General features: G+C 35.2%; 2 protein-coding genes across 5 annotated transcripts in view; one reads left to right on the top strand and one right to left on the bottom strand.

Moving 5' to 3' along the window:
- Positions 1–25,775: 25,775 nt before the first annotated feature.
- Positions 25,776–58,007, top strand: LOC106054683 (GTPase HRas). Of its 2 annotated transcripts, XM_056044099.1 has the most exons (8): positions 25,776–25,988; positions 46,096–46,144; positions 49,560–49,588; positions 49,730–49,814; positions 51,468–51,570; positions 51,912–51,951; positions 53,024–53,184; positions 54,282–58,007. In XM_056044099.1, the coding sequence occupies exons 1-8, from the start codon at positions 25,958–25,960 to the stop codon at positions 54,351–54,353; spliced, it is 570 nt and encodes a 189-aa protein (XP_055900074.1). In that variant the 5' UTR covers positions 25,776–25,957; the 3' UTR covers positions 54,354–58,007. The 2 variants fall into 2 exon arrangements, with proteins under 2 accessions (XP_055900074.1, XP_055900073.1); XM_056044098.1 differs by lacking the exon at positions 25,776–25,988 and having other exon boundaries at positions 46,047–46,144.
- Positions 58,008–60,593: 2,586 nt separating this feature from the next.
- The window catches only part of LOC106068674 (pre-mRNA-processing factor 40 homolog A-like), a 23,987-nt gene continuing 12,491 nt past the window's right edge, over positions 60,594–72,089 (bottom strand). For 2 of the 3 annotated variants that reach the window (XM_056043632.1, XM_056043631.1), the window contains exons 9-17: positions 71,927–72,059; positions 71,739–71,815; positions 71,256–71,360; positions 70,940–71,073; positions 67,080–67,303; positions 65,717–65,919; positions 63,410–63,757; positions 62,467–63,141; positions 60,594–60,920 (exon numbers count right to left, since the gene is read on the bottom strand). In XM_056043632.1, coding sequence (XP_055899607.1) covers positions 62,929–63,141; positions 63,410–63,757; positions 65,717–65,919; positions 67,080–67,303; positions 70,940–71,073; positions 71,256–71,360; positions 71,739–71,815; positions 71,927–72,059 — 1,437 coding nt within the window. In that variant the 3' untranslated portion in view covers positions 60,594–60,920; positions 62,467–62,928. Of the gene's footprint in view, positions 60,921–62,466; positions 63,142–63,409; positions 63,758–65,716; positions 65,920–67,078; positions 67,304–70,361; positions 71,074–71,255; positions 71,361–71,738; positions 71,816–71,926; positions 72,060–72,089 lie in introns of those variants that run through there. The other variant, XM_056043633.1, reaches the window with a different exon arrangement.

The raw sequence follows: 72,089 nt of genomic DNA, 5'->3' as shown, positions 1-72,089 counted from the left end.
CTTCTTAGATTATAAATAATCTTCTTTGTAATCGTTATCTTTATGCTTTTTAATATATACAAAATGTTAATTAGAAATGTTCTTACAATTAATGGGAATACCACTTTAAACTCATACTTTGATCTTATCTACTATTTATTGTGTTGTTTCTTTGTAATTTAATGCTATTTTTAGGCTACTAAATCTATCAAATATGGTTGAAACGCATATCACATATTAGATGGTTGAAACATGATACATACAAGATGTGTACAAATTTATACACTTTATCTTTAACAATTCCACTATTAATTCATACTATTTTTTACTTTTTACCTAATCCAGTATTGCCTTAATTCCTTTCTTTTTAGTTTCCTATTTTTAGTCTTTTCAGCACATTATCAAATATTATTGATGCCTTAAAAATATATTTAGAAATTTAGTTTTAAGAAAGCCACAATCAACTCTTACTTTATCTTACTTTATCTCTTCTTTAATGCATTGATTCCTTTGCAATTAAATGTATTGCATGATGTTTCCTTTATTATGAAATGCATTGTTGGGGATTTTAAACATCTTAATTAGCTAGATGGTTGCATCTTTTCAGCACATTATCAAACATAATTGATGCCTTAAATATATGTATAGAAATTTAGTTTTAAGAAAGCCACAATCAACTCTTACTTTATCTTACTTTATCTCTTCTTTAATGCATTGATTCCTTTGCAATTAAATGTATTGCATGATGTTTCCTTTATAATCAAATGCATTGTTGGGGATTTTAAACATCTTAATTAGCTAGATGGTTGCATCTTTTCAGCACATTATCAAACATTATTGATGCCTTAAATATATGTATAGAAATTTAGTTTTAAGAAAGCCACAATCGACTCTTACTTTATCTTACTTTATTTATCTCTTATTTAATGCATTGATTCCTTTGCAATGAAATGTATTGCATGATGTTTCCTTTATAATCAAATGCAATGTTGAGGATTTAAAACATTTTAATTAGCTAGATGGTTGCATCTTTTCAGCACATTATCAAACATAATTGATGCCTTAAATATATGTATAGAAATTTAGTTTTAAGAAAGCCACAATCAAGTCTTACTTTATCTTACTTTATCTCTTCTTTAATGCATTGATTCCTTTGCAATTAAATGTGTTGCATGATGTTTCCTTTATAATCAAATGCATGTTGAGGATTTTAAACATCTTAATTAGCTAGATGGTTGCATCTTTTCAGCATATAATCAAACATAATTAATGCTTAAATATATGTATAGAAATTTAGTTTTAAGAAAGCCACAATCAACTCTTACTTTATCTTACTTTATGTATCTCTTCTTTAATGCATTGATTCCTTTGCAATTAAATGTATTGCATGATGTTTCCTTTATAATCAAATGCAATGTTGATGATTTTAAACATCTTAATTAGCTAGATGGTTGCATCTTTTCAGCACATTATCAAACATTATTGATGCCTTAAATATATGTATAGAAATTTAGTTTTAAGAAAGCCACAATCAACTCTTACTTTATCTTACTTTATTTATCTCTTCTTTAATGCATTGATTCCTTTGCAATTAAATGTATTGCATGATATTTCCTTTTAAAATGAAATGCAATGTTGATGATTTTAAACATCTTAATTAGCTAGATGGTTGCATTTTTTCAGCACATTATCAAACATAATTAATGCTTGAAATGTTTCTTAAAACACAAATTTAGTTTTAAGAAAGCCACAATCAAGTCTTACTTTATCTTACTTTATTTATCTCTTCTTTAATGCATTGATTCCTTTTGCAATTAAATGTGTTGCATGATGTTTCCTTTATAATCAAATGCAATGTTGATAATTTTAAACATCTTAATTAGCTAGATGGTTGCATCTTTTCAGCACATTATCAAACATTATTGATGCCTTAAATATATGTATAGAAATTTAGTTTTAAGAAAGCCACAATCAAGTCTTACTTTATCTTACTTTATTTATCTCATCTTTAATGCATTGATTCCTTTGCAATTAAATGTATTGCATGATGTTTCCTTTATAATCAAATGCAATGTTGATGATTTTAAACATCTTAATTAGCTAGATGGTTGCATCTTTTCAGCACATTATCAAACATAATTAATGCCTGAAATATATGTATAGAAATTTAGTTTTAAGAAAGCCACAATCAACTCTTACTTTATCTTACTTTATTTATCTCTTCTTTAATGCGTTGATTCCTTTGCAATTAAATGTATTGCATGATATTTCCTTTTAAAATGAATGGAATTTTGAGGATTTTAAACATCTTAATTAGCTAGATGGTTGCATCTTTTCAGCACATTATCAAACATAATTGATGCCTTAAATATATGTATAGAAATTTAGTTTTAAGAAAGCCACAATCAAGTCTTACTTTATCTTTATTTATCTCTTCTTTAATGCATTGATTCATTTTGCAATTAAATGTGTTGCATGATGTTTCCTTTATAATCAAATGCAATGTTGATGATTTTAAACATCTTACTTAGCTAGATGTTTGCATCTTTTCAGCACATTATCAAACATTATTGATGCCTTAAATATATGTATAGAAATTTAGTTTTAAGAAAGCCACAATCAACTCTTACTTAATCTTACTTTATTTATCTCTTCTTTAATGCCTTGATTCCTTTGCAATTAAATGTATTGCATGATGTTTCCTTTATAATCAAATGCATGTTGAGGATTTTAAACATCTTAATGTGCCTTAAATATATGTATAGAAATTTAGTTTTAAGAAAGCCACAATCAAGTCTTACTTTATCTTACTTTATTTATCTCTTCTTTAATGCATTGATTCCTTTGCAATTAAATGTATTGCATGATATTTCCTTTTAAAATGAATGGAATGTTGAGGATTTTAAACATCTTAATTAGCTAGATGGTTGCATCTTTTCAGCACATTATCAAACATAATTGATGCCTTAAATATATGTATAGAAATTTAGTCAAGTATGCAATTAGAACTAATTAATTTTGCTTTATATAGCAGAAAGTGACCTAAACCCTGCCATATTCAGATAAATGGCAGTAATTAGCATTTTTTCCCATTAGATAAGCTTAGTTTTTTTAAAGTTATCTTTTTTCTATTGCTTATTTTTTGTTACAATACGTGTTTGAACATTGTACGCTTGAATTTTTTTTTTTAAACAATGGTCTGAATAGCACTCAAGTTGTTTAGAATCAAGAGCAGAAACTGTGACCAGAGTGCTAGAATAATCAAGTTTTTTTTTTTTTTTTTTCTTTTTTTTTTTTTTCCATGCTTACTTTTCTTATTTTAGTTGCTGTACATTTTTTGTATGTGGTAATAGTGTAAATACAACCCATGTCTTGAAATTTAAGTGCCCAGGCAGATCTATAGGTGCAGTAAACTGGATTTTTTTTTTCAATTTCAATATATATATATATATAAATATATTGTTGCTTTACATACTTGTGCAGTTCCCTTGTACTGTTTTTCAGTTGATGTATATCTTCGAAGTTACCTTTGAAAAGTTACTGTGAATCAGTGGGAATGCAAAAGTTAGAGAGATACAGCATATATAACATACAAAGTATTATTGGCAAGTCTTGATTTTAAATGGGTTACATGCATGTTTTTTTAACAGCTTTTGTATACTTAGATGTGTCTCTGAAATCAAGTGCAGAAGCTATAGAATAGGTGTAGAAATCACATACCAGATATTTCCGGCAAGTATTTTTTTTTCTCAAAATTATTAGATAACCTCAAATGTGCTTAATTTTGTGAACTGTTACATTACTGTTACATTGTATACTACATGCATTTCTGTGTGTATGCATGCATATGTTTGGTGTGCAAATGTTGTTCGTATTTGCAACTGTTGTTTTAGTAGTAATGCTTTCTTATCTTATTTCAGAAATCAAAGCTAAGAGGGAGAAAAGTTACTTCATAATAACTTTGGAAAGTATATTCATTAAAAATTTTAAGATGACCTAAGTCTTAACTATTTGTTACTGTTAGTCTGCATACTGTGCCTTTTTCAGCTGATGCATTTATCTGTGGAATAAAGCACATTAAAAAGACATAGAGAAGTCCTTTGCTGGCAATCCATGCTAGAAATCCCTCACAAGATTTTTTGGCAAGTAGTTTTTCAAATTAAATTTATTAGATATAAAAATCTTGAATAACGTTTTTTGTCACTTTTAGTCTGCATACTGTGCTTCTTTTTTCAGCTGATGCATTTGTCTGTGGAATAAAGCACATAAAAAAGACATACAGAAGTCCTATGCTGGCAATGAATTTTTTTGTGGAATAAAGCAAATAAAGACAGAAATCCTATGCTGGCAATCCCTTGATTGAAATCTCTTGTGGTACATCTTGGTATATAGTTTTTCAAATTAATTTGATTCTTTAAAACTTGAATAACTTTGTGTTGCTGTCAGTCTGCATACTGTCTCTTTTTTTTTCAGCTGATGAGTTTGTCTGTGGAATCAAGCACATAAGATAGACATACAGAAGTCCTATGCTGGCAGTCCCTTTGCGGAGTATATTGGCAAGTAGTTTTTCAAATTAAATTCATTAGATATTAAATCTTGAATACCTTTTTTGTTACATTTGTCTGCATAGTCTCCCTTTATTTTTCAGCTGATGCATTTGTGTGTGGAATCAAGCACATAAAGACACTGAAATCCTATGCTGGCAGTCCCTTTGCAAAATATTTTGGCAAGTAGTTTTTCAAATTAAATTCATTAGATATTAAAATCCTGAATACCTTTTTTGTTGTTTTTAGTCTGCATAGTCTCCCTTTATTTTTCAGACACAACAGAATGCAACAACACATGTACCGGAAGCTCAAAATTGGAACCAGTGAAATCTATCCATGTGGAGTATCACCAGAGAATGCCGACCACGTCCTCCAAAACTGCTCTCTTTACCAAGAGGCCCGTATAAGACATTGGCCCCAAATCACCCCAATAGAAAGAAAACTATATGGAGAGCTCCCTGATTTGGAAACCACTGTGCAGTTCATCTCATGTATTGGTCTAGTCATATGAACACTCCAACATAACAATGAGAACGATGAAGAAGAAGAATACCTTGATAGAAATTGCTTGAAAGATATTTTGGCAAGTAGTTTTTCCAATAAAATTTATTAGATATTAAAATCTTGAATACCTTTATTGTTGGTTTTAGTCTGCATAGTCTCCCTTTATTTTTCAGCTGATGCATTTGTCTGTGGAATCAAGCACATAAAGTAGACATACAGAAATCCTATGCTGGCAATCCCTTGATTTCTTGGACATTTTGGTAAGTAGTTTTTTAAAATTAATTTGATACTTTAAAACTTGAAACATCATCATCAAACTCCATTAGAGTGAGGGCTTGAGAGGCTCAAATCCTCTCTTGCAAAAGCCCTGGACAGAAACCCTGCTGTCTTGTGTAGTGCATAAATTTCGCCATATAGGTCGATAATTTTGTTTCCCAGACCTGTCGAGACAGATCAGCAAGTCTGGGGCAGTCAAACAGAATATGAGGCACGGTTTCCTCTTCTTCCCCACAGCGGGGGCACCGTGAATCGAAATTTGGCCATAGCCGCGAGAAATATGAGCCAACAGGACAGTGGCCTGTCCTGCACTGTGCTATAATAGCTTGCTCAGGCCTGGACAGCCTCCACCAGGGGGAAGTGCAGTCAGGGCACCTCATGCTCTCCCAGACTCTGTGGGCTTTTTGGGACTTGTCCCAGCACTCAAACCACATTTCTGTTTTTTGTTAAAACTTGAATAACTTTGTGTTGCTATCAGTCTGCATAGTCTCCCTTTATTTTTCAGCTGATGCATTTGTCTGGAATCAAGCACATAAAGACACCGAAATCCCTTGCTGGCAATCCCTTGATAGAAATCCCATGCAAGATATTTTGGCAAGTAGTTTTTCAAATTAAACTTATTATATATTAAAATGCTGAATACCTTTTTTGTTACTTTTAGTCTTCATAGTCTCCTTTTATTTTTCAGCTGATGCATTTGTCTGTGGAATCAAGCACATAAGATAGACATACAGAAATCCTATGCTGGCAATCCCTTGATTTCTTGGACATTTTGGTAAGTAGTTTTTCAAATTAATTTGATTCTTTAAAACTTGAATAACTTTGTGTTGCTGTCAGTCTGCACACTGTCACTTTTTTTTTCAGCTGATGGGTTTGTCTGTGGAATAAAGCACATAAGATAGACATACAGAAGTCCTATGCTGGCAGTCCCTTTGCAAAATATTTTGGCAAGTAGTTTTTCAAATTAAATTTATTAGATATTCAATTTTGAATACCTTTTCTGTTGGTTTTAGTCTGCATAGTCTCCCTTTAATTTTCAGCTGATGCATTTGTCAGTGGAATCAAGCACACAAAGACACCGAAATCCTATGCTGGCAATCCCATGATTGAAATACCTTACAATATATTTTGGCAAGTAGTTTTTCAAATTAAATTTATTAGATATTAAAATCCTGAATCCCTTTTTTGTTGTTTTTAGTCTGCATAGTCTTGCTTTATTTTTCAGCTGATGCATTTGTCTGTGGAATCAACCACATAAAGACACCGAAATCCTATGCTGGCAATCCCTTAATAGAAATACCATGCAATATATTTTGGCAAGTAGTTTTTCAAATTAACTTTATTAGATATTGAAATCCTGAATATCTTTTTTGTTGGATTAAGCATGCATAGTCTCCCTTTATTTTTCAGCTGATGCCTTTGTCTGTGGAATCAAGCATACAAAGACATCGAAATCCTATGCTGGCAATCCCGTGATTGAAATACCTTGCAATATATTTTGGCAAGTAGTTTTTCAAATTAAATTTATTAGATATTAAAATCCTGAATACCTTTTTTGTTGGTTTTAGTCTGCATAGTCTCCCTTTATTTTTCAGCTGATGCATTTGTCTGTGGAATCAAGCACAAAAAGACACCGAAATTCTATGCTGGCAATCCCTTGATTCAAATCTGTGATTGTACATCTTGGTAAGTAGTTTTTCAAATTAATTTGATTCTTTAAAACTTGAATAACTTTGTGTTGCTGTCAGTCTGCATACTGTCACTTTTTTTTTCAGCTGATGCATTTGTCTGTGGAATCAAGCACATAAGATAGACATACAGAAGTCCTATGCTGGCAGTCCCTTTGCAGGGTATTTTGGCAAGTAGTTTTTCAAATTAAATTTATTAGATATTAATACCTTTTTTGTTGGTTTTAGTCTGCATAGTCTCCCTTTATTTTTCAGCTGATGCATTTGTCTGTGGAATCAAGCACATAAAGACACCGAAATCCTATGCTGGCAAACCCGTGATTGAAATTCCTTGCAATATATTTTGGCAAGTAGTTTTTCAAATTAAATTTATTAGATATTAAAATCCTGAATACTTTTTTTGTTGGTTTTAGTCTGCATAGTCTCCCTTTGTTTTTCAGCTGATGCATTTGTCTGTGGAATCAAGCACATAAGATAGACATACAGAAATCCTATGCTGGCAGTCCCTTTGCAAAATATTTTGGCAAGTAGTTTTTCAAATTAAATTTATTAGATATTACCTTTTTTGTTGGTTTTAGTCTGCAGGGTCACAGAAATCCTATGCTGGCAATCCCTTGAAAGAAATCCCTTGTAATATATTTTGGCAAGTAGTTTTTCAAATTAAACTTACTAGATATTAAAATCCTGAATACCTTTTTTGTTACTTTTAGTCTTCATAGTCTCCCTTTATTTTTCAGCTGATGCATTTGTCTGTGGAATCAAGCACATAAAGACAGAAATCCTATGCTGGCAAACCCGTGATAGAAATTTCTTGCAATATATTTTGGCAAGTAGTTTTTCAAATTAAATTTATTAGATATTTAATCTTGAATACGGTACCCTTTTTTGTTGGTTTTAGTCTGCATAGTCTCCCTTTATTTTTCAGCTGATGCATTTGTCTGTGGAATCAAGCACATAAAGACAGAAATCCTATGCTGGCAATGCCGTGATTGAAATACCTTGCAAGATATTTTGGCAAGTAGTTTTTTAAATTATATCTATTAGATGCTTTAAAAGAAGTTAATCACATGGAAGGTAATGTCTTTTTTGCAAGTATTTTACCTTAAAACTAATTAGATTACATACTTTAGGTTCAATTGTTGTAACACCCTACATCCTTCACACTTCTGTTGCCTTGTTTTTAAGTACCTGAGAAACAAAAGAAAAATAGAAATTATGGGTGGTTAAGAAAGCAAGCCTGCTATATATTCAGTAAGTAAAACATTTTTTTATAGGACAGTGTTTCCCAAAGTTGGGTAAGGTAAGAGTTTGAAGGGGGTATGACTTTTACTTACTTAACTATGTAGATTTTTTAAAAACACCTGTTTATTACGTTCTGTTTATAAATTTGAATAAAATACACGTTTTAAATCCTTATTAATTAATTTTAGATTTTACAAACTCCAACACGATGCTATTTTAGATTTTAAACTGATTTCTACAAAGATCAGGAAATGAATAAGGATGTTACACGCCCACTTTTTCAATGTAAAAACTGTTTCCATTTCTTAGCATGTATTGGAGTTAAACACAATGGTGAGTTGACCAACCCATTTTAAGTAAAAAAAAACAGTAAGACAGGGATGTATGCTTTTGCCCTTGATATTCTTACTGGTGATTGATTGGGTCATGACACAGTCTTAGATAATAAAAGCGTCACACAATGGACCCTAACACATTTAGATTTGCCAATGACATCTGGCTCCTCTCCCGTACACAACAAAATGGTTAGACTAAACTGACCCAGTCTCTCAGAATTAGTAAAAAAAGACTTGCACTTCTAATCTGACACAAGTTTTACTTAGGAATAGTGAAGTGTAAGCAGTAGTGTAACAAAAAGTCTTGCTAGTAGGGATGAACTCCAGCCCCCTAATTGCGATTTATCTCTAAATAAGCAAACTCAGATAGATAGACGATTATGAACACTTGAATATTGGCTCAACGAATGTGTCCATAATCTCATTTACAGTTACTCCATTTTCAAAACTTTATTTCATCCTCTTTCAACACACTATCGCACAATTCCACATTCACACTCCGCTGCATATGTACACCCCCCACTCCTCGTTCATCAAGTTTGATGTAGGCCTATATCAAATGTCCATCAGCCCATTTACCAAAAATAAAAGTAAACAATTTGAAAATCTAAATCATCAAAAACATGTACTAAGAAACACAAGAATCCTATCCAAATACATATCATCTCGATAACATATTCATTTGTCTATTAAGCCTATACAAAACAAGAATCCTTCCAGCCGCTGTCAAATAGTTAAAACTCTCTTAAAACTCAAATTTGTCTTAATCTCATTGTTTCTTGTACCTACAACTTGACCCTGCACTTATTTACTCAACAGTCCTAATACCATAGATTTAAAAATTCCCTATCTACTTCTTAGTGTTATTGGGCCTACATGATAATTCTAGTCTTGACATTTCTTTTAGGTATCTGTACCCCCCCACTTTGATATTTTTTCTCACAAATACGATTTTAATAGAATCATAATGAAACAAAATTAAATTACAATGCACAAAATCTACCTCTCTACTTTTACTCTTTTACTCTTTTACATTTCCTGCCTAGAAGAAACTCCTACCATATATATATATATATGTATATAAAATGTCAACCAATTCACTACAAATATATTGGTTCAATATAGATTAGACCAATAATTAGTATACCCATCACTACTCCTCTTTGTTTCTTGTTTCCCTCCTTTGCAGGGATCTTCCATTGTGATCCCACTACAGTATTACCTCCCTTTGCTGTTTTTTCTAGCCTGCTTATATCCCTCTCTTTTTCTCATATATCTATACTATAAAGTAGAATGTGAGGTGTATGTATGTTACTTATAGACATCAAAACCGCTTGACCAATCTTGATAAAACTTGGCAGGAATGTTTCTTGGGTACCAACTTAGACCTTAGAAAGGATTTAGACCTAGATCTAATTTTAAGAAATACACTTTGCGCAGATAGTTTTTTAATTTGACACAGGAAAATACAAAAGAAGATCCATTGACCGTCAATTTTGTTTCAAAAGCATTTTTTACATAAATTAGTTCCTGATATCTGTGACAACAGATTTCCTGGCGAACACCCTTTCATTAGACAATACCGTAATGAATCGCGTACTTAAAATTAATTCGTTTAATTGTTTACTTTATAATCCCATCCCTAGATTTAAAACTCTAATTCAACTCTAAGTTGATAAAACTTCTCTTCGCACAGATAGTTTTATACTTAAACACATGAACATACTAATTATAGTCCATTCATTTCATATTTTGATCAAATAAACTATAAAATTTGGTTTTCTAAAGCATTTTTAAGAAGGCTACATTCGTTTACGATAGCTGCGAATCCGAGTTGAGATAGGCCTAGATCTATATTCATTCATGAATTGCATACTAAAAATTATTTCGTTTAATTGTTCACTTTATAATCCCATTTATTTAACAAAGCTATCGCTCTTTTCGTTTTTAATAGATATAAATGTATCGGCTTCGGGTAAACCCATTTTCACAAACCTAATTTTATTTTCGTAGCGAAAGAGAAAAAACTTGAAAGGATCATTAGTTAAGTTTAACATACATCTAAATCCAATCCACTAGATTAGCAAACACAAACTTAGACCCGCAGGCCGAGGGTAATGTCAGGCTAGTATATATATATACGCCTCTCAACTATTGTACCTTTGTTCCTTAACTCTGATTAACTGATGACACTGTCTCTTAGTATTTGCCCTTCTCTCACAATCAAAGCACAGGGTGTATGGATTGATACTCCTGTATGTGCGTTTATTTCATTTTCTCCATGCCTCTAATTGCTTTAATTTGTTGTTTGCCCTATTTGAAGTGCATTTTTTGCTACGTTTTTTCTTAATTCTCTATTCTCTTGTCGTCTGCTTCTCTTTCTTGTATTGCTCTTTTCCTTGGGCTGTTTTTTACTTCTTCTCTGCCTCTCCATTTCCAAAGTCAGTCTCTTTCTCAATGGCAACTAATTTATTTTTATTTTTCCCTCTCAATGAAAATCTTTTTTTCCTCCCTGGCAATCTTTTTCATTTTCTTTTTTCCTCCTGGGCAATCTTTTTCATTTTCTTTTTTCCTCCTGGGCAATCTTTTCATTTTCTTTTTTCCTCCCAGGAAATCTTTTCATTGCCTTTTTTTCTCCCTGGCAATCTTTTCATTTTCTTTTTCTCCCTGGCTATCTTTTCATTTTCTTTTTTTCTCCGTGGTTATCTTTTCATTTTCTCTTGTTTACTCCCAGGCAATCTTTTCATTTTCTTTTTTTCTCCCTGGCAATCTTTTCAATTTCTTTTTTTCCTCACTGGCAATCTTTTCATTTTCTTTTTTTCCTCACTGGCAATCTTTTCATTTTCTTTTTTTCCTCACTGGCAATCTTTTCATTTTCTTTTTTTCCTCACTGGCAATCTTTTCATTTTCTTTTTTTCTCCCTGGCAATCTTTTCAATTTCTTTTTTTCCTCACTGGCAATCTTTTCATTTTCTTTTTTTCCTCACTGGCAATCTTTTCATTTTCTTTTTTTCCTCACTGGCAATCTTTTCATTTTCTTTTTTTCCTCACTGGCAATCTTTTCATTTTCTCTTGTTTACTCCCAGGCAATCTTTTCAATTTCTTTTTTTCCTCACTGGCAATCTGTTCATTTTCTTTTTTTCCTCACTGGCAATCTTTTCATTTTCTTTTTTTCCTCACTGGCAATCTTTTCATTTTCTTTTTTTCCTCCCAGGCAATCTTTTCATTTTCTTTTTTTCCTCACTGGCAATCTTTTCATTTTCTTTTTTTCCTCCCAGGCAATCTTTTCATTTTCTTTTTTTCCTCCCAGGCAATCTTTTCATTTTCTTATTTTCCTCCCATGCAATCTTTTCATTTTCTTTTTTTCCTCACTGGCAATCTTTTCATTTTCTCTTTTTTCCTCCCTGGCAATCTTTTCATTTTCTCTTTTTTCTTCCCTGGCAATCTTTTCATTTTCTCTTTTTTCCTCCCTGGCAATCTATTCATTCCTTTTTTTTCCTTCATGTGTAATCTTGTCTCTCAATAGTAACTATTTCATATTCTCTTATTTCCTTTAATATTCTATCCATGGCTAATCTCTCCTTTTCTTCGTACAAATCTTAAATCAACTCACTCTGCCTGTCTGGTAAAAAGTTTTGTAAACATTTCTTTCACACCCAATCTCAAATCACCTTTTTTTTTATAAATACATTTAATCAGATACCCAGTCCTTTCTTCCCTCACCCCATTCCAACTGTATTTTCATGTACTGTTATACATCATGTGCTTTGTTGACCACTGGGGCATGTGTGATTAAAAAAACAATCATATTCTGTGCACATAACTCTCTGCATTAAGCACACAACATTCATTTGGTAAATATGAGTTTTGAAACGCTTAAACTGGACTATATTTTTGTATTTTTCATGTACCGTTATACATCGTGTGCTTTGTTGGCCATGGAGCATCTTTGATTAAAAAAACATTCATACTGCTGTGCACACAACTCTTTGCATTAGGCACACAACATTCATTTGGTAAATATGAGTTTTGAAATGCTTAAACTGGACTATATTTTTGTATTTTCATGTACCGTTATACATCATGTGCTTTGTTGACCACTGGGGCATGTGTGATTAAATAAACATTCATATGCTGTGCACACAACTCTCTGCATTAAGCACACAACATTCATTTGGTAAATATGAGTTTTGAAACGCTTAAACTGGACTATATTTTTGTATTTTTCATGTACCGTTATACATCGTGTGCTTTGTTGGCCATGGAGCATCTTTGATTAAAAAAACATTCATACTGCTGTGCACACAACTCTTTGCATTAGGCACACAACATTCATTTGGTAAATATGAGTTTTGAAATGCTTAAACTGGACTATATTTTTGTATTTTCATGTACCGTTATACATCATGTGCTTTGTTGATCACTGGGGCATGTGTGATTAAATAAACATTCACACTGCTGTGCACACAACTCTCTGCATTAAGCACACAACATTCATTTGGTAAATATGAGTTTTGAAATGCTTAAACTGGACTATATTTTTGTATTTTCGTTTACCGTTATACATCATGTGCTTTGTTGATCACTGGGGCATGTGTGATTAAATAAACATTCACACTGCTGTGCAGACAACTCTTTGCATTAGGCACACAACATTCATTTGGTAAATATGAGTTTTGAAACGCTTAAACTGGACTATATTTTTGTATTTTCATTTACTGTTATACATCATGTGCTTTGTTGACCACTGGGGCATGTGTGATTAAATAAACATTCATATGCTGTGCACACAACTCTCTGCATTAAGCACACAACATTCATTTGGTAAATATGAGTTTTGAAATGCTTAAACTGGACTATATTTTTGTATTTTCGTTTACCGTTATACATCATGTGCTTTGTTGATCACTGGGGCATGTGTGATTAAATAAACATTCACACTGCTGTGCACACAACTCTTTGCATTAGGCACACAACATTCATTTGGTAAATATGAGTTTTGAAACGCTTAAACTGGACTATATTTTTGTATTTTCATTTACTGTTATACATCATGTGCTTTGTTGACCACTGGGGCATGTGTGATTAAATAAACATTCATATGCTGTGCACACAACTCTCTGCATTAAGCACACAACATTCATTTGGTAAATATGAGTTTTGAAACGCTTAAACTGGACTATATTTTTGTATTTTTCATGTACCGTTATACATCGTGTGCTTTGTTGGCCATGGAGCATCTTTGATTAAAAAAACATTCATACTGCTGTGCACACAACTCTTTGCATTAGGCACACAACATTCATTTGGTAAATATGAGTTTTGAAATGCTTAAACTGGACTATATTTTTGTATTTTCATGTACCGTTATACATCATGTGCTTTGTTGATCACTGGGGCATGTGTGATTAAATAAACATTCACACTGCTGTGCACACAACTCTTTGCATTAGGCACACAACATTCATTTGGTAAATATGAGTTTTGAAATGCTTAAACTAGACTATATTTTTGTATTTTCATTTACTGTTATACATCATGTGCTTTGTTGACCACTGGGGCATGTGTGATTAAATAAACATTCATATGCTGTGCACACAACTCTCTGCATTAAGCACACAACATTCATTTGGTAAATATGAGTTTTGAAATGCTTAAACTGGACTATATTTTTGTATTTTCGTTTACCGTTATACATCATGTGCTTTGTTGATCACTGGGGCATGTGTGATTAAATAAACATTCACACTGCTGTGCAGACAACTCTTTGCATTAGGCACACAACATTCATTTGGTAAATATGAGTTTTGAAATGCTTAAACTGGACTATATTTTTGTATTTTCGTTTACCGTTATACATCATGTGCTTTGTTGACCACTGGGGCATGTGTGATTAAATAAACATTCATATGCTGTGCACACAACTCTCTCCATTTATCACACAACTCTCTGCATTAAGCACACAGCATTCATTTGGTAAATATGAGTTTTGAAATGCTTAAACTGGATTATAGTTTTGTATTTTCATGTACCGTTATACATCATGTGCTTTGTTGACCACTGGGGCATGTGTGATTAAATAAACATTCACACTACTATGCACATAACTCTTTTTACATTAAAGCACACAACATTCATTTGGTAAATATGAGTTTTGAAATGCTAAACTGGACTAAATCTTTTGCATTTTTATTTACTTTTGTAAATCATGTGGTTTGTTGACCACTGGGGCATGTGGGATTAAATAAACTTAATACATGGTTAAATCAAATGCTTTATATTACATCGCTTGTTTTAAGGTCAATGTTGCACTACATCAACAAAACAATAACATACAATTAACACAAAAGAAAACACTTTTACTTTGATTTTAAAATGCTAAACTTGGCTCAAATGTTTGGACCTCTTCATGTATGACAATGACAATGCTAGTAATTATATAACACAAGATCCAGCATTGGGTCAGTTTGTACTTTTGTTCATACACTAATTGTATACAATCCTTTTTCCTCTAATGTACTATCACTTTATCATGTTTCTGATATAATGCAATTACAGCATCTGGTTGGGGTATTCTAAGTAGTATTTTTTACCATCTTTTAGTTTCCCTGTGAAAGAATATTTAGTTTGCTCATCTTTATTGTTACATACAACAGAGATGTATTAGTAGTGTGATATCTTCATTCTGTGGGTAAAAAAAATGCAACTTTATAATAATAATAATTATTATTATCTTTATTGTCTGTAAGGAAATTTGTTTTACATTTGTGCATTACAAAAAAAAAACAGTATACGATTAGAGCAAACATTTGTATAATAGCACACGATATGCTTTTATAGAACAGTAAAATGTTTTGTTTTTGTAAAATGTTTTTACATGTTTCGGGTGTTTCTTCAGAGTTGAAGATAGTTTACTTCCTAGTCCAAACCTCCCGCAGGATGACGGGGGATGGGAGCGGGCAGGGTTTGAACCCTCGTCCGTCGATAAATCCGAACGACAGTCCAGCGCGCAAACCGCACGACCAGGCAGCCATATATTGTTCAATGATTTAATAAAAAGGAACAAGAGTTTTTGTGGTTTTTTTTTGGGGGGGGGGTGATCAGTGCCCTATATCTTCTTTTATAATTATATCTAATGTTAAACATCAGTCTTATGAGAAAATTGGTTATGTGTTCACTAAATCACTGAACGGATCATTTGTTTCTTGTTTACATTTGCATATTATTTTTTCTTAGAAATGTAAAAATGTTCTTCCTAAAAGTTTATGAAAAACTTTTTCTCCTTTAAAACACACAAGCATAAAATGAAAGATAGATCTAACTACTGTACAAGTGTCAGCAACTCCTTTATTTATTGCTGCATTTGTTTAGCATAGTGTCACTTTGTTATCTTTGTTTTCTTTTGGGTTTTTTTTTTTTTTTTTAGATATTGTGTATTTGAAATTTTTATTTACCATTTACCATTTTTTATTTACCTAATTTTTTTTATTTTTTTTTTGCAGATATAAAAAACTGTAGATTCACATGATTACAATTATGCCAATTCTTTTTGTATTTATCTATATTTCAGCTTTCTAGATACAATGGAAAATATTTTTGAATTTCCTCTTAAACCAGATAAAAAAAAATAATGTACTTTTGGTCTTTTCAGAATTTTCTGCTGAAAGAAGTTATTGTGCATGTTTTTTTGTTTTTTTTGCATGCTATTAACCCTACTAATTCTATGACCACGAGAAAGGTCTGAAAGGTAGAGGTTAGGATTGAATGTTGGGTTTTGGTTGTGAGCTTTGAGTGAGGTAAATGTGAGTCTCTGAATGTGATTTCTACCGTACGCGATGAAATGCAGCTATGCATCGACGCGAACAGACATGTTTTTACTAACTACTAACCCGGGGTGTAGGGTAGTGAGAAAGGTGAATGACAGCCATATTCTTTCAACTTAAGAATAGTGATTCACCTAAATGTCTCAACTACCCAGCTCATGTATGGCTCCTCGAATGCCACATCCTGGGCAACAGTCTTGGCTGACTGGCTAAATACATGAGTGATTAATTAATGAGCTTACTAAATTTTACAGGGCTGTCCACCATGTTTTGAAAGAGTAAAAACAGGAAATGAACAAGAGATTACATAAGATGTATGTCAAAATCAACATGTTTAAATTTTTCTCTTTAAGCTTTGTAGTTGTAGTAAAAATATTCTAATAATTAGTTTATTAGTTTCTTCGTTAAATTATCTGATTTAAGACTAGTAATTATTTGAAAAAGTAGTTTTTTTTACTTTAAATTATAACATTGCAAATTTTGTATTGTTCATCTTTGATAATTTTTCTAGGATTTAAATTTTAAGTATGAAAAGAAAAGCATGAGAATCACAGGCAGTGCACCATTCCTTCATAAGAACAATTCTTTTTCCACTTGCATTGAAAATTTTAAAAAATAATTGTATTTTTCTTGTTAGTATTATATATACCGTATAGGCATTAGTTAGTATTTTAGGCATTATTATTATAGGCATTAGTTAGTGTTATAGGCATTAGTGTTATAGGCATTAGTTAGGGGGGTATAGGCGAAGCTCAAGTGCTGTGTCAAGCATGGTCCTGCTATCTTTGATGCAAGCAAACTGTCACTTTCAGTCATTATGTTTTGTTCACAGCACTGAATAAATTAAATTATTTCTCCTAATTCATATTTGTGCTCTAGATATTTTGTATGTACTCTACTCAGAAGATGATTATTCCAGTTTGAAACTATTATAAATAATTAAAAATTTCTTTGGTGTTTTTTTTTTGTTTTTTTTTTACCCTCAGATTTTTTTCCATTGGCAGTGATGAATTTTGATTGGAAAGCTGTTTACTTCATGTATATTGGACAAGAATTTTAGAAATCTGTACAAGTGCTATCCTTTGTTTTAAATTGTTTTTATAATAAAATTTCGTTTTTATTGTTTATATATTGTGTATTATACATTGCTAACGTATGATTACTGTTTCCTTAACTAGGTCTTGTACATTATAGCAGAGATGCAAAAGATCCTTTGTCCAGATAGTGTTTATAAATTATTCTATTCATAATCCCAAAGAAACATTTCTTAAACAGGGCACTTTTTTTTTACCCATCTATTTGTTGACATTTACATTTTTTAGGCATGAGATGTGTGTGTTGGGTTTATCTAGCCAGTTAGTTTCTGAGAACCAAAAATGTAAATTTTACATGTATACACTAATCTTAATTCATAATGAAATAAAAAGCATTTAAACTTTGATTTCAAAGATATTTTTGTACTATATGAAAATAAGATGAGATATATTTTTTTTATATCAGTTGTTAAAATGTTTTTGCCATTATGAAGTTACAACACTTATAATGGTGTTATAAGTGTGTAATTTGTGTTTAAAATTATGTGTGAAATTTCTTAAAATAAAAATATCATTTTAACTACTTTTTTCTTCTTTATTTAATGTGATTTTGTTTTAAAGATGTAAAGTGAAACTGCCAGGAACATAAAACAAAACATAACTTTATTTACATAGGATATAATATAATAAAATAAATCAAACGGTAAAATAGTAATGTAAATCAGTTGTAGATTATGTGAAACACAACTAATAGGACTAATTGATGATTTTTCAAAAGGTTTAGATAATAGTGAACAAATAGATGCTATCTTACTAGATTTTTCTAAGGCTTTTGACAAAGTTCACCACCATAGTTTGCTTAAAAAATTAAAATATTTCGGCATTAATGGTCCACTGCATCAGTGGATTAAAGATTTTCTGATAGGGAGAGAGCAAACTGTAATAATAAATGGCTCTAAATCAACACCAATAACAGTAAACTCAGGTGTACCTCAAGGAACAGTTTTAGGTCCATTACTATTTTTAATTTACATAAATGATTTACCAAATTGCATTACTTCAGGAACAAAAGTCAGATTATTTGCAGACGATTGCATAATATATAGAACAATAAAAACAACACAAGACAGATATTTTACAAAGAGAATTAGATGAATTACAGAAATGGGAATCAAATTGGAGCATGTCTTTCCACCCAGAAAAATGTTAGTTGTTAAGAGTAACAAAAAAACTAAAACAAATTAATTCCACTTATCTTATTCATGGCAAACCAGTAACACAGACTAAAAACGCAAAATACCTAGGTGTTATAATAAATGAAAAACTGTCATGGAATCCACATATTGATGAAACTACAAAAAAATCAAACAAAGCATTAGGATTTATTAAAAGAAATTTCTATCAATCAAATAAGAACATAAAACTAAAATGTTATTTAACCTTGGTTAGGCCAATAATAGAATATGCATCCTCTGTTTGGGACCCCTCAACTCAAGAAAACATTAAGAAACTAGAACAGACACAAAATAGAGCAGTTCGATTCATAACAAACGAATATTCACATTTGACTAGAGTAACACCTTTAGTAAAATCACTAAATTTAGAAAGCCTTCAGGACAGATTGCTCAAAATTAAAGTAGCAATCATACATAAAACACTGAACCATAATCTTCAAATACAAAAACAAAATTTAATAAAATATCTGAAAGACACAAAGATAAAGGCACATTCCTCGTCCCATATGCTAGGACAAATTTGTACAAATACTCCTTCTTCCCTAGTGCTATTAGAGCATGGAATGGGTTGCCTGAGCTAACCAGGAAAACCAGTGACTTGGCAGAATTTAAGTCATTGGTTAATATGCATGACTAAATGCATGACTCGTAGGTAGTAATCATCTTTTTTGAAGTAACGTCTGTATTATATAAGATAAGATAAGTAGATAAGATAATTACTCATTGGTCAATCTTAACACGTTAAAACAACGAAAGTGTAATGGAGTCACTTTCAAACAGTATGAAGAGACTGACATAACATTTGTATGCTGTCATCCACAAGTTACATAAGGGTTTATTTTACTATTTCTATGAAATCGACAATGAAAAGGCAAATGTGAATTTCCTAATAGTTCGAGTCGAAAATTCTAGAAAGCTCCCATTCATCGGCCTGTCTGAACTATTGCTCAGTCTGGGAGGGACCAAAGCAGATGTAATTTATACAATTATACATAAAACACTAAACCATAATCTTCAAATACAAAAAAAAAAATAATTAGTAAAATACTCAGAAAGACACAAAGAGAAAGGCACATTTCTTGTTCCATATGCTAGGACAAATTTGTACAAAAGCTCCTCTTTCCCTAGCGCTATTAGAGCATGGAATGGGTTGCTGAAGCTAGCCAGGAAAACCAGTGACTTGGCAGAATTTAGGTCATTGGTTAATATGCATGACACGGAGGACGTAATCATCTTCTTTTTTGAAGTAACGTCTGTATCATATAAGATAAGATAATTTGTGACATCTTTATTACCAGTGGTTCGTATCCCAAGACGTTGGGTTAGAACCTTAGAGGACATCCCTGCTCTGCTCCACACAATCCGACCCGGTGACTGCCATAAAACGGTTGCTTGAGAAACGGTGAGTTGATAGTGACATGGCCTCTCTTACCTCCCTTGGAAATTCCGTTTCGCTTCCAGAGAACCACGTTGAGACTGAGAAGTATGGCATAGTCTTGCTTTAACGAAATCTGTACAAATACTCCTTCTTCCCTAGTGCTATAAGAGCATGGAATGGGTTGCCTGAGCTAGCCAGGAAAATCAGTAACTTGGCAGAATTTAGGTCATTGGTTAACATGCATGACTAAATGCATTACGAGTAGGACGTAATCATCTTCTTATTTGAACTAACGTCTGTATTGTATAAGATAAGAAGGTAAGAAACGGGCGCTTCTGGTGTCTAAAGGGAGAGAATAATTACTGACATCTTTAATTAAAGGCTATCCCGCCGTGAATAAAAAGCTTAGTGAAATAATAGTGCAAAGGTGTTTAGGGAACGGGGGGGGGGTGGAACCAGGGGGTGGGTGGTATGATATCCAGGACTGTAAGAAAGAAAGATCCTTATCAATAACATTTTCATCTTAAGGGAAAACATTGTTTGATAAATAAAATAGAACGCACTTTTTTTTTTTTTTTTTTTTACAAAGCTTAGATCAACTTTGTCTGTCAGGTAAAAAAGTTTGTAGGCCTACACGTTATTTCTCCCACACCAAATCTCGGATAAAGCAGAAATTCTGCTCAATTATTTATTTTACCTGACAAGAATACAAAGAATAAAAAAAAAAGTTAACCAATTAGTTAATTAACTATTGGTAATTAATTATTTTGTTTAATATCTTGAACAAGGGAAAGAAATCGTAATTGAAAAATGTGGTGCTGTAAGTTGAATAAATCCTCTTGAACTTTGTTTTTTTTTTTTATTATGGATTTTAAAAACGTTCATGTACACATTCACAAAGATACAACTTCTGCCCTTACCCTTTCACAACTGGTTCATGTACACATTCACAAAAATACAACTTCTGCCCTTACCCTTTCACAACTGGTTCATGTACACATTCACAAAGATACAACTTTTGCCATTACCCTTTCACAACTGGTTCATGTACACATTCACAAAGATACAACTTCTGCCATTACCCTTTCACAACTGGTTCATGTACACATTCACAAAGATACAACTTCTGCCATTACCCTTTCACAATTGGTTCAGACAGATGATGTATCATAGTGCAATGAGAAAGCTAAAAGCTAAACAAAAAAGTTAGTAAAAAATATTTCTAATCGCACCGATTCATGCCTAGGTCAATCATAAATATAAATACATGACTGATCCAAACTAATAGATACAATTACAATTATAGGCTTTGTTTTTAATAAGTGTTAATAAGTATTTTAGTTTTTCCTGTTTTTTTTTTTTTTTTTTTGTCTTTTTCAGAAAGGTGCTCGCATTCAACTTCTATTTATAAAATGCAAAGAAACTAAACCACTTCCACATGACATGTCTGAGAAAAATACTAAATCTCAAATGGCAAGACAAAATACCAGATACAGAAGTTCTTCGAAGAGCGTGTCTGCAAAGCATCCACACAATCCTGATGCAGTCCCAGCTGCGATGGGCAGGTCACGTCTACAGAATAGAAGACCACCGCATCCCTAAACGACTCTTGTATGGCCAACTAAGCGAAGGAAAGCGCTCGCAAGGTGGTCAAAGAAAGCGCTTCAGGGACACCCTCCAAGCTTCTCTGAAGGCGTTCAGCATAGACCCAGGCACCTGGGAGACAGAGGCACATGACAGAGCATCATGGCGTCGCGCTGTGAAAACTGGCGCACAGGTTGCTGAGGAAAAAAGAACAACGCTGGCAGAAGAAAAACGCCAGAAAAGAAAAGCAAGACAAACGACACTAGCTCCAGCTGGAATAACCTGCCCAGTGTGCAGCCGAACATTCCGGGCTCACATAGGTCTCACCAGCCACACGAGGAGGCATAAAACCCCAGTGCAAAGCCCTCAGCCCCCTGGATGACAAAGTGGTCATCATCGAACCAAGATGGACGAACTATATTTATAAAATGAATGTATAACTCGTATTTGAAAAAAAAAAATTACTTTCATATTTGTCTCATCGATTCGATTTTCCTGTCTACCCGGTAAACATATTCTTACTTATACTTTAAAAAAAAAAAACTTAATTGATATGGTTCATATTTGGTCCCTTGGACATTTGGGGTTCCTCAAGCGATATTTGGACTATCTGCATTCATCTGTTTTTTTGACGAAATTAGTCTATTTATAGGATGGACTGTCCATATTTCGATATTGTCTTTTCACCTATATGTTTTGTCTGCCTTGCTTGATGACAGTGTTCCCTGCAGAATGGTTTTAGCAAGCTTGATGTGGCCGTACTGTCTGGCGTTTCGCAATGGTCTGTTTTTCATCATAGGGTCCAATTGTTTGTGATGCTTTTGTGTGTGTGTGTGTGTGTGCCTGTGATGCACTCCCATAACATTAACCCTTTCTCTCCTAACTGACGATACCAACGTTGATTGCACTAGAATGTGATAAATAATTACGGAGAGAAAGAGTTAATATTTTCTCCATTTCATGGCTAAGACCGTCCTCTCTAATTATCTAAAATGCAATGGTATTTTTCTATATTTCAAGACGATCTTTCCTTAGGGTAGTATAATACAACGCGTGAGGTCTAAATATGTAGGTCACAGCTGGGGATGCGTAGCCACGGGAAATACTGCATTCCTCATTAATCTTCGGACTCGAAGACAAGCCTTATTATTATTTTATAAATCTAGTACAATAGATAAAGCCTGTATGAATGCGTTGGTAATGTTATAGTAGATCTAGAGTTACATATTAGAGATGAAATTATTAGATTTATGTTAATAAATGAAGTGGAATAGATCTCTCTATATATAGTAAGTAAAGTAAAGCTCCCCTTTCAGACCTTGTGGTCTATATGGCAGATGATGTAAAGGTCATCTGTTTCTGTGGCCTACGGTTAACAAGGGTGTCATGTGGCCAGCACAACGACCAATGGCCTTTACTTTTCCCTAACTAATGTAAGGTACCTATTAGAGCTGGGTGGAGTCAGAGGCGCCCGAAGATCCCGAAATTAAAAATCCCAGACTTCACCAGGATTCGAACCCCGGTCCCCGGTTCGGAAACCAAGCGCTCAGCCACCGCGCCTCCTCTCTATATATAATATTGTTCTAAAATTTTAAAATCTACAGATTTGTCTCCGCAACTCCTACAGCACAGCAGACACTTACAAAAGCCATGAAGGGGCAACAGGAACAGGTTATGCGTATAGGCGTTCACGCCATTCAAGGTTCTGCGTATACCGTGGGCGTAGTCATGTCACCACAGGGGCACACGTGATTCGTGAAACATTCAAATAAATAGTAAACACTGCACTCATCATTAATCACCGGAATCAATGACATTGTCATTAACTAGACTCTATATGTAGCCTACATCTACATTTCAGATCTAATCTAAAAATCTGGATTCTATCTTGAGACTAGATTCTAGATTGTGACTAGTCTAGATCTAGTTCTGACTAAAGTTTGTTAATTATTGGATCTAATAGCCTACATCTTTCATCTAGATTATTCTATATAGAGTATATAGGCCTATATCTAGATATAGAAAAATTCGATAGCTAAGTCTAGATCAGACTCAGTCGATCTACTATCTATACAATATTGAATATACTTCTACTTATAGATCTACTTTTCAACTCCAAGACCTATTGCAGCCCTGCGATTTTTTTTTTTATAGCCTATATTCATACGCATAGACCAATGTCTAAAAACGGCTGCTACAGACACAAAATAGACAGTGAGATTCATAAAAAACAAACAAACAAACAAATATTCACAATTGATTATAGTAACACCTTTTAAAACATCCTTTAAAAATATTTTTTATTTCTACAATTATTTTCTGTGTGTGAAATTGTGTATCGTAAAGTGCCGGGTACTTGAAATAAGCTAGTCCTAAAAAAAAAAAATACACAGATCTTGAGTGAGTTGGCGGAATTTAGTTTTCTCAAACTGATTTATGTGTGTTTTAGTTCCATACTTTTAAAAATACTTTTTCCTAAAGCCGACACACACACAAACATACAAGTTTAATTAATTTTTGGAAGCAATCTTTAATTCTATTTGATGCATTTTTTTTAATTGCTGAAACTTTTTTTTTCAACAAATCTTTTCAAGATTAAGGATGAGTGTATTGTTTCACAAGACAACGTAGGCTGAGTTGCGACGTGACCTCCGTGATCTATCTCGAAGGCGCCGTTTGCGACCGGCTTATTTTGCTACATCTAATATAAACAAAGTCGTTGTCTGCGAGGGTTTTATTTAAGTTTTCTTGTCGTTTTCTGCAATTGTCTTCGGCAAGGGCGTTTCTTTGGACCTTATATGTGTGTCCGGTGGCAAGACCGCACTACAAACAGCGATGTCCTTGCGAACGTCGGTATGGACAGTATAGAAGGGACTTCTTATGGTCCGGTCCGACAGTTAGGCCTACACTGGGCAGGGCACGCAGCCTATCCCGTGTGGGAGACGAACGTATGCCGAAGGCAGTCTTTTTTGGTGAGCTAAAAGGTGGTCGACGTAACAGAAGCGCACCACGGAAACGCTTCAAAGACCAGCTTAGGCGCAAACTTGCCTTATCAGACATCGAAGAGAGCATCTGGTTGCATGCAGCCTCAGAACGAGAAAGCTGGAGGTCACTGACAAAGGCCGCGGGATACACATTTGAGATCAAAAGAAAATCCGATGCCGAGACGCAGACGTCGAAAGGAAAATCTTAATCGACCACCTGCGGGCAATGGTTAAGCTTGCCCTGACGTGGCAAAATATGTAGGTCACAGCTGGGGCTGCTCAGCCACGAGAAAAACTGCATTTCTCACTAATCTTCGGACTCGAAGACAAGCCTTATTATTGTAAATTAATTAATAGCAATGTCTTACATTTTTGAAGATTAAGGATGGGTGCATTTTTTGTTACAATATAACGTAGACCCAGTTGCGACCTGCTTATTTAGACACATCTAATGCGGAAAAAGTCGTTTGATTTAAGTTTTCTTGTCTTCTGCGCTTGTTTTCGGCAAGGTCTTTTCTTTGGGCCATAAATGTGTGTCTCGCAGCATTCTTGAGATCTCTATGAAAAGAAAAAGTAGCCTGCAACGGCTATTGTGGGAAAAAAAAAGAAAACGCAGTCCTAAATATTAAATATTATTACTACGAGATAAAACAAATCAAGATTGGCATATATTTAAACTGTTTAATATTAACACATCCGAGATAAAACAAAATAAAGATCGGCATATATTTAAACTGTTTAAAATTTGTGTAAACTGAATAGGACGAAATAGCATAACGAATTAACAGTAAGCCTATTGAACACCCGAGTAAATCTTGATGCTGACGGGTATGTAAAATATGTGGTGTGTAACATATTTGTTAGGAATTGAAACCTCTTATATAGGCTAAAAATATCTTTTAATCTTGTATATTGTGGATCCGTAAGGATAATTTATTTCAGAAAAAAAAAGATCAATGTAGTTTATATGTGTTTAAAAAACTTGTTTGGATTAAAAATTATGTATTTGAAAATAGTTTAACTGTTTCAGTTTTTTTTTCATTAAGATGAAATTAATTTTTAAAAAATAAATATTTCATATAAATTTAGATCCATATTTGATTTATCCTTTCGATATTGTATCGTATAGGGGCTAGTTGGGTGTAGTAACTCTTGTGTGTTTTAGGTCACGATAAAGCGTTTAGTCTCACGAGAAAAAAGGATACTTCATTATTTCTTTAGTTTTTAAGTGCATAATCCTTCACAGAATTTACATTTAGTTTATGTGTTAATGTTCTCGTTCTTTCATTAATAATTGGATTTTTAATTGAGGATAGAGTGTGTTTATTCTAAGGATTGTAGTCGAACAAATGACAGAATATAAGTTGGTGGTTGTAGGAGGTAAGTCGATCTTACTAATCTTAGTTAGTATTATTATTATTATACATTGTACACTAATTTGACTAATGTAGGTACTTCGATAAAAATTTCAAAATGATCACAATGCAATGGAACCTATTTAGTTAGATAGAGCTTGAAAAATGCTTTCCAATGATACCAATTTTATATTGCTGAGTTAATTGTGAGGGAAGTTATTAAATTTTTAGTGGCCAAAAATGAGCCTTCTTTAGCCTTTGTAAATAAAAAAAAAATCTGTGACCGAAACAACTGACAGTTGAACTTAAATTAACTTTATTATAAAAAGTCTTAAAGATATGGGGTTAAAACTTCACACTCTTTTACATTAACCAGTATTCTGTTAAAATACATTAAAAAAATAAGACCAAGCAATAAAATCCTTGAAAAAAAGTGAATTAAGTGTAAAAAAAAAGCCTTCGACAAAAAATAAAAATATATGTGATTTTGTCATCATATGAGCCCAAAAGTCACAAATAAAAAGAATCAGAGATCTGTATTGTGTTTTATTTTGTTTAATTATAATTCTACTGTATTTAAATAGCTATTTATATGCATCAGATAGATAATTCTTATAAATTATAAATGAAAATAGCACTGCGCAGAAAAATATTTCCTAAAATTTAATGACTATAAGTTTCATAAACTTCATAAAAAAACAGTTTTAACTTTTTTAACCTTTTTATAGAGCACTGGCAATTAATCATTTTAAAATGCCTGAATTTAAATGCTTTAAATTTTAAAAATTAGATTGTAAATGAAAAATTTATAGCATTGGACAATAAAATAAAAAAGAAACCTTGCGATTTTTTTAGAAGTTATTAAAAGATTTTTTACTTGAATTTTTTTGCAGTAATAGCTCATCATTTTAAAAATATAATGTACTCATTTATTAACTATTAATTTACATGCATACTAATAGAAAAAAAAACACACGGAAAAAAAAATTAATTAATAGTTCGCTGAGCTAAAAATATGAAAAAAAAAATTTAATATTTAATATTATTAATTTAAAATATTTATTTTTACTTTAAAATTTGCAGATTACAAAGTCATTATAATAAAGACACATTCCCTCTCCATAATCAAGCATTCAAACACTATAAAAGTTAATCTAAATGAAAAATTCCTATGTGTGCTTCTAAAAATAGCTTGGGATAGACAGAAATTGACCATTTCCAGTAAATCACAGTGTTGGTTGTTACTAAAAATAGATTTTAACCATCAACTTTGAAAATTAATATCTAAAGAGTGCGCCAAGCTACAAAGTTCAAACTTAGCACACAGATATATATTAACATGCTAAATTCAATAGAATTAGTGAGATTGTTGTAACTATAAACACTTTTATTTTATTTAAAAAAGAAAATTTTACCCTTCTTTGTCTTTGTTAATTTTAATATCAAATATCTTAAAAGTGCGCCAAGAGAATTTAATGAAATTTGAAATATACACATTTCATAATATGATAAATTATTGTAGCAAACAGCATTGTTGTAACTTTTATAGGAAAAAATGTCAACTTTCACATAAACTTTTGTTAAGAAAAATTTAACAGATTGACTTCAAAAGCAAATAAAAATGATCTCTGATATCTTATGTTTACAAAAAGTAATCATAAGTAGTCCTCAAATCAAATACAATGTGCTAAAACTTTGATGGAAATGACCACCCCTAAAAAAAGGGTAAATGTGCTGACACACTTTTCAGCCATTTTTTGGGAGAGAAAAAAAATGGATCTAGGTCAGTTTATCGAAGTACCTAACTAATGATAATAATGAATCGTAATGACACAATGTTACATGTAGATCTACTATGTCACTATGTACAGTAACATATCTCGACTCTATATTCTCTACTCTAGTAATCTTACTTTATTTTATACTTTATAAAAAGTTTATTCCTCGAGTCGAAGTCGAGTAGAGTCTAGAACTAGAGTCTCACTAGAGAGAGTGCCTAGACTTAGAGTTTAGAGTTAGAGTCAAAAGTTGCTGAGAGTAGCACAGTAGATGAGTAGACAAGAACTAAGAAGTTCCAGACATGAATCAAGAATAATTAATTTAAAGATTTAGATTATCATTCATTATGATATCCTTTTTAACTTTTAACATTTTTTATGGCCTATCAATATCAATGTAGATCTATAATCATCACAAACTACACTAGAGTCGACCTAGTTACTAGTAGAGCTACTCAGTCTAGAGACTAGGACTAGATCTAGATTCTAAATAGACGTCTATATTATTATAATATTATATAAGTATATAGAGTTATATAGACGTCTAGAAATATACAAGATCTACATCTTTAAAAAATCTAGAGTAGATCTAACTATTCGTCTCTCTGGACTCTGGGAAGTTCAACTATAAGTCATAAGTATAATTATTATACTATATATATTCTATAATAATAATGTCTAGAGTCTAGACCTACTAGATATAGATTCTAGATAGATTGATAGATCTAGAATCCCTGGGTACGCTGTTCTGCCTCACTGTGGCACCCGGGTGGAAATGGTTGATTGTGGGGGTAATTAGGCTAAATGAATGGAGAAACATAGTTCCCGTTGGGATGCCCACGGGTAGACAAGAGTCCACCTCTTGCACGAGCGGATTTGCAAAAAAGTCCCCACAAACCTGTCACACATCCATGCGCTGTTCCTCAAAGGGACTGTTACATAAAGGGCGAGTCCCCCATGGTTAGCTTGGTATAACGAAGGAAAATGGTGGAGGCTCCCAGTGTCCTCGGCCTTCGGCCATGTGCAGCCAAGCATGCGTCGGGGGCCAAAGGAATTGGAAACAGCAATGCTTTACATAGGCATTGACTCGGGTCTCTCTCAAACAGAACTGTGTTCACACAGGTTGTTTTTTTTTTACTGTTTGGCGTCCAAACAGGTGTTTTTTTTTCAAACTTGGGGCTTGAAGAGCCTTTGGCTCAGCCCATGGACGATCAACAAGATCTAGACTCGTCAGACTGCCTTATTATACTATACCACTTATAATAATTATATTCTAACTTACCAACTTATACTATCTAGGTCTAGAGATATCTAAATTTAGTTATATAAAAGTCTTAAGTTATACTCTAGATGAGCCTAGACCAGTGGTTCCCAAACTTTTTTGTTTCGTAGACCCCTTGCCATGTTTTCTGTTTTTTTGGTAGACCCCCTGTTTAACTTGCAAATTTTTTCAAATTCATCAACATTTTTTTAAAACTAATTTCTATCTGTAGTGAGTTGAAAAGTGAAAAAGTAAGTTAAAGCTGCAAACTAAATTATAGAGATCTTTTTTTTTTATTGATAAAATTCAAATTTGAACCAATTTTGCTATAAGTAAACAGATCTTGTAAGATGCCCACAAACCATCATCTTCTTTATATTTTAGATAACCAACGCTATACAGCTTACATTTATTTTTACTAAACATTACTTACATGTAGACAAAATTAATTATTGAAATTAAATAGGCCCTACAACAATTTTTCATTTGAATAGAAGGATAAATATTTGAAGGATTAACTAAGGTATAAATTATATATATATTATTATGAAGAATTACATTAATGGGATTAGAAAATTAAAGTCACGACCTGCTTAAATGAAATCTATTATCGTAGACCCCTGTGGAATCTCATAGACCCCCAATTTGTTTTTTCACTTTCGTAGACCCCTTGGAAGTCTTCGTTGACCCCTGAGGGTCTACATAGACCACTTTCAGAATCACTGGTCTAGACCTAGAATCGACCTAGATCAATCATTCTATGTCTAGATTTAAACTTTAGACTATCTATAACTAGATATATATAGAATATAGATTAAAGATCTAGTGTACACTCTAGTATCTATTACTAAGTAATAGATTTAAATCTATAATCTATATTGTTATAATAATTATAATATATAGTTTATATAGTAATGATTTCCAAGACATAAGGAGCCTTATATAGTAATAGTAGCTAGACTCTACTGTACTCTATTGTAGTGATAAGTAGATTTTTTTAGTAAAATTAGTAGATCTAGAATTAGTGATTAATAAAAATCTAGTCATACTAGTATAGATCTAATTAGTGATCTATATATATATAGTAGAATCTTGAGTCTAGAGTTTAGTTCTAGATTCAAATCTAGAATAAATATATAGAATCTAGACTGTAGATAGAAATGAATTATAATAATGCAATAATGGGTAGATCTAGATCTGTATATCATAGATAGTATTTAAAGTATCTAGCTAGAGTAGAGATCTCTAAAGAATTACTGAAAACATTAATTTAAAAAAAAACAAGTATTGCATGCAAATGTTATACTTCTAATTTTTCGGGGGATGCTCCTTCATTAGTTTGATCATTGAAAAGTTTGTCCCTAGATTTTAAAGCACCCCCCACCCCCCAACAGCTTCTGACATGAAATTCATCATTACATATCATAAGCACATGGAAGGAGGAAAACAGCACATTTATTTTTATTGTCCAAATTCTACTTTTTTTTTTTCCTGATATTATTGTTTTGTTTCTAGGTCTAATCATTATTTGAACTCAAAGATTTTTTTTTTTTTAAAGTGAATCTGACCAGAAGTGGATAAGTAGTATCTATCTAAAATAAAGACTAGATCTATAGATCTAGTTGTAAAATCTAGATGATTGATCTGATCATTTTCTAGAATGGATCTTGATCCAGAATCTAGAGCTACTTAGACTTAAGAGGAACCAAATTGCATTAGTTTAGGAACAAAAGTCAGATTATTTTGCAGATGATTGCATAAAATATTATAAAGAACAATAAAAAAAACAACACAAGATATAGAAATTTTACAAAGAGAACTAGATGAATTACAGAAATGGGAATCAAATTGAAGCATGTCTTTCCACCCAGAAAAATAAAAAAAAAAAACAACCTAAAACAAATTAATTCCACTCATCTTATTCATGGTAAACCAGTAACACTGACCAAAAACGCAAAATACCTAGGTGTTATAATAAATGAAAAGCAGTCATGGAATCCCCATATTGATGAAACTATCAAAAAACCAAACAAAGCATTAGGGTTTATTAAAAGAAGTTTCTATAAATCTAATAAGATCATAAAACTAAAATGTTATTTAACCTTGGTTAGGCCAATAATAGAATATGCATCCTCTGTTTGGGACCCCTCAACTCAAGAAAACATAAAGAAACTGGAACAGACACAAAATAGAGCAGTGAGATTCATAACAATCGAATATTCACTTTTGACTAGAGTAACACCTCTAGTGGAATTAATAAATTTAGAAAGCCTTCAGGATAGAAGACTTAAAAGTAAAGTAGCAAAAATACAAAAAAACTAAATTTAATAAATTACTTAAAGACACAAAGATAAAGGCATGTTCCTCGTCCCATATGCTAGGACAAATTTGTACAAATACTCCTTCTTCCCTAGTGCTACTAGAGCATAGAATGGGTTGCCTGGAGCTAGCAAGGAAATCCAGTGACTTGGCAGAATTTAGGTCATTGGTTAATATGCATATCTTCTTTTTTGAAGTATTTCTGCATTATATAAGATAAGAGTCTAGTTTCACATAATTAAATATACATATACAACATTCACTTCTATTCGATATCTGTAGTGTTTTCTCTATTCTAAGTCAGCAATGTATTTAGTAACACATCTGTCATGGTTGTGTTTGTCGTTGATTGCTTGGTATACATTACAATGACCCCTGGGGGGGGGGCACTTCAGATGGCGGCCAGGGGTCAGTCGGTAATAGTAGCAATGTGTTGTTTATATCATCTAGCCGTAGCACGTCACTCTGTAGCACAGCTGGATGATGTCACACCTTTCCACCCTAGTCCCCCCCCCCCCATCTCCTGTCGTCGCGCGCGCGCACACACACACACACACTCTCACTCACACACGCTCGAGTCCTACGTCGGGAAAAGTAGATCTATGTTATGTATTTCTTCTCTCGCCCGCAGCTGTCGCTGAGCTGTGACGTCATATCGCCGTGACCCCCCCCCCCGCCAGGGTTAACATTCCGTTAGTCAACAAGGTGTTCGCGTGGCACGCGGTCGTCTGCCGATAAAAGGCGTTATCGCATATAATCTTACGTAAGTCATCGGAGTTGTGTGCATTCACTTGGCCCAACAACCCATGTTCAATGCCAAATCGCAGTTATTAGAATAATAATAATAATAAATAATAAAGCAGCGGTTCTGTACATGGTTCAAACTGACCGCTTGGGTATCTGGTCTTCATCAGCGTACATCAATAAAGTGGTAAAGAGTTTTTTTTTTTTACTTGTGCTAGAGCAGCGGTTCTCAACCTTTTAGTCTCGGCGACCCTTTTTTACCATCCCCCACTCTGCCGCGACCCCCCCCCCGCACACACACACAGCAATAGAAGAGTAGACAATAACAATCCATTTTTTTCGGTGGTCTTAGGCGACCCCTGGCGAATCGTCAATCGACCCCCAAAGGGCTCGCGACCCACAGGTTGAGAACCCCTGTGCTAGAGCTTTGAGCTGACAACCATGATGTAGCCTACCTATTTAACTTTGTGGCTTTCCTTCTTTGTATAGGCTTATTGTTTCCTTTTCGGCCTACACACGAGGGAACAGTCGGACAAAGTCGAATATATGTTGTTTGTTTTTTTTTCGAAAGTTTGAACGTTGAGGGTTTAATACTAACAGTGTCGGGAACTTGGCTCATTAATGTTCCACCAACTTAAAGAGGCGAATTCTTTACAGGGCACGTCAAGCGAGTATTAGGAAAGTAGCTCGCCGGTGAAATAAAATGTAGAAAAAAAAATTCTATTAGTTAAAACCACAATTTCTTTAGAACCACAATTTCATTTAGAACCACTATTTCAGCTCACACTTTTAGCTAGAACCACAATTTCAGTTAAAACCACACTTTGAGCTCACACTTAAGCTAGAACCACACTTTCAGTTAGAGCCTTACTTTCAGCTAGAACCACATTTTCAGTTAGAGCCTTACTTTTAGCTAGAACCACATTTTCAGTTAGAGCCTTACTTTCAGCTAGAACCACACTTTCAGTTAGAGCCTTACTTTCAGCTAGAACCACACATTCAGTTAGAGCCTTACTTTCAGCTAGAACCACATTTTCAGTTAGAGCCTTACTTTCAGCTAGAACCACACTTTCAGTTAGAGCCTTACTTTCAGCTAGAACCACACTTTCAGTTAGAGCCTTACTTTCAGCTAGAACCACACTTTCAGTTAGAGCCTTACTTTTAGCTAGAACCACATTTTCAGTTAGAGCCTTACTTACAGCTACAACCACACTTTCAGTTAGAGCCTTACTTTCAGCTAGAACCACATTTTCAGTTAGAGCCTTACTTTCAGCTAGAACCACACTTTCAGTTAGAGCCTTACTTTCAGCTAGAACCACATTTTCAGTTAGAACCACAATTTCAGTTAAAACCACACTTACACTGGATTTACGACCGAAGTGAGTGCGTGTCTTATGGCCTGATGTATCTGTGGATGTGAAATACTTTTGGTAGGGAAACCACAGCCCTTTTCAGTGTCCATGTTTTCTTTTCTTTTAATTGAATAGTTTTGCTACTACTTATACTACTACTGCTGCTGCTAAGTTATTTTACGGTAGGCTGACTGGTCACAGCGACTCGCCACGACTCAATAAATAAGATGACATTTTCAATCTTCAATGACACGAAGCTCATCCATTCAACACTCTTGACAAACAATTCAAAATAGAAGGTGCACGAGTCTTGACATTTTGGGTATGAATTGATTCATTGTAGTCCCCCTTAGCAGTGTTCGAATCTCAAACGAAGTGGCAGGTCTGAAGCAGTATGGCCGTAGGCAGGTTATAACCGTTATAAGGATCCTCGTAGGAATGTTTAGGGCTTCGAACTTGTCGTTATCCCTTCGGTTGATATAACAACAGAGTGTATTGTTACTATAGATAGCTTCCAAACCAGAAGTCCCGGGTTCGAATCCTTGTGAAGACTAGGATTTTTAATTTCGCGATCATTAAGGCGTCACTGAGTCCACCCCATTGTTACTACAGATAGCTTCCAAACCAGAAGTCCCGGGTTCGAATCCTTGTGAAGACTAGGATTTTTAATTTCGCGATCTTTAAAGGCGTCTCTGATTCTACCCAGCTCTGATTGGTACCTGACATTAGTCTGGGAGAAGTAAAGGTCGTTGTGCTTGCCACATGACACTTTCGTTAGTCGTGGGCCACAGAAAGATTACATTTACGGAAGGTCTGAAATGGGAACTTGATATTGAGATATTCCTTTTTTTTTTTCTTAGTTATTTTTATTATAATTAGTATTACATTTATTCGAACTTGGGACTACCGTTTAAGAAACCAAACACTTAACGATACGAGTGTTTTAATGCCTTTCAAAACGAGGACAAGTGTTCTGAAGGAAAACATCGCGTCTCAACAGATCATTGGCAAATAGAACAAAGGAATGACGAGAACTAGCAAAGATTAATTGACCTTTAGCAGTAGAGAGTACTAAAGATTACATGACCTTTCACCTTTAGCAGTAGAGAGTACCAAAGACCTTTCCGATCTATAAGACAGAGCGTCTGTTTGTGGTCCAAAGTTGACTAGGGTGCCATGTGGCCAGCACAACGACCATCTAATGTCAGGCGAATTGGATGAAAAATGGACGAAACTCAAGATGCCGGTCTTCATCGAGATTCGAGCCCCCAGAGCCTCGGAAGCCAAGCGCTTTACTCTCTGTCTTGACCACATCTTTCAATATATCTTTTGACCACATCTTTCAAAATATCTCTTTGACCACATCTTTCAAAATATCTCTTGACCACATCTTTCAAAATATCTCTTTGACCACATCTTTCAAAATATCTCTTTGACCACATCTTTCAATATCTCTTTGACCACATCTTTCAATATCTCTTTGACCACATCTTTCAATATCTCTTTGACCACATCTTTCAAAATATCTCTTGACCACATCTTTCAATATCTCTTTGACCACATCTTTCAAAATATCTCTTGACCACATCTTTCAAAATATCTCTTGACCACATCTTTCAAAATATCTCTTGACCACATCTTTCAATATCTCTCTTGACCACATCTTTCAATAGCTCTCTTGACCACATCTTTCAATATCGTTCTTTTATTCCCCTGAAGAAAGTGGCATTGCAGCACATATTAGCGAGTTTCGAGCCAGATTCCGCTGCGTCCTCTATCAAGCAGACTTTTGGAAATACAAGTATCTGTTTCCTGAGCTGAACCCGAATGGCTGGCGCTTCGCCGCAAACGATGACATAACGTGGCGAACGTGACTCGATGTCACACGACATCAGTGTCTCGCGTCTGCCTCCACTGACCTTTAACCCCGTCCTTGTGTTCTTGGAGTGTCCGCCCCATATTGGCGCGCACTCCACTTGATGAGACAATCATTGAAATAGCGTCAACCATTTTGGAGGGATTTGATTTCATAGTAGGCTGGGCGTAGTTCTTCTGGAGTTTTCCATTTACAGTTAGTCAAGACCAGACAACATAAATTAACTATACGACTAATGCAAACGAAAAGCTTGGTCGATCTAAAGAGTTTTTGTTTTTTAATTACAATAATCTTGGACGTAGTTAAGATTATTTCGGGAGGGGGTAATTTTGTTTTTCTTTACACACACCACAGCGTTTTTTTCCACCTGTATTTTAAGCTTCAGAAATGCATTTTCTAAGGTGTTTACAACTCAACGTCATTCTAGTTATAATATAACAAAAAAATTAAACGTGCAGATGAAACATCAAATTTGCAATTCATCACTTCACTCATTCTCTGCCCAATTAACGCTAGTATCGTTGATTTAACTCCATGAAAATTAAATTAATTTTTGTTTTTATAAACTTTAACTTTAACTTCTCCTATAATTCTAGACCAAAACAAAAATTTCCTGATAACAAAACGAAAAAGTTATTGAAGTTTAATCGTGACAGGGTAGAATACACAAATGTGAAAAATGAACAATTATGTTAGAAAATAATTACGGAGATAAAGAGTTAATGGAGCCCAGCGATTGATAGGGAAAACAGGTCAATGTGTCGGCCGGTGTGTGTGTGGGGTTGAACCCTCTTCCCCCAAGCACAGCAACGCCCATGCAGTGTATGCGTGTTATTAAATGGTATATTAATAGTCATTTTAGCAAATAATTTAAATTATACAAAACTTAATCAAATGCATGTATACTTGCATATATTTTAAAGTTTAAAAAACTTGAAAAGGTAATGAAAACCAATGGGGTCTATGACATAACGTAATTTAGGTATCAAACCGTGTTATAAATAAAACTAACTAGTATAAAGTTCCTCTTTCAGACCTTTTGATTTATAGGGCAGATGATGTAAAGGAAATCTTTTTCTTTGGTCGACGAATGAATTATATAACTAACACAACGACCAACTGCATTTACTTTCCAAACTAATGTCAGGTACCCATTACGGTTAGGTAGAGTCAAGGGCGTCCTGAAAAACACCGACATAAAAATCCGAAGCCTTCATGGAGATTCAAACTCGTGACTCTTCGGTTGGGAAGCCGAGCGCTTTATCACTCATCCACCACGTCCCTTCTTGTTTTCAATGATTGCTTTGAATACTTCTTATGGATGTAATCCAGGCGACCCTTGCAGGCCAGTCGTCTGTACTTTGAAGATATGCTGTAAGGAAAAAAACAAACTTTTTTGGTAAAATTGCCAGTGAGGCACTTTTTATGGATGGCTAAAAATAATTTTATGAACGTTTTATTGCATGAAAGCCAAGGCCTGCTCGCTCACAGCTTACAGTCTAGACAAAAATAAATAAAAAACAAGAAAAAGTAAAAACACTTTTCCACTTGTTCAGAATTTATCAATACGCTTTATGGTTTGGGTAAAATACTGGCAGCTGATAGTTGGTGTATAGTGTATACCAGTCGTGACTCTTAATTAGAAGTCTAAATGCTTTCAGCGGAATCAATGCCGCCCCCCCCAACACACACACACATACACACACACACAGACTATCTTGATTTCTATATTCTCGTCACCTTGCTACCCTGTGTATTTGTTTGTTTGTTCAGAAAGCCAAAACTCGTGGTCCCTTCATTTGTATTAATTTTTTTTAATTTTAAGGTTTTTGATTTTTTTCCCCTTCAATTAAGCTCTTACAGCACGGCCAATCTTGATATCATTTCAACTTGATAATCACGGTCTTCAATAGTCTCATTTTCATAAAATAGTTTACGTTTTAACACGTCTTTCTCAATCTGTGTATTGATTTCACATATTTCAAACAACCTATTGATTAATTTCTGTCATCATTTTAAGAAGGTTTCTGTTGCAGCTTTCTCGTTTCCAAACCCATTTCCTTGGCGACATAGGCAAAGGAAATCACGATCTTTGTACAACCTTGTGGTTTTGGTTCATTCAAGATGTCATTCCTTGGACGTTTATATTCCTTCAAAGTCTAGTAGCCTCACCTCTCGCCAATATGACCCTCACACCCATCCGTACATTACTTCCCCCTTCTTCCCCCCTGAGTAATCACTCCATGGGTAAATCTCTGCTACCAGCGACACGGCTCCTACCCCCCCAAAGTTTTAAGCTGCATTCTTTGACTCTAGCGTTGAAGATCTCACCAACGCTGACGACTCGGAAATGGGTTTTCTGCTAAAGGGATTCCCAGTCGGAAACGGAATAACCAGAAAAGGGAGTTGTTAAATCGGAAGAGTTGATTGAAGCCCGACGTCTGGTCAAGTCAAGGTCAAGGCTGTATGGCTGTGCGTCTAATTTCCAGACGCTGAACTATTTGACTGCTCGAAACGATTTTGTTTTAAAACGTGGCAGCACGTGGTATTTGACCTACTTTCAAGGGAGTTTTTTTTTTTTTAAATGAGACCCAAGAGCACATTAGTTATGCCGTTGTTTGAGTTTTATTTTAGATCCACCGCTTACTAGAAAAAAACAACCTATGTGTTTTTTTGTCTGTCCAAAATGAGTCTCCAAACCCTTTATATGAATGGCCCCAAACACATTTCTTATTCCAAATGCTAGGATTAATTCGTACAAGTGCTCCTTCTTCCCTAGTGACATGTTAGCAGTTGCCTAAATCAGCTAGGAAAATCGATGAGTTTTAAATGTTTAAAGTCTCTTATTAGTTTGCAAGGTAATATTTTTTTAGGAACGTCTGTAATTTATAAGATAAGATCCCCCCCCCCCCCCCCCCCCCCGTGAAAGACAGGCGCAGGGGATGTAAAGAAAACTTAAAGAGAATCCCGGCGGTCAACCGCGTTGTCTGCACCTGTTGTGGACAAATGTGCAGGTCGTAACTGGGTTTTGCGTAGTCACGTGAAACACTACGCCAACCTTAATCTTTAGTATCGAAAACTTTACCATTAAAGAGTTGAGAAACTTCTGAGGGGGGGGGGGTCGCTCGTAGCCCAGGTTGAGAAACGCTCTTGGAGCTACCGCTGTATGGAAAATAGTTTGACCACTACCTACATGGTCTAGCATTGTCACGTGACTCACGTCTTCGCACCAATGCTCTTATCTCATGATTAGGGCTTGTGGTCGAGGTGACCGTTCTTTGGTACTAGTGATGGTTGTTTTAGTGGATAGGCCCTGCTCACGTAAATAGGCCAGGCACAGCAAGGTCGCCAAGGCCGCATTCAATAACAAATAATTTAATAAAAATAGTTTGAAAAGCAAAAACAAGATAAGATAATTTGATTGGTCCAAGCAAATGGGAATTCAGTTTGGCTACAGTTGTCCACCTCATTGCTGCTATGACAGTTGCAATATAGATCCAAACTCGATCAACATTCATGTGAATAGACCTTGATTTTAATGATTTAACTGTATAGAATTTAGCCCTTGTTATGTAGAGAGAGAGAGAGTAGTCCTTAAGGGACTGCAGAGACGACATGGCCTAAATTGTGCCGATGTGCCTAAAATAAAAAAATCAAAACATTCATGTCCATAACGACCACACATACACGACCAGCGCTTTAGGAATTAGGCTACTATGCACTTCTCGGCGACGACATTTCAACACTGAAAGTAGAACAAAGGAGTGAACATTTTCTGTTCGAGCCTTATTGGAGAGGTGTCGACCACTTCGTCCAAGTGTAATTACTCAACAGTAAGACGCGTAGAAGTTGGGGGTTGAATTGGGTATTTCCTTAGTGATGCGACAGTACATACAAAAGTAAGAACGGAAATAGGTTAGAGACGAATCACGAAGATTCTGCTTCTAGTGAATCTTGACCACGTGGGCTGCGCCCTTCTTCGTGTAATAAAATGTGTGTGTTCTAAAAATAAAGGTCGGATTATCTTATTCTTTACTAGACTTGCTTGTTCTGCTGGTGAGTTGTATGGGAAGAACTCGCGATTGTAGTTAATATATCATCTCAAGTAAACAGTAAACATCTTTATCACTTCACTACCAACCATCTCCCAGAAACTGCTTACTTGAGATGGTACTAACTACAGTAGCGAGTTCTTCCACACAACTCACCAGCACAGAGGTATGACGTAACTGTGGTTTAGTGGGTGTACATTGTTTTTAAGGATTGCATTTGTTTTGGTAAGACACTTTCAGGGACTATTGCATCCGTGTTTGAGTGATATACCTTCACCTATCCCTCAGTCTGCTGAACCATTGGGGCACCACACAAGATCTGTTGACCGTCTTTCTCCATTTCTGTCTTTTGCCTTGGATAGAATTTCATTCCATGACAGGCATGTCCTTCAGTGATACAAGATGCTTTTATCATTTCGATTGAAAAATGACAAAAGAACATTATTTTAGTCCTTGCAGACTTAGCCCGCCGCCAACAGTTCAAAAACAAACGTAACGATTGGATTCAATCCTACACACATTATGGTTACGTTGTACGCAGAGCTGATTCCGTGGCAGCAGGAAGTACATTTCTGAGATCTCCTCTGATCAAACGTACTAATGCATGGGTCTTGTACCAGACGTGTTATCGCCACTAGAGATCATCCATTTATGTAGTCTGCTCAAGTGGGTTGGAGAGTCGAAATAGAGCGGGCTATGTGGACATAGAGGATGGGTTAGGGCCCATGTTTTCGGAAAAAAAAAAACTATAAATAGCTAGTTTGTTGATGGATCCGGTGTACACAATAGAGGAAGTGTTATTGTTATTGTTATTTTTTTGGTAAAGGTCTATGAAAATATTTGTGCACTTTTAGCACTGCAGAATCAGGACAAGAAACTTATTTCAAAGCAAATGGGCAACGCATGTATATAATAGTGGGTTTTAAAATGATACGGTCGTGTGTTTGTTATGAATATGATTTACTGTATCGGTTGTCGTTCTTACGTTTACATGCGCTTGTAACTGGTCCGTTATATTGCGTTCACAATATGTTTGAGATGGGTTGTGTGTATTAAAGCCCAATACTTTTACGGACATGGTTTATGACTCTATTGTGTTATTTTGTTTAACCACTTTTCAATAACAAGTTTAAAGGTAGCGTCCTTGGCATTGTTACGTCTGTCGTGAAAATCTCCAATAGAAGTTGTCATCATGCTAAAGGCGAATCAATGAATTAATGACTGTTGTAGTTACATTTCTTTGGAGTATTATTTCATTTCCCTTTTGTATAACGCAACACATACTTAAATAATTAGTTGCTATTAATTTCTGATATCTAAAAACGAGATTAGGGTTTACGCTGGCAAGGCTGCCTTACCAATAAACATATTCTGCTGGAGACCGGTGTGGACAGTAAATAAGCACCACTGTGCTGGCTCGGACACCTATCCCGCTTAGGGGATGACCGCATGCCAACGGCGTTTTTTTTTTGTTTTTTTTTTTAGCATAGGTGTTTTTTTTTTGGTCGGCATAGGTGTTTCCCGTAAGCGCTATTAAGATCGACTCAGGCGCCATTTTGCCCTCACTGGCATAGAGGAAAATTAGATGAGCTGAAACATGACGCCCACACAGCACCCCTTCCCCTTCACATTTTGGGATAGGCTTCTTAGCAGGCTCTGCCAGGGTGTAGCACTGTGTGCCGCAAGCTGCCTAAGGGTCGGCGGCTGCAGAATTTTTCTCAGGGTTGACTCCCGAAGCCTTAATCATCATTTCTTTTAGCCCAACAAGCGTACACATCTATTGCCACGACTTAGTCGTTTCTCTTCCCACATTGCTCTTAACATTTTCTCTCTCTCTCTTTTCTCGCTTTCTCCCTCTCTCTCTCTCTCTCTCTCTCTCACATACACACATAGACAAAGTAAATCGCTTTGCTGGAGACACATAATCTTAAAGCTAAGACTTGCTATTAAATTCAATACATGAACTGTTTAATAAAAAATTATAGCAGAATTTAATTTAATTAATGCAGTTTTGTCTTGTCTGGACTGGTCTAGAATAGAAACACATTGATCTATTTTAAAATTATTACTTGACTGTAAATAAACGATGTCTTGGTCTCTTGGTAGTTAGGATTAGGTTTCGGTATGGTTTGGTTAGGTTTTGGTATGGTTTGGTTAGGTTTCGGTATGGTTTGGTTAGTTTCACATGCATACACATACAGCATTACAATACAGACTGAACCACTTAAGCCAGGCCTATGTCTTATCCACGATCTGTGACGCCAGCGACCAGTTTGGCTATCTTGGTTTATCTTGGGGAAGAAATGTGCTATCCAAACATTATGAGTGATAATCAAATATAAAACAAACTTCATTTCTTCTTATACAAACATTTCATCGACTATAATCAATACTCTAGATGTGTAATCGGATTACGGAGATTTTGTATTTGGTTACTTACAAAAAGATAAAAAGGTCTGTCGTATAATGTGGTAGGGAATGGTAGAATGGATGGCTGCATGGTCGTGCGGTTTGCGCGTTGGACTGTCGTTCGGACTTATCGATGGTCCCGGCTTCAAACCCTGCCCGCTCCCATCCCCCGTCGTCCTGCGGGAGGTTTGGACTAGGAAGTAATTTTCTTCAACTCTGAAGGAACATCCGAAACATGTAAAACATTTTATAAACATTTTTACAGACTGTTATGTTACACTGAGTTATATGATGTCGTAGGTGATGATAAACTATGTTCCTATTGAGTTGTATAATTTGGTAGGTGATAATAAACTCTGTTATGCTCCTATTGAGTTGTATAATTTGGTAGGTGATAATAAACTCTGGTATGCTCCTATTGAGTTGTATACGTTTATAAGGTTCGAACCCCTGGCCACTGCTATCCTATGCCGTCTCGCAGTAGGTTTGGGCTTCATTTCTGAAGGAAAATCTAGATCAAACCAAAACAAACATGACGTCTGGTATTATCAACATTTGCATTGGTTTCCTATAGCTGCGACTGGGGGTAGGGGCTGGCTCCCTTTCTTCCCCTCCTTCACTACGACTGTTACTACCTGTAGAAGATATACATATATATAGGATCTAAGAATAGAACGCCTTGGTTATTGACATTAACAGACGAACGACTCCACCTTATGTCAGGGGCAGAAGAAAATAGGCGCAGGTAAGCTACTGACCAGAGTTGTCGCCCTTTCACAGCTGACTCTCTCCCATTAATAATCGGGTATTACGTTGTGTGACTTTCATGGGATGCGTCACTCTTTATCATTAGCATTTATAATTGGGCCGCAGGGAGGGCCTCAATTGTATTTAGGTTGTCTGTCTGACCTCTTGTATGTCACGTTCGTAGCTTGATTTTTTTTCGATTTCAGGGTCTTCTTGGTCGTGATCCTCCTTTCCTCCACCTCGTCCTCTTCCTTGTCGTCCTTCTCCTCTTCTTCCTCTTCGTTATGACCCTCCTCCTCCTATCCTCCACCTCATCCTCTTCCTTGTCGTCCTTCTCCTCTTCTTCCTCTTCGTTATGACCCTCCTCCTCCTCCTTTCCTCCACCTCGTCCTCTTCCTTGTCGTCCTTCTCCTCTTCGTTATGACCCTCCTCCTCCTCCTTGTTGACATCCTCCTTTTCAGTGAGTTAAAGTTTGACTAGAATCGTTTTAAATAAGAACTAGCGGAGCGACGGCCCGTCCTGATCTGGACTTCATTGTATACAGATGTGTGATAGGACCTGTGAGACTTGTGTGTGAGCGACGGTGATCTGTAATCATTGATTCATCCATTCATTTGATAGTGTCATGTATGACAATAAAAGTACACAGTAAAGAGATATACCTATCTATATAGATATAGATAGACTCATTATATAGGTATTTTGTGGAAGATTCATTATAAAGATAATTTGTGGAAGATTCATTATAAAGATATTTTGTGGAAGACTCATTATAAAGATATTTTGTGGAAGATTCATTATAAAGATATTTTGTGGAAGATTCATTATAAAGATATTTTGTGGAAGATTCATTATAAAGATATTTTGTGGAAGATTCATTATAAAGATATTTTGTGGAAGATTCATTATAAAGATATTTTGTGGAAGATTCATTATAAAGATATTTTTGTGGAAGATTCATTATAAAGATATTTTGTGGAAGATTCATTATAAAGATATTTTGTGGAAGATTCATTATAAAGATATTTTGTGGAAGATTCATTATAAAGATATTTTTGTGGAAGATTCATTATAAAGATATTTTGTGGAAGATTCATTATAAAGATATTTTGTGGAAGATTCATTATAAAGATATTTTGTGGAAGATTCATTATAAAGATATTTTGTGGAAGATTCATTATAAAGATATTTTGTGGAAGATTCATTATAAAGATATTTTTGTGGAAGATTCATTATAAAGATATTTTGTGGAAGATTCATTATAAAGATATTTTGTGGAAGATTCATTATAAAGATATTTTTGTGGAAGATTCATTATAAAGATATTTTGTGGAAGATTCATTATAAAGATATTTTGTGGAAGATTCATTATAAAGATATTTTGTGGAAGATTCATTATAAAGATATTTTGTGGAAGATTCATTATAAAGATATTTTGTGGAAGAATCATTATAAAGATATTTTGTGGAAGATTCATTATAAAGATATTTTTGTGTAAGATTCATTATAAAGATATTTTGTGGAAGATTCATTGTTGCCTTGTAAATTATGCCTTTTCTCAAATGTCCCCTTTACGTTAAGTTTGATAGATGAATGTCGTAAAAAAATAAAAGGGGGCCATGAATCCAATGCAAATGTCGTAAGAGTTGCTCTTATCTGGTGTCTATACTTCATGGTCTTATTCATGGACGAACGGTGTGTGTGTGGGGGGGGGGGGGGATTAATAGATTTCAACGTATCTGTAAATTCTTGTCTGACGTACAGCCAGTGGTGGAATTGATTAGATTGTTTGGATAAGGTTGTTAGGTGAATTAGGACATTGCTTTTGATTTTTTTTTTTAAATTTAAAGAAAGACAGTTATTCTTCCAGAAGCCTGTCTTTTTGTGGAGTTCAGTAGACGATGGACCTGTTTAATGTGGAAGGCACTGATGCATGATCCTCAATTACTGGCGCGCGCGCACACACACACAACGCTCAATCACGTCCGCGCTAGAGTCTACACTTAATGTCAATAGTTTATCGCTAAAAAAAAACCCCACAACAAAACGACCCTTAAAGGTCAACTATTCCGATCAAATGTTATTCAACCGCAATCCATTTGTCCCTTGTCTCTTGTTAGCGATATTGATTGGCGGGTAGCCATTGTGTGGACAGGAGGTAGCAGTAAATACACATTCGGCCCCGAGCAAATAGTCTCAAACCCAACTTTGTACATGGAATTACTCCCCCCCCCCCTTTCCATTTCTCTCTCTCCTTGACGTCATAGTTTAATTTAGTTGTAGAACTATAAGGCTGACAAAAGCCATTCCCCTGTTTCCCATACGTTGGGGGAGGGGGGGCATGTTTTATATATCGATTCCATCAGCTGGCGTGTGATTGTTAAACCCAGTGGTTTGGGACGAGTTTGGAGGTGACATGTTCTTGCGCACCACCAAGAGGCGCGTTCGGCTGTTAAACGAACTTTGGTGTCACAGAGCAGCCGCTAGATGTCTAGTATGTACGACTGTCCAAGTGGATTTGTTCAGGATAGTATTACAAATCAATGTTCTTCTGTTACCGGAATAAGTAACATTAGTAAACAGACCCATATCAACTGGAATAAGTAAATATTGGTAAACACTGACCTATATCTACGGGAATAAGTAAATATTGGTAAACCCTGACCTATATCTATCGGAATAAGTAAATATAGGTAAACACTGACCTATATCCACCGGAATAAGTAAATATTGGTAAACACTGACCTATATCTACACTGTGAGTTTGCCTTATTGCCAACTGCTCTAGGTGTAAAGGCTTCAGATTTGAGCAGTTCCTGTTAAGATTAAATACAATCTACATCTCATGCTATTGAGTTGCTGCCAAATGTTATGCATTCCTTTGGACCACATGGGAAAGTGGAGAGGGACCATAACCCATGGGAAATACAAGATTTCATTACCCAAAACCTAGGAATGAGTCCCAGAGTTGGTGTTTATGAGTCTCAGAATTGGTGTTTATGAGTCTCAGAATTGGTGTTTATGAGTCCCAGAGTTGGTGTTTATGAGTCTCTTCTTCTTCTTCTTCTAGCCAGCTTTATTGCTGCTGAGCTGTGAGCTCTTTTGCAGACTGTGCCAAGGAAAAAAAGTGTGCTGTTTTCTTCATTTGTTCAGCACTGCCATACAGGGTGTTGGTTATGTTGGGCTGTAGTGGAAGTAGGGTCTGCCTAAGGTGAATTAGGAAGGGGCATTCAAAGAGGATATGGTTTATGGTTTCATAAGGGTGGGCAAAGGGGGGTTATCTGGCATTTATTTTGTTCAGATGGTAATTTAATAGTGGTGTGTGTCCTGTTCTTAGTTGGAAAATTGTAGATTTATGAGTCTCAGAATTGGTGTTTATGAGTCCCAGAGTTGTTGTTGCAGCAAAGCAAATCAACGCTTGTGTTTTATTTAATGCTTCCTGTACAGTAGTATTAGGTCATGCACATGTTCCCTATATATGTATAGTCCTGTATAGTGGACCGGTAACTATTTATTTGTACTAAATCACTTAAAAGTGCTATTACATAGTTCATGTAGTCATGCCTAAAATAGATTTATTTATTTGCATTTCAGCGGGTGGCGTTGGTAAGAGTGCTTTGACCATTCAACTCATACAGAATCAGTAAGTTGATCATTGATGAACTAATCACATTACATCCTTATCAACATTTATTTTTAACATTTTCATCATGTCCTTATCAGCTTTTAATTTTTACTGTCACATCACAACTGACAATACCTAGCAACTGACAATACCTAGCAACTGACAGACCTAGCAACTAATTATTTTGTTGCACTAGGTAACACTAAACTGACATCTATGATGAATGTTTTAACACAACTGTCATCCAAAATAAGTGCAGTCAACTCTGTTTAAACATAAAGATAATTAAGGACAGTACTGTTATTTATTGTATTGTTTGGTGTCCCTTGACTTTCACTCTGCCCCTGGGACAGTATGCTGGAACCACTGAAAAACACATTGCTGGAACCACAGAACAACATATTTCTGGAACCATTGAACAACATATTGCTGGAACCACTGAACAACATATTGCTGGAACCACTGAACAACATATTTCTGGAACCACTGAACAACATATTGCTGGAACCACTGAACAACATATTGCTGGAACCACTGAACAACATATTGCTGGAACCACTGAACAACATATTGCTGGAACCACTGAACAACATATTGCTAGAACCACTAATCAACATATTTCTGGAACCACTGAACAACATATTGCTGGAACCACTGAACAACATATTGCTGGAACCACTGAACAACATATTGCTGGAACCACTGAACAACATATTGCTGGAACCACTGAACAACATACTGCTGGAACCACTGAACAACATATTGCTGGAACCACTGAACAACATATGTTACCGAAGTTAAAAATAGGGAGTAGTGAGATTTGCCCTTGTGGAGCATACCAGTGACAGCCGACCATGTTCTTCAAAGCTGCATACTTTATCAAGAGGTCTGAACAAGACACAGGCCCCATAACTTCCTACAGAACAAAAACTGTATGGAGAGCTGCCAGGTCTGGCAGCTACAGTGCAGTTCAATTGCAGATATAGGAATTATAGGACTATTCAAATAATAGGACTATTTGTCTGAACCTCAACTAACTCACAAATAAACTCTGCACTCTATCCAGAAGATATGAAGAAATTAATTGTAGATAAAATAAATGAGAAATGGACGAGCTCCCATCCAAATCCCAAGAAAGATGACGCTTACTATAAGCTATGCCGACAAGACCAACATCTAATCTTTCGACTCAGGACTGGACACAACAGAATGCGACAACACATGTACCGGAAGCTCAAAATTGGAACCAGTGAAATCTGCCCATGTGGAGTATCACCAGAGAATGCAGACCACGTCCTCCAAAACTGCTCTCTTTACCAAGAGGCCCGTATAAGACATTGGCCCCAAATCACCCCAATAGAAAGAAAACTATATGGAGAGCTCCCTGATTTGGAAACCACTGCGCAGTTCATCTCATGTATTGGTCTAGCCATATGAACACTCCAACATAACAATGAGAACGATGAAGAAGAAGAAGAAGTCTGAACCTCCAACATAACAATGAGAAAGAAAAAAAAAGACTGAACAACTAGTGAAGCTATTAATGATTGATGCAGTCTTTTGTTAAAGGATGGTACTGACAAAGAAAAAGGAATAAAATAAGTCACAATTAAGAGAGAGATGCAATACAGACATTAATCACAGATGAACATTCAATAGTTAAGTTTATGGGGATAAATCAGTCAGAGATATATTGCACTATGGGATATGTGGCAGAAAATGATAAGCTACATGGAAATACATGATAAGATACATAGCACAGTATGATCAAATAATAGCACTACATGATAAGATAGAGAATATTACATAAGAGTCATAGGATACCATGACACAATACAGAATACTACATAATAATATACTTAACACCTGTATGATTAGATACAGAATACTGTGTGATAAGATACAGAACAATACATAATAAGATACAGAACACTGCATGATAAGATACAGAACACTACATTATAAGATACAGAACACTGCATGATAAGATACAGAACACTACATGAACACTAGTGGTCAGCTCCTCACCTTTTAAGCTAGAACAGAAAAATTAAAAAATGTATGTATTCCATGTTCAGTCAGGGGGGGGGGAGTTCAAGATCATGGGTCACTGAGAAATACATAAAATTCCAATCCATCAAGTGCTGGTTGTGGATGTTTGTGCTTGTGTGTTTGTGCGTTCTTGCTGTTTGTATTTGCATCTAGGTTGTTATTGTTATAGTAGGGAATTTCCACTGTGTTTGAACCAACAAAATCAGCGGTTCTCAACCTTTTACGCTTGGCGACCCCTTTTTACAATCCCCCACTCTGTCGCGAACCCCCCCCCCCCCCCCCACACACATACAGCAATAGAAGAGTAGACAATACCAATCCATATTTTCGATGGTCTTAGGCGACCCCTGGCGAATGGTCAATCGACCCCTTAAGGGGCTCGCGACCCACAGGTTGAGAACCCCTGAATAAAATGATCTTATCTACATTGGAGAGACATTAGTCCACAGGATAAGATATTTACTGAATGCCTGATAGATCATTAGTAATTAGTAACAGACCAGGCATAGCACACCTTGCAGTCAGATGATGCCTGGCACTGAGCCACACTCCTCAACAACAATACACATGATGTCCTGTCTGAGAAGTAAACAAAGTTGAAAAGAAACATTAGATTTTAAATGAAGCATAAGATAAACTATTTCTTCCATCTTGACCTGACAGAAAACTCTGGAGCACCTCCCAAGCTGTATACACTCTCACATCTAAATCTCATTAGCCTGTTTAAACTGTCTCCATAATTATGATACATTTTTTTACCACTTTTGTTTTTTTTTTTTATCCTCCTTTTCTCCTCTTTCCCAAAAGAGTTGTATCACCACAGGAGGCTGCTGGGTAAATGGGCAAGGTACTCGTGGGGGTGGGCGGGAGTGTGACAAAAACAAATAGCATCGTATATATTGGTTAAGTTACAATAAAACATTCTAGAATATAGACACCCTGTAAGAAATAGTCTCCTTACACTCAGCCCATAGACAACGTCTCACTAGTGATATCCCATTATACTCAAATGTGTGTGCAACTTCTTCAAAGTAATATACAATTTATCATTCAGTGGCCCTGTTGGCCCCTATTAGTCATGGGCCTAGGTGCAATGAACCCCTCCAGGCCACAGTTACTATGCCATAAAAAAGTATATGGGTCAATATTAGTATCTTAAAGACAGGGCTTTCCAAACTATTGAATTTTTTTTTCATTTAATTAATGACCATGAACATTCTGTCAGGCATCTACTAGTTTAGTTGGCAGTGAGGTGTAGAGAGTTAATAACCATGAACATTCAACCCAGCATCTACTAGTGAGGTGTATAGAGCTAATAACCATGAATATCTTTTTTTTTTTTCAATCTTCTTTAAATGTGATGTTTTTTTTCTTATTTCAGCTTTGTTGAAGAATATGATCCAACTATAGGTAAGTGACTTGTGTGACAAGTTTAGTATGACATGGTTCATGTATTATTCATGTTCCCTCTAACTACTGCTGTGTGATCATTGATCAGTTTGATGCATGTCATCCAATGTGTTATTGTTTATTGTTAACTTTTTTTTTCAGAGGATTCCTACAGGAAACAAGTTGTGATTGATGGAGAAACATGCTTGCTGGACATACTGGACACAGCTGGTCAGGAGGAATACAGGTACCAGGCCTGCACAAACATTTTTTTTTCTCCTGTTCCTGTACTTTTTGTTTTCTCAAGAAAATTCTTTTTCAGAAATGGATGCCTGTCTGGTTAAGAAATTGTTCCTGGTTTTTTGTTATTGTCAATTTCAAACATTGCTTCCTTGTTTTGGTAGTTCACTGAGGCTATGCGATTGTTCCTGTTATTGTACTAGTATGTAGAATTTAGAAAGCCCAGAGTGTTCCTGTTCTTGTACTAGTATGTAGAATTTAGAAAGCCCAGTTTGTTCCTGTTATTGTACTAGTATGTAGAATTTAGAAAGCCCAGAGTGTTCCTGTTCTTGTACTAGTATGTAGAATTTAGAAAGCCCAGAGTGTTCCTGTTCTTGTACTAGTATGTAGAATTTAGAAAGCCCAGAGTGTTCCTGTTCTTGTACTAGTATGTAGAATTTAGAAAGCCCAGAGTGTTCCTGTTATTGTACTAGTATGTAGAATTTAGAAAGCCCAGAGTGTTCCTGTTATTGTACTAGTATGTAGAATTTAGAAAGCCCAGTATATGTGTGCCTGTGATGATGAAAAGAGTGATTGTAAATTTCTATCTCAAATTACTGTCAAGATTGTGGTTTTAGAGTTTTTGAATGATGTGTAATGATAAATCATAATCTAAGCACTGCTCACATTTTAGGACACATGATCAATGACTTGTGAAAGTCTATGGTTCATATTTGTTTGTTAAAGAACCATTAGTCTTTGTTTTTGTAAACACAGCTACCAGTTCTCAATTGAGACCTAGAGATCCTCTTATTGGATTCCATGTCATTGCTATTCTTTGGATTTGTTATTCATTCTTTTGGTGGACATGTTCCACAAACCTCATGTGATACTCAGTCACAACTTCATTAAGTGGTTGATTGCCTATTCGTCATAGAATTTCTTCATTTGTGACCCATTCTCTGTAGCTGACTCCTAAAATCTGTCTTAGCCTCAATTTAGATAAGGCTTTAACATTTTTTTTTTTGATCGACATAAGTAATTGATTATAGAATTGCTTTTTTTCTTCACTTTAATCTAATGGAAATCACTTCAAAAAAATGTCAAACACTTGATATCTCAGTTTGTTGACTTCAGCATTTTTCTGTGGGCCGTCACAAGATCTACTTTTTAAAAATGCTGGAGCATTTTGGCCAGATAAGCAATGGGAAGTTGTTGGCCAGATAAGCAATGGGAAAATGGTTAGTTAATTATGCAGAGAAAGCAACAAGTAAATAATTGAGTAGTTCTGGCAGGACTGGCAATATCTCTTGATTGAAAAAGGCTTGCTGTCGACTATTCCCTTCCCTTGTGGTTCTAGTTTCAATGATTTGTATTCAGATTTTTTTTTTGTTTTTTAACCTATTTGTTTTTTGCTGAGAATATCGTTTCTTTTTCAATTGCACTGAGTTGCCCTGCAAGTTTTCTCTAGCTTCAAATTGATCAATTAATATTTAGTGTAGCATCAGCCCACATGTATTTCTTACTGATTGAACTGGAGATTACCGTTAAACTCGAAACTAATTATGAAGATTAACAAACAGATTAACATTAGGATAATGTCTTGTAGGTAGCCTGCAGGCTAAATGTTAATTAAGGTTGTGTTCAATGTTGACTTTGTGATTCTTGTTTCCTGTTTCAGTGCAATGAGGGACCAGTACATGAGGACAGGGGAGGGCTTCTTGTGTGTGTTTGCTGTGAACAACTACAAGTCATTTGACGACATTAATCAGTATAGAGAACAAGTAAGTCTTTTGATGACATTATTCAGTGTAGAGAACAAGTAAGTCTTTTGATGACATTAATCAGTGTAGAGAACAAGTCTTTTGATGACATTAATCAGTATAGAGAACAAGTATTTTGATGACATTAATCAGTGTAGAGAACAAGTCTTTTGATGATATTAATCAGTGTAGAGATAAATATGAAACATTTGATTACAAAATAAAGATATTAAAATATTATTAGTGGAAACTATATGACAATCGGAAATATTTTTTTCAATCTTTAAAATATGCATTTAGCTAATTAGTTGACTTTGTTAAAATCTTGACCTAATTAGTTGACTTTGTTAAATTGTTGACAGATAAAAAGAGTCAAAGATGCTGATGAAGTCCCCATGGTCTGTAAGTATATTGTTTCTGAACCTAAGTTGGATGAATCTGTCAATAACAGATGTGTGGTTGTCTTGGCAGTACAGTGTAAACTGACTTAGAACATCCCTTACAGTTTCAAAGGTTTGGCTGCTTGGAGACTCAGCAAACCGTATCTAGAGATTGGGACATAGGCTTTGTTAAAATGTATTCATAAAAAATTATTTTGAAAGAGGGTTTGTGTAATTACATTTGCCTCTAGATTCAATTAACTGCAGGTTAAATGCCCAGCTCTGAAATAGTTTTCTCAGATTATACCTGAAATTGTGTGAAATTTTTCCACCTATTTAAATGTGGCCATCGTTTGGAAAAAGTAAAGGTGGATGGTCATTTAGGTTAGACCGAGACCAATCGTCATAGAAGGCCTGAACACTGACCTGCAATGTCACAACCTGTGGGCAGTGGAGACCAATATCTTGTTGCCATGTCACAGGGCTTTACGACATGGCAATGAGATATTGATCTCCGATTTCCACTGTTAGCAAAGTTGCTGGTTAGCGTTGAGGTCCACTATAACAATAGGTCTCAGACACACGTCATACTAACTTTACACCCAATCAACTAATTTACTAATCAGAAGAAATTAGTGTCAGAAAATGAGTTTTTCATCTTCACCAATTTTGTGTGTCTGTCCAGTCTCTACCAGGTAAAGGACATTTCTTGGTACCTAGAGATTTTAATTGAGGCGCTGTGGCTGAGCGGTAAAGGACTTGGCTTCCGAACCGGCGGTCCCATGTTCAAATCCTGGTAAAGACTGGAATTTTTTATTTTCGGGATCTTTGGTGCCTCTGAGTCCACCCAGCTCTAATGGGTACCTGACACTAGTTGGGGAAAAGTAAAGGTGGTTAGTGGTTGTGCTGGCCTCATGACACCCTGGTTTAACATGGGCCACAGAAACAGATGATCCTTACATCATCTGCCCTATCAGAAGGTCTGAAAGGGGGAACTTTATTTTAGAGATTTTAAACATTTAACTCCAGTAAAGTTATGAATGGTTTGCACCTGAATAAATTGACTTTTTTGTCTTCTTGACATGTCTATGCAGTGGTGGGCAACAAAGTAGATCTTCCCACCCGTACAGTAGAACAGAGGCAGGGCAAGCATGTTGCTGAGCTCTACCATATACCCTACGTAGAAACGTCAGCCAAAACAAGACAAGGGGTGGATGATGCTTTCTATACTCTAGTCCGGGAGATCAGAAAATATGTAAGTATAGCAAGGGTGATGGGCCTTTAGCTGAGAACAGTTGGCCACATATGGAAATAGACTTTGTTGTGAATGTTGTCCAGTTTTTTTTTTTTTTTTAATAAAATAACAATGGAACTGTTGCCAGTTTGTGTAGTTGGCTGGTGAAAGACAAACTCAGAATCAAAAAGGAAAAGTAAAATACCAGGTGTATAGGGTATAACAGTTGGCCACATATGTAGCATAGACGGTGGGAAGCGTGGTCGAAAGGCCAAGTGCGCTTAAACTTGGCTTGGCTACCTAGAAGGGGGCTCGAGGTTCGACACCCGACTCGGGCAGAGTTGTGTTTACTGAGCGCCTAAAGGCAGCACGGAAAACCAACTCCTAGATACCCCCTCCCCCCCACCGGTCCACAAATGAGATTGGACCAAAAGCGCTCTGAGCATGCTATAAGCATGAAAGTAGCACTATATAAAAGCTATAATAATAATAATAATAATAGACTTTGTTGAATGATGTCCAGTTTTTTTTTTTTTAATAAAATAACAATGGAATTGTTTCCAGTTTTTTTTTTGAGTATGTACTATAGTGACTTTGTGGGACATTTATATTAAACTTGACTAGAAGATGGTAGGGATTCTGTGTACTATATTGTCTTTGTGAGACATTGATATTAAACTTGACTAGAAGATTGTGATGGTAGGGATTCTGTGTACTATATTGGCTTTGTGAGACATTGATATTAAACTTGACTAGAAGATTGTGATGGTAGGGATTCTGTGTACTATATTGTCTTTGTGAGACATTGATATTAAACTTGACTAGAAGATTGTGATGGTAGGGATTCTGTGTACTATATTGGCTTTGTGAGACATTGATATTAAACTTGACTAGAAGATTGTGATGGTAGGGATTCTGTGTACTATATTGGCTTTGTGAGACATTGATATTAAACTTGACTAGAAGATTGTGATGGTAGGGATTCTGTGTACTATATTGGCTTTGTGAGACATTGATATTAAACTTGACTAGAAGTTGGTAGGGATTCTGTGTACTATATTGGCTTTGTGAGACATTGATATTGAATTTGACCACTTATTTTATTTATTTCTTCACAGAAAGAGAAAAAAGGGAAAGACAGGAAAAAGAGAAAGATTGGCGGCAAAGGGAAACTATGTCAACTTTTATAAGCTTGTGAAGCCTGGAAGTGATATGTTTTTTTTTATTTTGAGACATTATTTCATCATTGTTTGTATTCTCCTAGTTGATTTGTTTTGCCTTGTCATGAATGGAGAAAATGGCGAGTTCTGTTTTTTTTTTTGACAAAATGTTTCGATGTTGAGGAATGAGTTGCATTGGATTCTTAGCTAACAGTGTTAAATTATCTGCTCTAGCAGTTATTCTCTTACCTTCAATACCATGAAGGAAGATGACAATTTTTTTTTTGTTGTAAAAATGTAACAGTTATGACTTTGCCATAAATCTATTGAAAGTTAGTCATAGTCCTCCAATGTGCCAACTTGTGGACAGAGCCAGAGGCTCATGTCTGAGACCCAGAGGCTCATGTCTGAGACCCATAGGCTCATGTCTGAGACCTATAGGCTCATGTCTGAGACCCAGAGGCTCATGTCTGAGACCCATAGGCTCACGTCTGTTATCAGATTGAAGTACATATTGTACCTCCTCCTGGCCAGTGTCTAGATATAGTGAATGTACGGGCTCAACTTGAGTCCATTGCCATATTGTTTAGAGTGTCTTCTCTTGAAGGCTGTTATTATGTTTCACCTCTCAAAGTGAAAGCATTATGTTTCTTGTCATTCAGAATGAGTGTGCTTGTCATTGCAATAATAGAAAACTCTAGAGCTCACAGTGAATACAATTCAAGTAGATAGAGAGATTCGACCCACTGACCCTGTCCTATGTTACTATGACAGTCATCTTCTAGATCAGTCAATTGTTTGATCTTTTATGGACTTCATTTTACTTTTTTGTTGTATAAATGTACTTTTGGCTGTTTTTCTTCTTGACTAGCTCTTTTTCTCTGCAGTGTTTCCATACAGTATATTTGCATACCCTGTCCATCCAATCCAATGTTATATTAATGGCTGTCTTTTGGTGTTTTTCTTGATGTTTTTTTTCCTCTTTGAGAAATATTTGTATCCTTTGATGTTAATGTACATGGGTACATATATATATATATATATATTATATATATATCTGAATGAACTGTGTATGAGAGTTGCTTTTAAAGTTACTATTGGTTGTTAAGCAACTCATTTGAAACAATTACTTTTCATAAATTGCCTTCTTGTTCTCATTTGGTCTCGGAGGTCACCTGTATGTAAATATTCCGCTGTATACCAGATAGGTTTTAAGATCTTGATAGCGTCTCTTTTGGTTTTATATATCACAAAGGCTTCATTAATATTATGCAAAGTTCATTGTACATAACATTAATCTATCATTCACCGTTGAATTTAGGAATTTTGTTATCCAGCTGTGCGGAGTGAATTATTTTGAATTTGTGGAAAGGGCACTCGGCCAAACAGATATCTTAATGTGTTCAGTGTTGCCATGAAGTGACCTCATGAATTGCTGCGTGTGTCTGTGACCTTCCCAGCTGAGGTATAGCGTGTCAGTATGATGACATAACATGACATTGCCAAAAATGTTTGCATGCTCACCAGGCTTTGTGGGTCTAGGTAGAATCTGTCATAGAGCTTGACAGTGGCTACGATTTCTCATGTGACACTGGAATAATGGTCACATCAATGTTTTTACTGTGAAACAAATTGTACAATATCAATATTTCCATGTTGGTCACTTGTTTTCTTCTTCATCACTGCTTAAACCTTTTTTTATTCTTTTGTTTGAACTAAATGAATATAGGCTTACATTTACAATTCTTACTGTGCGCTACTGGTACCCTAGAGATCTTTACACACGTTTCTATTGGACTAAATCAAGATTTTGCTTTCTAATATAATCTTCCCTTTTTATACCTTGCACGAGTGTCAGCTGGAAACTTTCATTGGGTTGGAATGCTGACAACAGTTTTGAAAGCTAACTTAAGTGAATCGAGTAAATGGAAGTGTTTGTTAAACAGTGGAGTGCAGAGAATCGATGCCTCTGCTTTGATGGTGATGACTTTTTTTTAACCATTTGTTTTGAATTGTTTTTAAATTGTTATTTCTGTTGCCATTTTAAATGTTTTTTTGTTTTTTTTTTAAATTTAATATTGTATATTGTATATTGATAAAAAAAAATGTCTTTTCAATTAGAGATGAGTGTTGTGGGACAGGAGAATTGTTGAATGTCTACTTTTTTTTTTTTTTTTTTTAATGTAGTTGAGTTTTACTTGTTGAGTTTTGAATGTAATTTGGTTAAAAAATACACAGAAGAAAAACACAGCTGTTAACTTGAAATAAAAAAAGAAATCAAGTTGCATGTTTCTAAAACTATATGCAGATTTCTTATAGAGCTTTTACTTTGGCTTATTTACTTTGGCTTATTTACAACAGATACAAAAATAACACTTGAAATCATTAAATCAGTGGGAAGCATGGTCGAGAGGCTAAGTGCGCTTGAACTTGGCTTGGCTACCTATAAAGGGGGCTCGAGGTTTGACACCCGACGAGCAGATTTGTGTTTACTGAGTGTCTAAAGGCACATAACCCCCTCCCCCCACTGGTCCACATATGAGATTGGACCATAGCGCTCTGAGCATGTTTATAAGTAGTGCTATATAAAAGCTTTAATTATTATTATTATAAAATAAAAAATTGCTACAGATTCAAACATTTTCTCAGAACATAGGCAAAGCCGTTTTTTTTTTCTGTGTACTCTTCAACTGCAAATGATTAGTGTCATCAATCAATCATAATTAGTTTTGATCAGATTTCAACACAAATTTCTTGTCTTAAAAGTTGATTGAAGTAGAGGACATATTTCTGTGTGTGTGTCACTCTCTTGTACAAAGAAAGTGAAAAAAAAAAGCTCTGGCTATGTTAGTTTTTTTTTGTAATGTCTGAGTTATAGTGATCTAAATGCTTAATGTTCATACTTATTGGGATGACTATTGTGTACATGTTGACTTGTCAGCTGACCCTTGAACTTTTCGTGAGTATTGAAAAGAAGAAATGCTTTTTGAAATTCTACCTTTTGCCTCATTCAGGCCAGTTTAAGAATTTCAGTATTAGTTACCCTATCACTTTTATTACCAGGTACTCAATAAATTGAAACAAGATAAGAGAAAACAAGATAATATTTTAGTCATTTTGAAGATCATATTCTCTTTTTTTTTAACGACTATATAAGAGAAGCTGTGAAAGTTGAATCAATAAGTGAAGAGCGAAGGCTGTAGTTGACACATTGAAAGGTTTGGCTGTTTTTGAATACACTTGATGAGATCTTCATCTTAGCAAACGTCTCATTCCAAAACTGTTATATCCAACCTGATTTACTTAGGCACCATTCACCCAATGATGAACCCTAGAGGCAGCACTAACTGTAATATCTTGAGTGTTGAGCCAGCTGTAGTCTGGAATTTGTTTTTATTATCAATGGCCTCGTTTGGGAGTCTGTTAAATTTATGAGGAAGGTCTTTTTCTAAGTTTAATTGAATCAAATGTTAGTAACATTAGCATTTTATTGTCTGCTCAATTTGCATGTACCATTTACATCAAGAGTACACAATGTATGAAGTGGTGAATGCTTTGTATGTCCGAGGGGACAGTTGTATTGTGGTTTTAGTACTTTTTTTTTCCAATTCTGCCTCATTTAGTCAAACCAGAATATATGGAATGATATTTCAATACAAATAATAAAATGTACTTAGTGTTTTCTATTAGTTTCTGTTCATTATATTGAATACATATTTTATAGTTCAATGTAGAAACAAATACCTGACATTCGTCACAATAAACTTATTGTGCAAAGCTAGATTTTCTTATGGAGATTAAGATCTCTTGTAATAGACTTCTTCCTTATATCATGTTTTTAATACTTACTAATACTTTGACAGCTTCTGAACACCTCGGCTTATCAATTCAACATCTTATTTCTGAATTACAATATTTCAATGGATGGCTGCCTGGTTTGCACTTGTAGGGGGAAGTTCCTTCAGAATTGAAGATTATTACATCCTAGTATCAGGCAGGGATCATCAAGGTGAATCTCTTAAGTTAAGGCACAACAGAGCAGCATTAGAAGCTATTGAGAGATATAGAAGGTTGGAGGACGATCATCCTAATAAACTACTAACACAGAGGAATAGGAAAAACAACAAAAAAAAAAGCAAAGGACTCTGATCCAACTTACTGACAAACTAGCCCTAAAACACCACCTACCCATCAGATATTGTTGTCTTTACAGACTCATAATCTACTCTGCAAGCACTTAACAGCAGCACCTCAAACAGCCCAAGAGAGTTGACAACACTCATTGTGATAATCCATCAGATGATATCAAAATTAAATATCAATATCACACTACAGTGGATCCCTGGACACATTGGCATCATGGGAAATGAAAAGGCAGATAAGCTATCAAAGGCAGGTTCATCTATGGAACAACCAGATAGACCTGTTAACTACCTCACCCTAAGGTCAATGTTAGTCAACAATCACAAAGAGGAGTGGCTCAACCAATGGGCATCAGGAAACACAGGCAGAGCCATGTACAAAGAAATGACTACGTCTAACAAACTGGACAGTATTAACTTCCTCCCCCGCAAAGAACAATCTACAATTTTCCAACTAAGAACAGGACACACACCACTATTAAATTACCACCTGAACAAAATAAACTCCACACAACTACCCCTTTGCAGACACTGCGCCCACCCCTTTGAAACTGTAAACCATATCCTCTTTGAATGCCCCTCCCTAACCCACCTTAGGCAGACCCTACTTCCACTACAGCCCAACATAACCAACACCCTGTATGGCAGTGCTGAACAACTGAAGAAAACAGCACACTATTTTTCCTTGGCACAGTCTGCAAAAGAGCTCACAGCTCAGCAGCAATAAAGCTGGCTAGAAGAAGAAGGAACTTCCCCATAACATGTAAAACAACAACATTCTGCACTCAAGACATTGAATTAGCCGATACTCCACTAAACTGTTGTTCATAATTCTACTTAATAATACTGAGCCTTTTGAGCCCAGAGGTTGACGAAGAGTGCTAAAACATACTAATGGCAATGGCCATTCAGACTAAGAGGCTAAAACATAAACCTTTTTTTAAATAGATTACAAGTAAATATTGCTTTAACTCTTTTCTCTCCTAACTGACGATACCAGCTTTGATTCCACCAGAATGTGGTAAATAATTACGGAGAGAAAGAGTTAAAACTATCAAGGCCACAAAAAGTGTACATCTAGCTCCAAATAAAAAAATCCAAATACTTCTGGGCACCAAACACTGTCTAAAAAGTCATACACTACTGACATTCTATATCTCAAATATGCATTAAAAACTAATAATTTTATTAAAAATTATTTTTTATATTATCACAACTGATCCCTGAGTTTTCAAAAGTATTATTTGATGGGATTTAGGTTAGGTCAGTGATGCACAGACAAGAATGTAAAGGTCCAGTCACAGCAAATACATTTGTGAATAAACAGGAAATGGGTGTCTGCTTTCCAGACTAATGTTTCCTGGCATCAGTATCAATTTCAAGGACAAACTCCAGACTAGTGATATACATTTTTTTTTGGTGAACCTAACTCCTGCCTGGCTGCATGTTAATCTACTTCACCTTTACACCTATTCCTTAATCCAGTGATGGCCGCGGTAGTAAGTGTAAGTAGAGCCATGGGTTTGTAATCAACTATTTAAATTGGTTTAAAAAGTTATTTTTTTCATTTTTTAGTTATTTTTTTCATTGTTGTGGCCGCGACACGAGTGTTGGAATTTAAAATGGCCCGCAAACCAAATAAGGCTTGGCACCAAAATTGAACCATATGATCTGTTGACCATCTTTCTCCATTTCTCTCACCTTCACTAGAATTTCTTTCATTGATAAGTTCGTCCATTCTTTGATGTTTTCTCAGCATCTTTTCCTTTGTAATGTTCCATGTAAGATGGGCTTTGTGAGCCCTGAAGACCTGATATGGCCATACTATTTAAGTTTGTATTTTTTGACTGGTCACCAGTTCATGGTGGAGCCCCATTGTGTTGAAATAATAGTTGAGACTAAATTTTGTCAACTTTTGGTTAAGTCAATGGTTAGAGAATTAACAGGAAAGTCTTATCTTGTTGTGGTTCAACAATTGAGTGTGTTTATCAAAGATGAATTTCTTATTCAGTAACATTTTTTAACTATATAGTGCAAAAAAAAAGTTAATTGCATGCTTGGATATCCTACACGGACTGAAGTAGATTGTAGCCAACTATTTGTACAGAACAAAGCACAATTCATCAAGTACATACAAAATATTTATTATCATGAAATAAAATAATATACATGAAGAGTGCAAAACATTTGGCCAAATGTTGAAGTATAAATAGAAAGCTTTGTCTAGACATGTCATGTCTCAGGGACTATTTACATACTAAATAGAGAATCAACAAGAAACAAAATGCCAGGGCGACTACTTGAGCTCTTCAATTTTTTTTCTGATTGCAGCCTGTCTCAACTCTTTAGCCATGTCTTCTTTCTCCACTTCTTTCTTCACCTTCTGCCATTTCTGGACCATGGTGGACATGTGCTTCTTCTTCATTATGATGCTGGAGCCAGTGGCCAAGGACTTCTGGGAAGACAAAACAATGCACTGACATATATGAGGATGTTCACAAGTAGAGTTGCTTCAGCAAAAAATGATTAATGGGCAAATAACTTCTAGAACAGGGGTTCTCAACCTGTGGGTCGTGACCCCCTGGGGGGGTCAGTTGACGATTTGCCAGGGGTAGCCTAAGACCATTGAAAATATGGATTGTTATTGTCTATTACTCTATTGGTGTGTGTGTGGGGGGGTCAAGGCAGAGTGGGGGATTGTAAAAAGGGTCGCTGAGCATAAAAGGTTGAGAACCGCTGTTCTAGAATGAGTAGGATGGTAGCACAAATAGGAAATAATTGTTCAAGTAACAGAAATATAATGGGGACAAAGTAACATTTTAAAAAAATCAATTCCTACTTTCTGTTCAATAATGAACAATTATATTTTATTTATCATTGAATAAAATAAAAAAAAAATAAAAAATTGGCCAATAAGAGTCATCAGCCACCAACATTTGCATGACGCTCCTAACAACTGAAGTAAACAGTCATACTACAAAAGGTTAAACATAAATATAAGAAATCTATATTTATAAATAAAATCTAAATTAAATAAAAATGAATTAAAAATAAAATGGTCTAAAATTTTTGCTTCTATCCAGAATAATGCAAAATAATTAATTTGAATAAATTTAAAATGTAAACAAAAAATGTGTTGTCACAAATCACAAGTTTATGTTACAGAATTTCAGTTGGATAAGGGAATGAAAAGTTCTCCAAGTAAAATACAATATTTTTTTCATTTTTGACTAAATTGAAAGTATAAACTCATAGTAGGAGTTCAGTTGACAGCTGATTTCTAGCAACACATGAAAGAATGTTAAATGATTTAATATGATGTATGTCCCTGACAAAATAATATATATTACCAGTATCTTTTTTTTTCTAGTAAGTATTCAAATTTATTTTGAAACATTACATTCAAATGTTTTTTTGTAACATATATATATATATATTTTTTAATGTACTCAGGTTTATTTTAAAATTTAGATTTATTTCTGTTATAAATCAAGAGTTTATCTAACTGTCCACTTGACGTCCTGATAAATCCTAGCCTGGGCAAAGCTTCTCAGCCTCGTAGCACCCAAGCAGGCCAAACAGGGAAGCAAAACTGAACCTCTGCCGTTGGGGTGACAAGGACTGAGTCCATTGCACTGGCGGATGGAGGAAAGCCCTATCAACCAAATCATTATCCACACATTATTACCCAAGGAACCAATTTATGGCAGACACCTGCACGGCTGATGTGGTACAGAGAAAAAATATGGAGGAGTTTCCACAGTGTGCTCTGCCTTGCAATACGAACCACCGATAATAGGGATGTGACTAATTTACATCCGCTTGGATACCTCCCTGATAGAACAGTTGTTCATACAGGCCGATGGAGGTAAGCTTCCATGGGCCTAGAGTTCCACAAGTCTTGCCAAGAAGAAGAATAAGGTAACTGAAAGTTGCTGATTTTATCATTTGAAAAAAAAAAAAGTTCAAATAACAAAATGTAGTTGAAGTCATCACTTTACCTTCTCTTTCTTCTTCTTTTTGATCTGTTTTTCTGCATCCGCAGCGCTGGTCTCCACAGCATTGTCCTTTGGCAGCTCAGGCACAGGCTCGAGGCTGACTGGGGGGATGGTGTAGGTAGATGGCACTGGAGCCTGGATCATTATCCACACATTATTACCCAAGGAACCAATTTATGGCAGACACCTGCACGGCTGATGTGGTACAGAGAAAAAATATGGAGGAGTTTCCACAGTGTGCTCTGCCTTGCAATACGAACCACCGATAATAGGGATGTGACTAATTTACATCCGCTTGGATACCTCCCTGATAGAACAGTTGTTCATACAGGCCGATGGAGGTAAGCTTCCATGGGCCTACAGTTCCACAAGTCTTGCCATGAAGAAGAATAAGGTAACTGATAGTTGCTGATTTTATCATTTGAAAAAAAAAAAAGTTCAAATAACAAAATGTAGTTGAAGTCATCACTTTACCTTCTCTTTCTTCTTCTTTTTGATCTGTTTTTCTGCATCCGCAGCGCTGGTCTCCACAGCATTGTCCTTTGGCAGCTCAGGCACAGGCTCGAGGCTGACTGGGGGGATGGTGTAGGTAGATGGCACTGGAGCCTGGATCAGATAACTGCAAGGCTGGCCAGCAGTCATGATGACAGGAGGTGGATATGTTGCATAGATATCAGGCTGGTGACCAAGAGGGTTAAATGGTCAAATCAAAATCATGACAACAAACAAGATAATAATATAGAATTGAAATTAAATGTTATGTGGGATATGCCGCAAGGTTTCTGAACATTGAATGCACAGCTATCTGAACCATAAATACATCTTGGTAAGTCAACAACTTCCCAAGTGAATGACAGCATAATCTATTCTGAGTGTCTGTAATTTACAACCCAGTTCTTACTAATTAAACCCCAGATATGGAAGTCAGTAGTGTGTACAAACTTACCATCATTGTATTTGGGTAACACTGTTGGGGGACAATGATATGAGGTGGCTTAGAGATCACTCCCATGCTAGACAGTGTTGGGTCCATCATCTGGTAGACAGTCTCATCCGGGTACATGGTGTACTCCTCTTGGTAACTTTCATCCGCACTTTCTTCCATGTCCTGCACTATATTGGAGTCCTCATTGGGGGGCTCTTCGGGGGGAGGTGGGGGTATAATGTATGGGGCTAACAAAGGGGGAGGAATTACAGGTGGGGCTGCTGTTACCACTGGCTCTGGTGTATCAACAGGGGGAGTTGCCTTCTCTTCGGTCAGATCTTCCTTGTTTGTCACATCAACCTCTTCAGCCTGAGAAAAGAAAAAAACAAAAACAGATGACAGCCCCAACCAACTCTCAAAATTATCACAAATATCAAAGACATTTTAAATATATATGAGGGAACTGGGAGCCTGAGTGCTAAAATATGGCTCCAATGCCAAACCAAGCTCAGTTCAGTTTGAATCCAGAGGCAGTGAATTTTTTACTTTTGAATTAAGGATTTGTCTAACACTAATGAAATAGCATTCAATGTAAAAATAAAGGGATTTATCATTAAACCAACCAAATTTAGCTCATGGTTAGCTTCTAGCCTTGAATTTTCTAAAGCACCTTGGCAGGACATAAGAATGAGTGTTAGGTCAAAAGTGGAGATCATGATCTTTGTTTCAGTTCTTATTTGGGGATGTTGATGGAGCAAGACTAATTAGAAGATAACTACCAAGACTAATTAGAAGATAACTAACAAGACTAATTAGAAGATAACTAACAAGACTAATTAGAAGATAGCTAACAAGACTAATTAGAAGATAGCTAACAAGACTAATTAGAAGATAACTACCAAGACTAATTAGAAGATAACTACCAAGACTAATTAGAAGATAACTACATTATTTTTATTATTATTTTATTTATACATTATGTCTGTCTTGCAAATTTTGCACTTAATAGAAAACCAATGGGGTAGTTCATACCTAGCATAGGTATATTTATTGGTGTCAATTCAATGCTAATCTTCCAAGTGCTTACACAAAACTATGCATTTTTTTTCAACATATAGTTACATTTCATGAAGATCACAAATCATGTCCAGTTCATAGACATTGGAACAGGAAGTGACTTCAAATTAAAAGTGTTTGAACTACACTTCAACAATGGAAATAACAGAATATGGATATCCTACAAAGTGAGGTCCTCAAACTTGAGGGTGTTTAGTTTTTGATGTTCACTCACAGTTCTTTGAACCCAAAAAGTATGTCTGATCTGCAAGGGTTTCTATTTTCAGCTATGTAGATCCAGATCCAATTATATTTGACAACAGAAAGCAACAAAAAAGCTGTGCCTTCATACTCTCAGGCTTGACTACCGCAATATAGCTAAGCTACAGCGGAATCAGAACAGTGCTGCACTTATAGTTCAAAGCAAAACAGGACACAATTCTTCAGCTACGCAAAAAGACTCCAAGGTGGTCAAACTGTCAGCTGACAAATTATTTGTGTTGTTTTATTTCAAGTGTCAGAAACAAGGTATAACTGAGTTTAAATTAAAAAGAGAAATGAAATTATGCAGAACTTCAAAATGAATTTATATGGATTTCATTGTAGATGCCTTTTCATTTTTCAAAATTATTATTTTTTGGCTGTGAACTGCACAGTTGTCTGGAAAAAGCAATTCATTTAGGTCCTTATGATTAGTGTTTGTAGTTATGATGATTTCTCCACACAATGAACAAGAACATATAACCCTCACTAACATCTAAATAAACTGGGCTAGGCCATTCTGCATGGACACCTAACTTTTGTTTTCAGAACTGTCTTGTACTAATCATAGTTAAACAGTTCTCAGAAATATTCCTCTTATCTTAGTTTGGTCAATTTCATTTATTTCTGTAGTAGTTGGAGCTGAAATACATTGTCTATATGTATTAGTCAGAAAAACTACCAAAAACTTGACAACTCAATTGACAGTAACGGAAACGACCTTCTAAAGATGACTGACTCACTGTCAAAAATCATCCTTCAAGGTACCATGGAGGGAGACAATGAAAGGGTTATCCTAATAAAAAAATTTGGTTGGACAACATGAAAGAATGGACTGGCCCCTCTCTTGATATTCAGCTAAGGACGGCTCATGACCAGGAAGAGTGGAGGGACATAAACTGTCACAGTATCCCTACGATGCAATTCAAGGGACTAATGATGATGATAGCAAACCAAGCAGAGATGGCTGAATAATATTGAAATGAGTAGAAGATGAACAAAGTCAGTTACCTGCTGAGTGTCAGGAGTGGGTGGGTTTTCGATTATTTTAACGCTGGGTGATCTCTCTGACCTGTGTCTTTTCTTTTTCTTACTCTTGTGGTGGCGCCGATGCTGTTGGCCTATCTCACTTTCCTCACTGCTGCTACTGTGATCTCGTCGACGCCTTCTCTTTCTACGATAATGGTGAGATGTGCTGCGCTTGTCATATTTACCTGAGAAAAATGTCGGTCAAATAAAAAAAATATGTTACAATAGCTCTAAGTTAAAATTGTATGTAATAGAAAAAAATGATTGTATTGCCAAAATGGTTTCTTATAATGTTGAAACTGATTCTTCAATTTAAAATGCTTTCTTATGATATTACAATTCTTTTTTTTCTGACTCTGATCATAGTTCAATATAATTTATTTGGTCTAACATTCTACTCATAGGAAACAGAATTATAGCATTCAGTGAAAAACTGAGGATGCTGAGTAAGTACAGTGTACCTAACGCTAAGGATGTAAATATCTTCTTGGAAGGAATGTCAGTCATTTCTAAGATAAGTGAAAAAGTAAAGGTTCAAGTTACTGTCCCCTCGCTACAGAACATTTGACCTGTGGTCATAGAAGTAAGTTATTTAACTTCACCTGTCTCATGGACATAAATGTGTGTGCTTAGCGCCTAAAGGCAGGACAGAAACCCTACTCCCAGATACCACCTCCCTACACTGGCCCACAAAAGAGATTGTACTGTGCATGCTATACACATGATAGATGCGCTATACAAAAGCAATTTTAAGTTTAGAAAAAAAGTTTAGTCTGTTAAGTTGTTGTAGTTTTGGTGCTGCCATCTCTGGTTTGGGTACTGAACACTAATAGAGATGATATTCGAAATCAGATGACCAATATTTCATCAAACTTGAAATATGTAATGGCTCTTTTAGTGACATTTTTGTTTTTAAAATAACACATGCATATTGGTATGCATAGAAATGTAAACCATTTTTAAAACAAGATGAAAAAAAAAAAATAAGCAGTATGTGTTTAGCTTGTACTCTTTTGTTCTGATGCAATGCCAAAGTCATCCTCTAGTTACTCTCTTTGTTGTCAAGGTGAAGTTGTAACTTGTAAGGAATTCTGTCAAAGTTTCCAATTGTGATGTTGATTGAACATAAATAAAATTTGTTTTAACGAAGACATTAATGTTTACACTACTCTTCCTTCATCAATGGAAAGTTGAAAAAAAAACAACAACAACTGAACAATTTGCCAGTACCTAACCCCTATTGGGTCTTCCAAAAGAACTTCTACTTTAAACTCTAACAAAACTAGTTTAAAATTCTAATACAATGATAGAGTAAACCATGCCAAGCAACAAGAAACAAACATACTTCTGTCTTTCTCATCCCTCTTTCTGTGACGGCTGCTGCGTCGGCTGCGAGGTCTACGAGCCTCCTCAGGGGCCACTGCACTCTCAACTTTTGTACAGATAACATCTCCTTCCTCAGAAGCAGCAGCCGCCTTCTCCTCTGGCTTGTCTTTGCTCTCCGCTTCGGGGTAGTCCCACTGAATACGATTCGTTGCCTTGTTGCGGTAGTAATAGCGGTTGTTGGCCCTAAGTCACCATAAAAAAAGGAAATAAAAATAACAGGTCATTCTCTGAGCTACTAGAAATTTTGCTAGAAAATATCTGGGAAAAAAAAACAAAAAACGAAACATTGTTAAAAAGAACACAAAGAATGAAAATGTGAAAAGACTTACTAGGAGTCTTAGAGTTGCGATGTCGTTTATTTGGTTTACTTTAAAATGAAATAATCTATCTTCTTACAATTGTAACCCCCCCTAGCCCCAACCAGAAAAAAAAAAGATGGGCTTCACTTTATCATGTCATCGACGATACATTAACACTAGGAAAAAATTGTGTGACAAACAAAACTAAGAATGAGTGGAAGTCTTATTGAGCTAATTATTTGCACGAGTGAGCGGAGGTTTACAAGTGTCAGCACCTGCAGTACTGAAGACATTTTGATCCCTATATTTAAGTAATTACTTGGTATCGCATAGAACATTACTTCAATTAGTTATTATGTTCATTAACAACTAAGTCAAATTCAATTTAACACGTTTGTGGGGAAAATATTTCAAACTCGCAAATGAGATATTTGTTAAAATAAAGTCAATTCAAATATTATTTTGCTATTGAGAAAAAAACAAAACAATTATATGACGGAGAATATAGATTCTAGATGTTAACTCTTTCATGTAAATCATTAAAAAAACAAAACACTAGTAGATGTAACATAAGAATAGATGGCAATAATTTTGGTTCAACCGTATGACTTTCAGAAATAGGTTAAGCTTTTTAAACAAACAGAAAAACACAAAACACAAAAGTCACACAAAATCTCGTAAGTATTGTCAAAATCTAGGAAATAAAAAAAATGTCATGGCTGAAAGTTCTGGTTGATTTCCATTTTGCCTAAAATGAAGAGCTCTGGCCAGAAGGTATACTCAAGGGAAAGCAATCATCATCTGAAAAATAGCAAATCTGTCAACTCATTAGTGGCAAATATTTTGAAAAAAAAAAAAAAAAGCAAAATACACTTGAAAAAACTGAACTGCAGGATCAGTTGCTTGTTTAATAACTTAGTTCAAATGATAAGCTAGGATAGAAAACAAGTCAAGCATTTCACGTGACTAGTTTACCAAACACTTTCAATGTTTGTGTTGCCACTTTTCCATGCAATATGTATCACAAACTATTCATCTTACATTCTTTTTCTTTTGTACTTATGAAAAATTTTCAATTTCTGGGAGGAAAGATATTCTCCAGTTTGATTCCCAATTCTGCAACTGAACTAGTTCTTGTTGTAATATATATAGATACATACAGAGGTTATGTACCAGTTTTAATAAACTGAATTTTGTAAAGAGATAGTGAGTTATTTATCTTTATACTTGAAAAATTTTATACATACTGGTAACTAAATAAGCAATATGATAAATATTGTTATTATTCTACAGGCAATCTAGGTAGGAGTAGCCATGTGTGTGAACAGCTAACACATCTTACCCAGGACTACGTAGTGAGAATGGACACTTCACATTTACTCACCCTTGATATGGTCATGAGATCATCTAGAAATGAGCGTTGTTTCAGTGATTTTTCAAGAGGGCAATAATGGACCCTTTAGAAAGAGCAAGTTTGTTAGACTATTTAATCCAGTCAAGTTCAGCAGAGCAAGACAGGCCAAACCAGTAGTACGCTATCTACAGTGAAGCATTTGTACAGTCAGTGTTTTGTGTTGCCAATTGTACAATGTTAATTTATTTGACTCATTAAAGAATCACATTATTTGGAGACAGTTGTCAAGTTGATCATGTATGTGCAGTGTTTGCAGAGAGCCTGATAGAGAATCATAGCAATATGAAGGATGGACATGGACCCAAGGGGAATGGCCCAGAACAGAGTCCACTGGGGGTCAAAAGTATTATGTCAAATTAATTGCGCTGAGCAAATTAGCCTACATAAAAACCTTTCCATGCTTAACTTTCCCTGAAGTGATATTAATATTGCAAGATAAATGGTCTGTGATACAATTTGTGGCTCCCCTGATGTATATACATTTAACTACAAATTTCTGTTTCTTACCAATGCATTAGACAAGCTGCTCAAAAGTGTTCTTTTGTCATTTGCTAAAGTGATTTATTCAAAAAGATACTCAGCTAAAGAAGTCTTTAGCTGGCACAAAACAGATTGTTTTCAGTCTAAATTTACCAAGAACAATTTCAAGCTGATGTGGTCTAGAATTGTGGACATCAAGACTCTGGGTAAAAGCAAAACATCCAAAAACATCAGCCATGATGTTTTCTTGATACGTTCATCAGGGAAATGTTTGATGATAATCAACTCTTGTATTCAATGCCAGGTTTGAAATAAATATATGGCCTCCTTCAGTCATGGAGAAACTGTGGATCATCTCATGAAATAAATAGCAACCACTTAAATGTCTATTTTCATGGTGGCAATTCATTATTATGTAGCTAGCATCCTCCAATTTTCTAATTCCCAATTCATCTAGACGCACTGCTGCTATCTTGAGGTGATATTAACATCATGGTAATTATGTAGTTGTTTCCTTAGGGTTTGATATCTCTGATGCATTTCTTTTATCACATTATGAAATGGTCACTCGGACAGTCCTAACGTACAAAGTCTTTGTTTTGATGTAGTCGAAATAAGGCACACATATTTTCCAAGTTAACTATTCCAAAAGTTAGTACTAAATTTTCTCTTGACTTCCAGCTTAATATGAGGACAGTCCCTACGTTTCATAGACTGTAGGAAATGATCCTGTTCAATAGAAGAGAAGCAGGAAACAATGTATACACCTTCTCTGTAGATAACACTTCAATCTATGCAAGAGTATGTAGTTCACAGCCCAGGAGCAGAAAATCTTCCTTTATCTTGGGATTTTCATATCAAACAATACTGCTACAAAAAGTGTCCTATAAGTTATTACAATTAAAAACAGATCATATATATTATAAATAAATAATCTACATTTGAACAAAATATTTCCATTTCTTGACACGTAACAAAACAGGATTTTTAACAACACAATTTCAATTAAATTGTGGAATATCGTAAGGAAAAAAAAAAGATGACTTACTTTGCTAAGCTTTGACCAGTGTGGACTTATTGAATGGTGACACACAGACCGTCTCCAAACCATGTTCAGCTCTCTTTTTGTCCGACCTATGCTGTCTTACACTGTTGCCAAGTTACACTAATTGTTTGTTTTTTTAACATACACTGGCTCTTTAACAGTGGAGCCAAGCAGAGTGTTATATATATGTATATATTTATATAAAGTTCAAAGGTTAGGTCACATTCAACACATGGATATAGTTCAGGTGGGCATGATGGACCGGCTCCTAGGGTTCTAAAACTATGGGAAGAGAACACCTTATTTCCTCTATTCTTGATTTGTCATTTCTTAAACTGTCTTTTAAGTTTCACTTTCCACTTGAAATAGGGTTTGAAACGGGCCAAACTTTAATGTCACAAAATAAACTGTTTAATTCATCAAAACATCCAGAAGACTGACTGAGAGAGGGAAGAAAAAAAAAAAGGAAGAAAGGAAGAAAGATCTGAATGTAGTTGTTTGTGAATAAGGCACCCAGGTCCATACATGCTGATAGCGGTTTGAGTTTGATGAAAATTGAAGCAAAGCCTAGGGAGCCATACCTGTCCCACTGGCAGGCCCAGCCTTCAGGCACAGCGCTCAGTTCATATTGCTCGAGCAACCCTTCTGCCACTTTCAGCTGTTCGTAAAAGTATTGTGTTGATAGACCCCCTGCTATCCAATCCGCTTGCCGAGTCTAGACAGAAAACAAAGAGAACATCTCGGTGAGACATTTTATCAAACCTATCTCAAATGTTGAAGCTGTAAACTCAAGTGCTACCAACATTAAGAATGTGGAAATAACTGGCACTCACTCAATGTACATCCAAGTCTAGGACTAAGAACTCACACCAAGCCTTACAAATTTCAAGTCCTTACCTGTAATTCAATAAAGAGTATCTGCAAGCGTGACAAGTTTTCTGTCGAAATGTCCAGAAACTGAAGCTTGCTTAAAGCTAATTCAGCCACTGATTTCACATCTTCCTGAAATCAAAAGAACAATAAGTTTTTTTTTTTAATCTCTTAAATAGAATAATAATTATAACAGAGCAAGCAAACACAAACAAATGTCTTGCTTATATACACTAAGAGATATATTAAATATGATTTATTCTAAAATCATACCTCGGAAAAGAAAAGAATACAGTTCTACCACATTCCACGAATTATTAACATGTAAAATGCATTTTAACCAACAAGGCCTAATAAAACACAACTAATCATTCACTCGTAGGGAATACTTGGCGTCTAAGAATTACACATTTGCAGGAGTTAAAAAAATATATCACTTGTGAATAAACAACCAGACAAGACAGTGCTGTAACATGTTCTTTGCAAACTAAACAATCCATCAAATCTTACTTTGAGCTTTGTCTCATATTCTGTTGTTTCTTCTATTTTGGTGTTAGCAGTGACCTCTGGTGGGGTACATGTTGGTTCTATCAAAAGAAATATATTAATTACAGTTTTTCATTATAAAGATTTTTTTTGTGTAAATATTCGTTACCACAATAATTAGAAATATCAGCCTAATAATAAAACTGTAATACCTGGAACATTCTCATTTACAGACTCGGCTATTGGTGTAGGTGAGAGACTAGTGACCTCTGGGGTCATGGCCGATACAACATCAGTCTCTAAAACCTTTTTAGGCTCTTCATCTTCATACTTGCTGAGTTCCACCTGGTCAGAAAAAAAAAAAAAAAAGGTTTA

This window comes from Biomphalaria glabrata, chromosome 10 (assembly GCF_947242115.1).
Source record: "Biomphalaria glabrata chromosome 10, xgBioGlab47.1, whole genome shotgun sequence".
Taxonomy (NCBI): Eukaryota; Metazoa; Mollusca; class Gastropoda; family Planorbidae; genus Biomphalaria; species Biomphalaria glabrata.
Note: the sequence above shows the minus strand (reverse complement) of the source record. Positions and strands in the feature narration are given on the sequence as shown.

What these genes read in the sequence shown, in the direction of transcription:
- LOC106054683 (XM_056044098.1), top strand. Translation starts at nt 46,062, where the DNA reads ATGCCTAAAATAGATTTATTTATTTGCATTTCAGCGGGTGGCGTTGGT. An exon ending in ATTCAACTCATACAGAATCA is followed by an intron (nt 46,145 to 49,559) that starts GTAAGTTGATCA and finishes TTCTTATTTCAG; the next exon opens with CTTTGTTGAAGAATATGATC. An exon ending in TGATGAAGTCCCCATGGTCT is followed by an intron (nt 51,952 to 53,023) that starts GTAAGTATATTG and finishes ATGTCTATGCAG; the next exon opens with TGGTGGGCAACAAAGTAGAT.